We start from the raw sequence: 69,364 nt of genomic DNA, 5'->3' as shown, positions 1-69,364 counted from the left end.
AAGTTAATTTAGAACAGAAACAAACAAAGAAACCCGCTCTGTTTTTGTAGAGAAGTACTAAAGACCTCTAGATTCATTAGCCCTTAACAGATTTACATATAGTGCTAAAATGCAGAAATACTTATCGCATCTCAATTGTTTCATCCAAAGGTTTTTTTTAACAAATGTGGTGCAGTGCACATCTGTCATAAAAACAAAGACATTCTGTGCCAAAATTATACTGGATTCTTTTTCTTGTAAGGTCATAGGTATAATTTTATGATTAAGCTTCTAGCTTGTTCCCATAAATAATGAATTATTAGGCTTAATAACATCCTCACTGTTTTTCTGTGAGACAACTTAAGCCTAAGCCACTCACACATATACAGAGATATTTTTAATAGCTAATCCATATCTAAAGTAACAATTAAGAGGTCCTTAAACAGTCAGCAGTAAACAAGGTATTTATTATCTGAAGCAGCAGAACTGATTGAAGCGGAATTTCTAAAGATGGTATACATAGTACCAGAGGTCTAAGCACTTGCTCAAAACTAATTTTACTGTTATATTTTGTTATTGGGTCTCTAGGGAAAAATATTTAGTGAGGACTAATTTCATAGTTCAGCCCCAATTCTTGCCTTTGCTCTTATGGCCCTGGAATCCATATAGCAGCCTTTCATGCAGGTAAATCCTTCCAGTGTTCTGGAAACTGCTGCATGTTGTGTGGGCCACGTGCACAAGTTCCAGGCAGCTGGTATTGTCCTTCAGAGCTCAGGTCCAAGATTGAGGTGGATAGAAACTTTCTTCTGTATGGACAGACGGATGCAATAACTTGATCTGCTTGCATGACCTTGCCTTTTCTTTTTTTCTTTTTCTTTTTCTTTTTTTTTTTTTTAATGTGGTGGTTATTGGAGATTAACAGCTACCACAGATTTTTCCAAACAGAAGTGGGAGGAGAATGTTGTCACTAACTTCTGATTGCTTCAAAACTATTTTAGTATTGCTTTGGCTGAACAGGAGTTCTTAGGAGAATGTTAATGGTGAGTTCAGAAATGTGCGTGAACTCTTTTTTTATTAAAAAGTGGCCTAACTTTTCCACTGGGTAGACTGTGGTTCTAGATTGGGGTAGATGGAGCTAATGCATATGGCCTGAGCTGACAAAGCAAAACGCACTGTCTGCGCTTGGAGACTTGGAGATATTTTACTGTCTATTTCAGAAGTCAAGAAATACAATATAACTGTTTTCTGACTTGTCTCCTTCAGTCTCTCCGCCAGCATGCTTTCCCTCTCCTCAAGCAGCAGCCCTGGCTCTCTTGCATCTAGTAGAGGATCTCTTGCCACCTCCAGCCAGGATTCATCCACCTCTGCCAGCTTCACTGACCTCTACTGTGAGCACATGGAGCAGTTGGAGCAGCTGGACTCAGACTATCAAAACAAGATTGACTTGCTCTTGGAAGGAGCCACTGGATTTCGGCCATCAGGCTGTATCACTACTATTCATGAAAACGAAGTTGCAAAAACTCACAAAGCAGATGCCACCAGTCGCATACAGGCTTTGAGATCGCTGTCTGGTACTCCAAAATCCATGACATCACTATCTCCAAGGTCATCTCTCTCTTCTCCATCCCCACCTTGCTCTCCACTGGTGATAGACCCACTCCTTACTGGTGATGCCTTTTCAAGCCATATGGATTTTGATGAGACAGAGATAAGTACACATCTCTCAGAAATCACACTAAACATTGGGAGTGGCAACTGTAGACTGGAAGAGCCTAGAGCAGGAGATAAACATCTAGGTCAAGGTATGATAACAGAACATTTTTGTGCACGTATATGGGTTTATTTTAATGTAGTTTAGAAGGCATTAAGAAGCAAGTGTCGCAAAAGCTGTCCCTCATTTCGAGATCTGTGTTGGAAAGTGCATTCCTTTGTACATCCTGCTTGGGAGAAAGGCTTGGTATTTTAATTTGTGTGCAAAATTACCAGTAATTTGATGATTCATCCAGAAGACTGTTTTTAGCGACTTGTACGTATACACAAATATAAATTTCAGTGGTGGGATGTCTGGATTAATTAGGCACTTAACTACTCAGACTGTGGTCTATTGTGTTAGGTCTGACATTAGGAGGCAGATAATGCCATATTGATGAAAATGTTTTGGGTGAGATCAGAGGATGACTCGGAAAGCCGTTCCGCTTAACAGCAGACAAATGATAATCAAAATCCTTCCCTGCCACTTCAGCGTGCATGACAGCTCACTCTGGATCCCAGTAAATCAGTGGCAGTGAATTCATTAATGTTAGCTGAGCAGGCATGTCAAGGCTGTGCTCAAGTTTCTGCTGTTTTGAGGGGGTGGTCTCTTAGCAACAAAAACGTGTTCAGGTTGTAAGCATGATAAAATAAGCCATTTAAAGAGTGTGAATGTTCCGATGCATACATATGGCTCGTATGTGGTTGGGAGATATTCATCCATTTTTACAGTGATGGCCCTGCTGTGGTGGAGGGGAAGCAGGAAGTGGCAGTTAATGCCATGAGCTGGGGCCTGTCTGAAGCTGGTGTCTTGGCAGTTAGGTTAAACCCAATGGAAACAACTCCAAGAGCTTGAGTTGTGTGTGTGGCAAAAAAGAGCTTTAAGGCAGTGTGAACTCCTTGGCTATAGAGTTATGAAAGGGCTGTTTGTTTTTTTCAGTTTTGTACGGGATCATAAAAAAAGCCCACGTGAATAAAGGAGCTAGCACCATGTCATCACTTCCTTCTGTCATGGTTGCCATTAGAAAAGCTGCTGCTATTTAAAATATGGTAAAAAACATGAGTGCAGAGCTTCCCCTTTAAGTTACTATTTTCCTATAAGCAAGAGATATTATGGGTTTGAGTAGGAAACAGTAATTATTCCTATTAGAGCAGGACACTGATTAGTTCTAACCTTTTTAGCTCTTCAAGATTTGTCAAGGCTGTTGAAGTGAAAGCTAAGGTGTTAAGCAGATTAAGCGATTATTACTGTTACCCAGTCAGCAGACAAAATAATCACCATAAGTAGTTTATTTCAGGGCAATAATGAGACGAGATTTTACTCCTCTGGCATTTTGTGGGCAGTCTGTTATAGCACCCAAAATGAGGTGGCTGCAGCTGTGTGGTCAGTCCATGGCCTCATGGCAAAAGCATGCTCACATGTTCTTGTTAAGAAGAGCTGAACAGCATGGATCTGAAAGATTTGCTTTTGTTTCCTCTTAAAAAGGAAAATAAAAAAAAAATCCCTGCCACTTCTGAGGCTAATAATGTAAGGTTTCTTCTACTACCTGAGTGACAACTGAGTGGTTTAGGTGAAACTAATAGCAAAACTTGGAATTTGGTGGTGTCCCGTTCTTTGAGGAAATGGCATGGAATGAAAATACAAAGCATGTACTTTCAAGTTCTTGTTATGCTGTGTCAGTGACAGCCCATGAAAGAGGAAATGGCATGAAAGGAAAACTTAACGTTTTTTGTATGAATTAAATACAAAAACTGAGGGAAAAAAAACATAGCAAGTGTTACCAGCCACCCTGTGAATTAAGAAGGGAGTAGAGCCAGTAAACTTCCATTAACTTGCTTTTCTGATTAATATCTCTCCAGAATCATGCAGTTTAAAATAAGATACCCAAACTTTGCATTAATTAGCTACATGAAAAAGTTCCAGGTCTAGTGTGCATGTGTGAGTCTTAAAGTGCTGAGTGTCTGAGTGGTTTACAGGAAATGCGAGGGGGGGGAAGGATGGGTGCATGGCGTCATTTTCAGCAAACCCCTTCATCTTTATTCAGGTTTACACTTCAGCATTCTGATGTCTGTGTACCCACCGTATTTTTGGTGTTTGTGCATGCTCTCTGTTCCCTGTTTTTTACTGGGGTAAGGATGAGTCAGAATTCTGCCAGTTGCTTTCATTTTAAATGCACGTTTGCCAAACAAGACACAGCAGGTTCAAATTGTCACAAGTTCCTGTTTCTTCTGAGGCCTTTTCCTGTGGGATTTCAATTATCTTGGAGCTCAAGAGCAGCTGGGAGCTGAAACATCAGACAGGGAATCTCTGCTTCTGAGATTCCCCAACTACATCTCAGTACCCATCAGCTTTACCCATCAGTTTTCTGCACTTTAGCCTGTGCCAGGGGCTCCTGTCCTGGGTGAAGGTGTCCCAAAAAGACACCAGAAAACAGCAAAAAACAAAACAGGCCTCCAATAGAGGGAGGCTTAAGTTTCCTTAATTGCAAAGCTAGCAAGCCAAAAAGGGGCTGGAAAAGAAGTGATTGCAAACTGTTGCAGATCTGAGATGTGTCCAAGGATCAGAAGTGTGCGTTGGGAAACTGAGAAGATTCGTTCACTGCCCTTGGCCACAAGATACTCAGGTGGAGTTACCAAAAGCAAAGGCTTTCTGGGTTGAAGTGATTAAATGGCACTGGTAATCAAAGGAGAAAAAGAGCTTAAGCGTGTGGAGACCGATTTGCAGCGTTCTTCTTGATAAAGAAGCTTAATATGAAAAGATTCCTGGATTGGCATTTCAGGGAGCAATGCATAAACATCCAACAACTAGAAAGCAGGGGAGGAACCAGGGAAGAAAGGGCAGAGAGCAGTGTGGAAGGAAGAGGAAATACTCCTGGCCTCTCACGTACCTGGGGCCAGGGTGTGGGGAGGACAAGGGGCCAGGCCCTCCCACATGGTGTGAGAGCAAACGGGTTGAATTGAGTGCCAGCATGAAACATCTCCACTACTTTCTGTTAATGATTGAGCTGCTGTGTTATGGATGGCAAAGTTTACTCGTGTGGTTTGACCTCTGGGGAAAAGGTCTGGATATTAATTTCTGTCCAGCAGTTCTATGGGCGTTTTCGGGTGGAAAAAAAACAAACATCCTTTGGTGCTACTGTCAACAGAAAAGGATGAGTTGGCCCAAATTACTTGCACACGAGCAACATATTGATGTTACCTGCAGCACCATCTACTGATAATTGTAGAATAAGTTTTTTATCAGTCTACAATCCTGTGTTGAACTTGCACACTTCTTGCACCGGTGCTTTTCAAATCTGTTTTTAATTATGGGGCTTTATGTAACTGTGTGCAGGGAAAAAAAAAATCTGCTTGGTAATAAAACACAGGATGGAAACAATAGATTGATTCAGGGTCCTCATAAGGAATCTCTTTGGAAAGACAAAAATCCCACAGGAGGAGCGTGTCCTCACACCTCTGCTGTGGGGTTTGTTGCTCTCTGTGTGACAGCATGGTGCGTCCTCACCCACAGAGCAGATGTTTCTGGGCCCTGCCAGTGTTGGAGGGGGATGAGCTGGATGTGCCACAGTGCTCATTAGCTGCTCTGGCACACCCAGTTCTCAGACCTATGGCTGAAGTTCTGCCTGCAAAGTTTGCCAAAATTTTGAGTGTGCATCATTCCCTGTTTTGTAGCACAAGAAATGGAATAGAATAGTTGTTAGAAGGAACGTACCAAAGATCATTGAGTCCAACTGCGTGACCTCTCCAGAGCTAACCAAATGTTAAAGGATATTAACGAGAACATTGTCCAAATGCCTCTTGAATGCTGATGGTGTGAGACATCCATTCCTCCAGGAAGCCTATTCCAGTGCTTGACCACCCTTGCTGCATAGAAATTTTCTCTCGTGTCCATTCTGACCCTCCCTGGGCACAGCTCTGTGCCATTTCTGTGTACCCTGTGGTTCCCATACAGCAGAGACCAGCACCACCTCCTTAACATCCATATGCAAAACTTTTTGCTTTACCTCTCTCCATTTCTGTTCTGCCTTCTGTGTGTTTCTGTGTCTGCTGACCCGAGTCCTGTAACTTTTCTCCCCATGTGTATCTAGATAACCTTATCTTTCCAAACTTATATTGTGTCTTTTGTATGCTAACCTAGTTGGTCAAGGAGTATGGGAGTGTATTTTCTTGCTTTTCCCTCTTCCTTGAGGCTGAACATGGTGTAAGCTCTCCAGGTAGGATACACCCTGCAAATAATCCCTTCCTGGCCAGAGCTCACTTACCAGTATTTGCCTTCCTTGCTTCTCTCTGTGGTGGTAGGACAGAAGGGCTAGTACCTGCTCAAGGCTCACTTGCAGAAGAAGCTCTTTTATCGGTTATTGATGTAATTTTTTTTGGAGTTTAGAAGCTCTATATCTTCTACGCATTGTCCTCTTGTCCTGTGTACCTCCTTGCCTTTCAAATGTTCTGAAGCATCATCACTTCTTTTCCCCGTACCCCCAGAGGTACTTGGGGCAGCAGTGGTACTGCAGCCAGCACAGCGTAGCTTCCATCTGTGGGCACTCTGCTGCAGGACCCAGGTATTAAATGGGCACTGACTGTGCAACTCCTGCTCTCCTTGCTGCCACATGCTGTTCCTCTGGTTGTCTCAAAGCTGTGTGCCCTCCAAGTCAGTCTGGCCCTCTCCATAAGTACTAATTCCACTCTGGATGATGAGCACAAGTCCCCCTGTCTTTGTGCTGTCTGTGTTCAGAAATGTGCTATTGTTTACCTGAAGAGGGGTGGGGAAAAAAAATGTAATTCAAGGGGAGAGTGAGGAAAAAGCTGCTTCTGATCCAGACAGTTCATTATCATTAACATTTGTTTTTGGTTTTCTTCTGTGCTTTTCTGATAGGTGTAAATGCAGCCGGAGGGACAGCGCTGAAGGTGGCGTGTGTGTCAGCTGCAGTGTCTGATGAATCTGTTGCTGGAGATAGCGGGGTGTATGAAGCCTCTGTGCAAAGGTAGACATCAGATCTTTCTCTAGGAAGAAGCTAACGATTCAGCATTGCACACAGGATTCAGCTGGGGTGATGCTGCTTGGATGGTTTTTTTTTTTTGTGATTAGATGACTAAGATTCCTGACCTCAGGCTCTATAATATTTCTGAAAAAAGCAAAACTGTAAGCAGGTTGCACTGGATTACAAACATGACTTGCATATCCCATTGCTGGAAACAAGGGTTTCACTTCTGTCTTCATGGAGAACTGCTTGAACAGCTCATCTGTTTCTGAAACCACCGGTGAGCTGTGACAGAAGAGAGCCATCTGGCAGGTGTAATGCTCCCCTCTTGCCAGCCAGCCCTACTGTGACAGTGACAGCCCTCAGCCTGAAAGGCTGCTGGTATGCTGTGGAGGAACAAAGAAGCGCCTTATAGCTGTCTGAGCTGTGATGCAGTTTCTGGGTGTTTTGGGTTCAGTATGTGACTCGTGCAGATATTTATCTCTTAGTACCTACCTTAGGAATGATATGTGCGTTACTGCTTCTCTTGGTGTTCTGGACTTAGTGCTGGCTAAAGCTATCTGGAGGGGTTTGACAAAAAGTACACTGAAAGATATTGTTTTGATTGATACCTGTTTTGATTCTATCTACCATGACTTATCTTACTGTTTTTATTGACAGAGATATGTGTTATGGGGCTTTTTTTTTTCCTGTATATAATTTGTAGATGTGAAAAATAGCTGATCTCTACTCCCATCCATTTTACTAATGAATCCTCCAGAGAGATGAGTAATCAGTGTTCACAGGACTATTCCCTTGTGGCATGCTTTGTAACTTAGACCTTGTCGTTTCACGTCAAACAATCACTCAGAGATATCTTAGGGCTGTTGTGTCCTCTCCATGGGGCAGGAAACTGTGGCAAGGGGAGGGAGGGAAGGAGAGAGAATGGGGGGGGGAAGGAGAGAATGCATCCCATGTGTATTCATGTCTTACGTGACTTAAAGTTTGGGTTGTTGACTTGGCAACCTTTGTAATGGCTGCAGTATTGTTTTGATTCCTGTAAGAAATAGTGAGCGTAGGATGAACAATACATTTGTCCTCTGTGGATGAAACGCAGAAGGTTGCCAAGTAATATGGGAGACGCTTTGATCCTGTCTTAACATGCTACAGGGTAGTCTCTCAGCTAGTTAGATGGTGAATATAGCTGTTGGGACTTACAGCTCATAAAAGCTTGGAGGAAGAACTGGGAGGAAAAACTATGCAGGTGGCTACTTTAAAGAAAACTTATCAAGGTACTCTGTTATTTTTAATGTTCCTAGGGAAGTTTGATTTGTTAAAGAAACAAAGGAATGACTTAAGTCTAATCAAACTTGAGAATGTTTGCTGTCGTGGTGCAGGATAGGATTTTAACTGTTAAGTCTTATTTCTGTTGTTGGGCAGTCAGCTGTCTTTAATAAAATCCTGTCAAGGGAACCCTTTAATAGCCCTCCCTGCCTTCTCTTTGCACAGTTTGTCATGTGGCTTTCTTGGCAGCAAAAGGGGAAGGCATATGACTTTCTGCTGATAAGGACTGCAATACATAATACATACCTCTAAGGGTGACTGAACTTCTTTAATTGGGCTTTCTTCTAGATGCTGGTTTTACAAAGTCTATATGCTCAATTCCTGAATGGAAGGCGAAAGATTTTCTATTGCTTGTGTGGTAGCACCTTCAATAAGAGGGAAATTAAGCCCTTAATTGTCTGATTTCTCTTAGACCGTGTGCATCAGAAGTGATGGTGTTTGACAGTGATGATACAGAAACAGTTGGGACAGCTAAAGTGCAAATTGCAATGAGGTAAGCACTATGTATTTTACTGGATTTTCCTTCCTATAGAAAGAATATTCAAGTTTATGCTTTGTTCTGTTAACTTACCATATTTACCTTATACCACTGGTATTAACAAACACTCTCTTTGTACTGTCATTGACAATCTCTGTGAGATCCTTGGCCCAGTTGCCTTCTTTCATGTCACTAGAAGTCAATTGGTGATAGTGGTATGACAGTACAAAGTAACATTTGGTGCACTGACATTGCTGGACTGCAGGAAGCATTTTGGTGGTTCCCTTCAGTATGCAGTTTGTGGGGGCAAAAGCTGATGAGGGTAAATGGTAATCATTGGCCATACCTGAATCCCACAAGAAGCAGGTAAGGCATAGGAGGGTAGGCACAGAAGTGTTGTCCTTAAATGATTCAGTAGAAGGTGATTTATTAGTAGAGGAAATAAAAGAAGTGTAAAATCACCATGTCGTGGCCATCAGCAGTGAAACAATGGTTACCCATAATGTCTTTGCAGTAAGTGTATCAAGTATTTCTGCATGCAACTTTTTTTGTATTAGATTGATTATATAAGGCCTTTCAAAAGGTTTTAGTTCAATACTGCAATTAAGTAGATCCCCACAAAATCAGTGTGGTAACAAATCTGTAGTGCATTGTATCTACGAACTCTAAAGTTACGCTGCACATTCTTGTAGCAGGATTTCATGTAACACAAACTGATGTTGTTATAAACTACAGGCAGGCCATGTTCCCATTATAGTTTTGTCTTAAGTGCATAATGCTTTTTCCAGTACTGTTGAAAGAAGTGGAACACTCATTCATGGCATCTGTGACAGACTTTTCTCTAATGGGTTTTTTGTGTCTTTTCAATTCAGATACGATGAAAAAAATAAGCAATTTGCAATACTGGTTATCCAGCTGAGTAATGTTCAAGCACTGCTGTTACAACAGGACCAAAAAGTGTAAGTGGGTGAAATAAACATACTTGATGTATTTGTATTAGATTCCAGTAGGAGCTAAGCAGATGTTGATTCTTTGCTCACGCTTTTAAAATGTGTGTGTATATATATATAAATAATATATATAATTCAAAAAATGTACCCCTTCTGAAATGCTTATGAGTTTCATAATGTCACATCCTTTATGAGGCCTGTACTCAAACTGGAAGATGCAGCTTTCTCCTCAAAGGTCTGTATTAACAAGAGCAAACTTTGCTGGGATTAACACTGGCCAGCAAGATTCTTAACTCTTGCAGCACCCAGAGCAACTGTGTCAAGTGACGAGAGGGCTGTCATTGTGCTGCAGAACTCATCTTGGAAACGTGCACAGATGCATCCATATACAGGGAAATGCACAGGTTCTACTACACTCATTCGAGGCATAACTTTTAAATTCAGCTGTATAGTGAGTAAACTCACATAAGCTTGATTGATTTTTGCACTGCTGTTTCTACTAAAGGGTCATGTTAGTGTGTCATATAAGTTTAAACTTAGTCATGTAAGTTTCTCTTTAGTGACAGGCTGTGCAGAGGTAAACCACTGTGGGAAGCAATCCCGTGATCTTCCATCACAAGATGAAGAGATGAAACCTACAGCAACTAACACCACCTTGTCTCTGATTTTGTGATGAGATGTTCCTTTTTTTTCCTCAGTTTACTAATATTCCAAACAGCAGGATAGGACAATCATGTTCACCGTGCTCAGGAAGAATTTTGCTTACAGATCTATGGAGCTGTTGCAATGGAGATGACTGCAAACTTGTCCAGCAGTACTGACTGCAGCATGTTTTTTGCAATAGGAACGTTCGCGTGGCAGTCCTGCCCTGTTTGGAAAGCACAAGCTGCTTGTTTCGCACGAGACCGTTGGAAGTTTCAGACAATCTCATGTACAATGAAGTATTTTGGGTTTCTATCTCTTACCCAGCTTTACGCCAGAAGACTTTAAGAGTTGATGTTTGCACTGTAGATAAATCTCGCCTTGAAGAATGTTTGGTTAGTATTCATCTATTTCAGTACATTTTCTGTGTTGATTTTTCCTTTCTAAATTGAACAAACTTTTAAACTTTGAATTGTGGCAACTTCTCAGAGTCTTGTTTTTTATAACCCTGAGCTTCACTATTAAAAATCACATAACTGCTGTTTTGAGTGCTTGTGATTCCCTAGGCACGTAGCCCCTTCTTGTTAGACCAGCCTTTTGTTCAGTGCTAACTGGATAACTTGATTTAAATGCCACTGTAATGTACTCTAAATGACACTGTAATGTACTCTAGAACACGAGTAGAGTGTGTCGAACTGGGATATAAGCAAGTGAAGTTAGAGAATTCTTTTTTCTCCTGCAAGTGTTTTGTAGCATCTTCTATGGTGGAAGGAAGTGCATGTTTTATGATGGTTCTGCATTTCTTCCTTCACCTGCTTTGCAAAGCAAATCCGGGGTCAGGAAAAGACCTGTTTTCCAAATAGAGGTTTCCTGTCTGGCAGCATGTAATGTCTTACTGTACCTGAGCTCCTGATGGGACCACATTAATCGCATGGCATGTGCTCAGTGTGCAGTCTGTTGAACTGTGCTAGTGAAATGGAGTCTGCTCAGATGCCAATTAAACTAATTGCAGAACAGCTTTATTTTGGTTGTAGATTTGTTTATTAAATATGAGGTGGGAAAAAGGGAAGGCAGGTGAAGAACGGAATACACAGAACTATAACATCACAGTCTGAAAGAGTGATATTTTTTGTCAACCTTGCAGGTCTCTTGAAAGGAGTCTTCTCCTGTTCCTTTTTATTTTGAAGCTGTGGCTGTAAGTTATCCCAGCTGCAGCAAGACTGTTAGTACTTGTACACAGGACCTGTAGTAAGGCACTTGATATTTGGATTGGAAGTCTTAACCAATGTTAAAATAATTAAGCATAAAACATTACTAATGCAATTCCTTACATGCTGTTGAAATGATGGGGATAAACAGGGCAAGTTTTCTTTCTGGTGAACTTGCCAAACTCGGGTAGTCCTGACTTTTTGCTTTCTTCTTACTGGTATATAGTACTAATGCATTTCAGTATTTTACTAAAACTATTTTTCCCTCTAAATAGGGTGGAGCACAAATTAGCCTTGCTGAAATATGTAGATCTGGAGAGAGATCAACCCGTTGGTATAACCTGCTGAGTTCTAAGTATCTGCAGAAGCAAAACAGAAAAAATAAACAAGGAAACATTTATTCTGAAATATCCAGCACTGATAAAACAGTAAGAACTCGTTAAATCAAAGAAATATCTTACAAACCCTCTCAATAGTACTTTTGGGGTGGCTGAAGAAAGGACTTTTACAACAGACAAGAAACAAAGTCTGTCGTATTTATGTTTAGAATGTTACTAAATGCAGCAAAATAGTAGAGTGATTACAGATATGCCCTTGTCCCAGGCTAGCTGCTTACTGAAATCTGCACCTTGTGGAGCATGAGGACTATGGTGTGCAGTCTGATGTAAGCAGTGTGTCAGCTTTTGCCTTTCTTCTCACTAGACAGATTATCTTGCTGCAATAAACTTGCTGGGCAAGTGAGAATACACACTTACCCTTTCTGTGTGCACGGCATGCAGCGTGAACGTAATATGCTCAGTCTGGTAGTTGCACACATGCTGTGCAGATAGCAAAACTGGCAAAAGCTGGACCAGGTATACTTAGTGGTTTTGACTGTATGCTGACATGTATTGAGCTGCTTGAGCAGTGTGGATGTAGAGATTACAACTTTCTCCTGCTACACAGCTGGCAGGGCTGTTCTGACCAAAAGGTTGGGTGTGTTGCTGTCAGAGTACTACCTTTAAAAGAAGCCTCTTGCTCTCTTCAGGACTCCGTATCAGCACTCTTAGAGCAGACGGCTGTTGAACTGGAAGCTGTGGAGAAGAAACTGGAGGAAAGCAGAACCACTTTAACTAGTGGAGAGGGCTGGTAGGTAGCATTCTACTGTCTCGTTATCATGGGATTATGAGAGCATTTGGGGATTCAAGACTGAAAATTGACGTGCAGAGAAAAAAAAGTAGGTGATACCAATCTGTGGAAACCTGCTTCCATCTTGCCGTGTATTTTGTATTTCTTCTGTTATGGAGATAGTGCTTGGGAAATGAGAACAAAGCTCAAAGCTTAGAGATAGTTATGATAGCACCGTGTTCATTCTTTGGTAGAATGTACTGTGAACCTCCGAAAGCTCCGAAAGTGAGCTGAAAAGGATGTTTTAAAAAAGTGTTTCCATTTTCTCCAATATCACTTCTTAAACTAAGATTAGTTGCGTCCCAAGAAATGGACTCATCTTAAGCTCAGACTACATGGCTGAACCCTGAACTTTCTCCATTTATAGCAAGATCAGTGTGAATGCAAGGTTCTGGTTGCAGTGGTCATCTTCTACTGCAGCTTCACTATAGTTTTCCTTATTCTCTTGTGTATAAAACTTCAGTGTGTGTAATCTCAGTTGCTACAGAACCACTGGCAACAGGTGCAACTGACTGCTGTAGGGATGAGTTTCTGTTCAGCAGCTTACGGGAAGTAACCCCCTTCTGGGACACCTGAATATTGTACAAAACAGGCCATTTCAATAACAGAAGCTCTTCTTAACAGGCAAGATGAAGAGGTTGCTGAGCAGGAAGAACTGGATGAGATCAGTGAAAATGAAGCAGAAGAAGAGGAAGAATTCTGTGCTGGAAAATTGCTGTGGGAAACAGAAGAAAGTCTGAATTCCCATCCTCACATGGAAATGGCAGTAAAGGTAAAGCTTGAGTTAAACTTCCTGTTGTTTAATGCAGTGTTCTGAGCAGCCCCCGTTTGATTGCACCATCCGAAGACTTGAGGATGAAATCTTCCTTTGCTTTTCTCTTAAGTGCTTACATGTGCAGTGTTCATACTTCACTCTAGTTTTAAATGTGAAAAGGAATAAACCCTCAGGGAAAAAAAGCCATGGTGAGGCAATGATTGAGAACTGGTTATGAACACTGAAGACGCAGCCCTCTGCAGTAAAGAGGTACCTGTGCTTGATTTTTATTCTGTTTATGGCCAAAACTCAAATTTCATTGGGAAACTGACTTTCAGCAGGTATGAGTTTGTGTGGTTAGCTTGATTGTGCAGACTTCCTCCTACCAAAAACTCTCACGGATTGGCATTGAAAATAATCATTTTCATATTTCACGAGGCAGCAACCTGATTTACTTACGCAACCACAAGGCATTGCTAGTGTGAATGGTCTGCACCAGATGCTTCCTCTGAAGAGTGAAGTGTAATGCTACCCCAAAGTCCTTTATGCTGAACCAGTATTGTCTATCCTGTGATACTGCACATAAGGCTGTGTATTTTATTAGCTGTGCTTTTTTCTTCTTTCTAACAAAAGATTTTCTGACTTCTAGAAACTCAAAAAAATTGTTGTTCTTATTGGAATATTTTCTGTTGTCTGATGTCAACATTTTTCTCCTTTCCGTTCATCTCCTGCTAAGGGAGCTCTTGTTTTATTTAAGGTTTCAGTTGAAAGGGAGAAATTGCTGCTGCTTAGTTGACTGGATTGCTGTTATAGAGCTACAGCAGTTTTTGAAAGCTCATAATTGATTTTTAAATGCTTACCTAACTGAAATATTAAATAACTGCATGACCACTTTTCCCCATGGTTAATAAGCATTTTCACGCCTTCTTTTGTTATTCATGGAAACTGTTTTCATTAATATGTGGCTGTGGCTTTGACCTTATATAGTTCTGAGTGTTACTACATTCTCACAAGCATAATTAATGTGCTCTAGATCTGCTCTCTGTGCATGTAGGTACAGCTATTTATATCTGTATTTGCTGCAGATGCACAAAAGGTAAGAGAGTGGTCTTCAAAATTGTAACTCACTTTCTGTATGCGAAATTGCTGGTTCACACTGATGTGCTGGATCCAACAGGCAAAGCTCATTGCACAGCAATCAATGGACACAGAGCCCTTAGGGAGCAATACAGTTAATGTAGCAGCTGCTGAGTTCAGAGTGAAGTGTCAGAACACCCTGTATGAAAAGGGCTAAAGAGCATCTGGCTTTTAGTGCGATGCCTCTGGGCTGAAAGCAGAGATCTATCACAGGTGGCTGCCAGACAGCCCTGGGTATGTCACTGCTAAGATGGCGAGCTGGCATTTTACACCGCAGTGTCTGTCTTTCAGGTGGATAAAGAGACAAACACAGAGAGCCTCGCACAATCCTCTGCTGTAGTTCGTCCAAAAGACAAAAGAGCAGCAAATCCACCACAGACTCAGTTTGTCAGGGGTAGCACCATCATCCGCTCCAAAACATTTTCACCGGGACCACAAAGTCAGTATGTGTGTCGGGTAAGGAAAATGCAGCCCTGGATCTGTAACATACTGCTTTTCATTAATGAGAGAATGATACCAGTGTTTGCATAGTCTCAGTTTTTTACCGAGTCCTGACACTGCTTTCTTCTCTTCCCCTTTGACTTCAGAAGTTTCAGTCTTTTGGGGGGGCAGCATCTACTGCAGTCTTTACGAAACCTGAAAGTTCTGCTTACATCACAACTTACACTGTGATGTTGCTGCTAATGTGAGTACGTACTTGTATGTTTGATGGATGTTTTTTCACTTCCATTTTTCAGCTGAATCGCAGTGATAGTGACAGTTCAACGCTATCCAAAAAAACCCCCTTTGTTCGAAATGCAATGGAGAGACGAAGCGTCAGAGTGAAACGGGTAAAAGCATCACTGCTTGCTTTTTGTCCAGTACAGATGTGTAAGAAAAGAAGCGAAAACTGTTTAAAAGGGAGAATGTTTTGTAAACACAAATCAGTTGCCAAGTGTTTTCATTCGGAAACTTCTTTGCATGTGAGATACTTTTCTTAAGGATAATTTACTTGAAATACCAGAATGTGACAGGATTGTTTCACTTCAGAGTTTGCTTAGAGAAATCATTTTAGAAAGATTGCTCCTGATATCTCCCATCGTAGAGCTGAGTAGCAAAATTTTTTCTGCTGTGTTTATTGTTGTAATAGCATTCAGTGCTTGTGCTGTGATGAGCTGGGAAAGAAGGTAAAAAGAATACAGCTTCAGATCTCAGGACAGATTTTTTTTTTTAACTAAGAGGTATTGCAAGAACAAGAACAGTCTCATAAAATTATTGGGTCTTCAGTGAGCTCTGGGTAGTTCTCACTCTTGTCCATAAATTTTTTTTCAGCCTTCAATTAAGTCTGTTGGTACAGAGCGCCTGATTCGCACTTCACTGGACCTGGAGCTGGACCTGCAGGCTTCAAAAACCTGGCATGATCGGCTGGTTCAGGAGATCTCTGTGCTGAGAGAACTGAAGGAACAGTTAGAACAAGCTCAAAGTCAGGGTGAGAAAGAGTTACCGCAGTGGGTGAAGGATGATGAGAGATTTCGACTGCTGCTGAGGCTAGTAGAAAAACGAGTAAGTAATACCTGCCTTTGGATTTTGTTTAACATTTGAGAAGTGTGATTTGAGAAATGGGATTTCAGACAACCTGGAAATTAAACCTTAGCACTGCGTTCGCTCGTGTCTTGTACTTACGATTCCATCAGCAAGCTATTGATGATGGAAGTTGCTGTTCTCAGATTCTGTTTGCAGACTGCAGTCTGTGCCTGCCTGCCTGCAAATACAAAGGTTAGGAGGATAGCATGTAAATCTACTTCTCCTAAGAGAAATGATGGCTCAATAAAACTTGTGCATGATGATCATGAGGTTAAGATGATGATCATTTCTAGTTAGTGTATGTCTAGCATGGATGTATGAACTCCCCTGAGCTGAGTTCTCTCCTAACCTTGTTGGAGTTTGTCTTGCCTCTTCAGCTTCCTTGCAGCATTCTGTTACTCCTGAACCCGTGCAGCACAAGGATTTCCTGTCTTAGTTCAGGTGCAAGTATGGAAACTCACAAATCCCATCTGTTCTGTAAACTTCAGCCTCCCAAGCTACAGTAGGGTGCAGTGTGCAGTGGTTAGCACTTAACCTTACTCCATCTACAAGTTCCTTTCCCTAGCACATAGGGCTGCTTCTCAGCTTTCCTAGTTTATCACAGCACCTCTGGCATCAGGCAGAAATATTTTAAGTTCTGATGATGCAGCATGTAGTTGATTTTTTTTAAAAAAAAGAAGCCCTCTGGGATAGAGCTTGGAAGATAGATTACCATGTTCTTGCATAAACTGAAAGAATCATGATAGAATCATGATACAAAGAAGACACAGATGATAGCCGTAAGTCTTAGCGAGGGGCTTGAAGAAGACCTTACAAAAAGCTCTCCTGGTTACAATGGTTGACAAGCCTTCGATTTACCTTCTGTGGCTTCTGCTTCCAGTGTGAGCAGTTTTCAAACCATTCAGACCTGCAGGTGAAACTGCTGTATTTACAGATTTATTCAAATAGAGCAGTTCCTCCCGGAAACACAAACAGCTTTCTTCTGCTTTTTTTTAGGTGGAAAAAACAGAACACAAGTGTGAGCTCAAAGCTGATAAAATGATGAGAGCTGCTGCCAAGGACGTTCACCGGCTCCGAGGGCAGAGTCGGAAGGAGCCTTTGGAAGTGCAGTCATTCAGGTAATCGTGGATCATGTGGTAAAGGGGGTGAGGACTGCCTTCTTTGTGGATGATTATTGTACTGATACAGCTGGCTTTTGTACAAGTAGTGAACTGTTCTGCTAAACCAATTCAATTTTCAAATCCAATCTGGAAGTCAGAATTAACTGCAGCACTGCGTGTGAATGCAGAGCAGCTAGAAATAGTCCAAATCATTCCCCACCTGGCACCAAACATGCAAATCATTATTTTAATGCAGAAGCAGTCCTTTGCTTCTTTAAGTAACATTACTCATCGTGCCAATAATGATCCTTTCTGAAATGGCTTTTTTTTTTTTTTTAATTAGATCAGTATTGTGGGTTTAGCTGCAAGGATCTGTGGTGTGTGCGTAAAAGGTGTAGCTCGAGAGAGGGAGTGCTGCTGTTCTTGGTGGTGGCAGATGGTGGGATACATGTTATGCTGATGATGCACATTTCTGGTGGGACCTCTATTGCACTAACAGTGATCATCTTCTTCTAGAGAGAAAATGGCATTTTTCACACGGCCCAGGATAAACATTCCAACACTCTCTGCGGATGACGTGTGATCACCATAAAGTATTTGCTTTCGGGACACTTCTACAACTGCAGTTTGTTTGTTTGTTTTGAAGTTATTTATGTGGTATATGAAGGTACCGAGGCCTTTTTACGTTAGAGCTTCTGTCAGTGCGTGGATGTTTTAAGGACTTCAGGTTGACGTATATCATCACAGAAACCAGCATTCAAGTGACAAGATTGTATAGTTTGTATATTTAGGAATGTATTTTTGGGAAATAGAATTTTAAATAAGAACAAAAGCAGCCACATCCGCTGCTGTTATTCATAAATAACGCTGTTTAAACCTTTTGTACAGCTCAGCCTTTTAGCAGCCTGACGGCAGTCGGCAACGGTAGAGAAACGGTGCGGCAGCAGCTGCCTGTCTGCGGGGCGGCCGTGCGTGCGGTGAGCGAGGCCCGAGGGCCGTGTGAGGCACGCAGGTGCTGCACGGGAAGCGTGAGCCCACGGGCCGCGGTGCACCGCAGGGCTGCGGGATTGCGGCACCCGTTGAAGCCGCGGGCGGAGGGTGGCGGCCCCCGGCTCCGTGCGGGGTTTTCGAATAAAGCAACCGTTCTGCACACCCGTGGCTCCTCGCCTGCTCTTGTCTCCCGCATACCGGCGCTGCGTGACGTCATCCCCCGACCAGCCGCGGCTCCTACCCGCAGCGCCCTCCCCTCCGCTCGGGGGCGCTGTCTCTCACGTCGGCGTTTCCGCTTCCGCTCTGGCGCTGCCGCTTCCGCTTCCGCCCGCTCCGGCAGCGGGAGGATGGAGGCACGCGTGGCGCAGGCGGCGGCCCGGCTGGCGCGGCAGGTGGGGGCGGGAGTGGAGCGCTTAGCGCGGCTCGGCCGGGCGCTTCTCCCGGGTGGTGAAGGCGCGCGGAGATCCTCGGGTGGAGGGGGGGAAGAACCGTGCAGCCACGGGCTGTGGGGCGGGCTTCGTATTCGAGGGAAGAAAACGGGCGGAGTATTTGGCGCTGCCACGGCCGTGCTTCTGGGGAACGAGCAGAGCCAAAGCGCTGCTGCGGAGTGGGGCAGCTTCTGCGCGGGGCCGGAGGATCCCGGTTGGCCCAGGCGAGGCGGCAGCCCCGGGTGTTCCCGCAGGGGAGTGGTGGCCCTAGAGCGCTGTGGTGGAGAAGGAGGATGGAGCCAGCTATTACCAGGGGCTGTATGTAAAGATGAAAGGCTGTCCAGTCAGCGTTAGCACTGCTTGCGTTAACAGTAGGGTATAGGGTACACGGACAGCTTTAGGAAAACGTCGCATCCTTCTGCAGGTGTGCTGCTCACGGTGCCCCAAAACGTGCCTGGGCATGAGGGATTGCTGCACAGCCGAGCTGTGAGTTTTCCCTGCCATACGCGTGTGCTCAGACAAAGCTGCGGTACGTTTTCAGCTCACAATTTAAACATAAGAGAAGCACTTCCGTTAAACACTGAGATAATATATCTGGTTGCTGAACGTGTGCAGCTCCTTGCGTTTTCCTTTGTAGCTGCTGAGAGGAAAGTAATCTCACGGCTGAGCCCTTGTCCCAACTCCGGAGACCCCTGGGGGCCAGCAGGGTTCATTAGCTCTTCAGGAGAGCGAGTCTGCAAAGAAAGCAGTGTGCTCAGCCACTATGCTGAGCCGGCTCAGCAGCTGGTGAGGCAGGCGGGAGGAGCAAATAAAAACGTGCAGGTGGCGAGAAGGGAAAGGGAGAGAGTTGCTCCTAAGGCTGCTGTGCTTTGTCAGCCATTTGCTTTCTCATTTTTTTAATGCAGCGAAATAACACTGTGTACCCAAGACTGAAGTGTGTACAAGTTCAGTGATAGTTCAGTGGAGCCTGAATTACACGCTCACAGAAAATACAAGGATTATTTTGGTCTTTTTGAAAAAGCTATAGTTTTTTTGTATTTACAGGTGAGGGGAAGATTGCTAGTACTCAGCTGACCAAAGAGCCCTTGGAGATGTCAGCATGGCTTCATGCAATTCCCGCAGCTTCTTGTGAGGTGGTCATCAGGTATGACCCTTTACTGACAAGTTGTGATGCATCCAGGGCTGTGCAGGTAGAGTAGGGAATAGAGTTTTATTCCTGGAACAGCAGCTTTTCCCTTCCTTTCCTCAGTTACTTGTTTTGCAGATCGGAGGTGTAGTGCTGTTGTGTTCTCTCCCTCAGAATATACTGTGGGAAAGGAGGGATATCCGTGCTTTAATGTAGTAATCTATTTTTTAGGAAGGTTTCAGGATTTGTATCTGTTTAACAATACCCAGCATTCACAGGTGATTTGCTAGATTTATTTGCAGGCTTATTGCAGGTGGTTGTCATTAAGGGTGTTTGTAATGTGTGTGTACAAAGACTTTCTCAGGTGATCTTAATGATGAGTGTGTGGTCGTGCTGCTGGCTCAGCCCTTCTCATCCCCTCTGTTCTGGTACATGATGTAATGCCAGCTGATTTTCAGTCTTTCTGCTCAGTGGTTCTGAATGAGATCAATTCGTCGTTTGCATTAGACATTGAAGAGCGAAAAAGGGGAAATTTATATGGCAGCAGCAATGCTTGGGTAGGCAGCCAGAGAGCTGGTGGATGCAGGACTTAACAGATAACATGACCTTGAGAGTAGAACCTCATCTTTGTGTTTTTCTTAAAGTACATTCTAGGTTTTTTGAGTGTAGGTGAGTTTATTTGTTTTGCTTCTCCAGCATTGCTCCGAGTTGCTTGTTGCCATAGTGCTTACTTAAATTTACAGTGAAACAGCCATGAAATAATGCGATGAAATCTCTCAAGCTATTTTAATGTGAAGTTCAGTATGGAATTTTGTCAAGCAGATCTGTAAGCTGTATGAAACACCACCAAGTCAGGGTAGTAAGAGAACTTTTAAATAAGGAAAGCATATTTTCTCTTGGATTAGTGGGAGGAAAGGTGTATGAAAGCAAAAGGGTCTGACTTGGGTTTCAAAAGAGAAGTAATAAGATACAGAAGACCAGCCAGCTGTTGGAAGCAGGTCTGCTTGAGCTATAGCTTTGGTTCTGCATCATCTAACACTGCAGGGCACAGCTTGTTCTCCTGTGGCAGAGGACACCTTGGAGCTGTAGAAGAGGTGTGCTGGAAGCATTGAAGCCAAAGTGCAAATGAGGAATGACCTCAAAACTTTTCAAAAGCTTTCCAGCTTGCTATGCGGATGGAGCAATCTTAAGATCACTTTGGCCCAGCTCTGAAGTTTTGAGCATCTGCAGTGACGCTGGCACTTGTGGGAGCTGCTGTTCAGGTGAAGATACTGGGCCAGAAGATTGGATGACCCAGATTTTGTTTCCTTAATTAAAAAATGTTTCAACTGTTCCAAGAGCAAAAAGCAAACGAGCTCTTTTTGTAAGGTTTGGCAGCATATTTGTCTGTGATAATAGCCTGAGCTGCTTCCTGCTGCGAGCATGTTGATAGCCCAGAGCCTGGTCGGATGAGGGGTCAGGATGGGGAGCTGCCTCCTAGAGCTGCCACGTGTTTCCAGCAGCACCCTGACTTCTCCTTGTGGAACAGGTTACAGGAGAGGTGGACAACAGGAAAGAAGCTTATGAGTGCTGGGTTCCTTGGGGCTGGGAGAAGGAAGTGGCTGCTCCCTGCAGCAGCATTGGGCTGCTGGGCTGTGTGATTACACCTGGGCTGTGAGGTCAGGAGGGGCGAGGGGAGCGGTGGGTGCTACTCCTGCAAAGAGTTCTTGGGCTGTGGAGGGCACAAACCTGAAGGACGGCTGAAAGCTGGAGCTTGTTTGTTTGGAGTGTAAAAGTCCACCTGAAATTTCTCCCATGGCAGTTTTAAGAGAAGAAGCCACTGCGGCAGCAGGGGAGGAAACACGCCATGAGCTGGGAGCAAGCACACGCTGCAGGCCAGCCTCACACTGCCCCGTGAGCTCAGGTTGCATCAGTGGTTGTGGGTTCATCCTCTGGGAGAGAAAATGTGGCCCAGCTTTGGAAGTGGTGGAACTGGCTGAACTCCTGAAGGAGGCTTCAGGGAATTTGGAATCGAAGCATTGGATGTCTTTGCTAAATTGTAAAGGAAAAGCTGGAGGAAATGCTTTTTTTAAGAATGTATTTTCTTAGCCTTACCTGTTGTCTTTCTCGTGCTTCTGTTGTGAGCTTAGTAAGATGATGGCTACCTCACTGACCCATGTTTTTGGCACAAATAGAAACCACCTTGAAACAGCAGATGGTTGGAATTACTTGACTTGCTTGTAGTTGTTACCTTTATAAGGCAGGACTACACCTGAAGTCCTGCACTCCCCACCTGCTGTTCCCCTTCTCCAAGACCCACTGTGTGTCCATCTCATTTGCTTTTCAGGAAAACGAGATTAAGTCACTAACTGCAGAAATTGAGCATCTGAAGAACTTTGGGTGCTTGGGAGTCTCCCCAAGTTTGGAAGGCTTGCGAGACGAAAACGCGAAACTGAAGTATCGGTTGAATTTCCTTCAGAAGGTAAGGGAATAGAGAATTTAAGGTGCATTACGTGGTTCTGTTCTCATTAAGAGAAAGTAAATAAATGATGTCATTTTGTTGCAGTTAGTGGTGTGTGACTCTGCATTCTAACGTCTTAAGTGTTGATTGTGCTTCAGATGTTTCTTGGTTCCTTAAACAAATCGTGACTGTATGAAGAATGTTGGTTTGTAAGCCCCCGCTGTGCTCCCTCAAATGGTCATGGAGCTGCAGCCCAGCTGCTTTACCAGGATCACTGACTGACTGGTGTGAGAATTAAACGCAGCACTGCGTTCAGGGGAAGTGTCTGCGCTGTGATATTCAAAGGGAGATGTATCTCTTGAGTCTCATGATTTCCATGCTGTATATGTTGCTCTTGTACCTAGAAATGTCAGTCGGATCTTTCAGTCATGCTTTGCCAGGCAGCCAAGGAGAAAAGCAGGATGTGACTGCTCTATATGTGCTGTGAATTGAGCTTTCTGTGTTTTGTTTTTCCAGAGCCTTCAAGAGGAACAAAGTAAAACAGTGAAAAGCATGATTAATATCAACAGCCGTCTTCAGGAGATCTTTGGAGCTGCCATTCAGGCTGCCTACCCAGAGTTAGAAAACCCTCCACTAGTGGTGACACCGAGCCAGCAGCCCAAATTTGGGGATTATCAGTGCAACAGCGCCATGGGCATAACACAGGTAAATCTGAGGGATCTTGCAAAGACGAGAAAAGTGGGAATGTTGCCTGCTAGAAGCAAAATGGTAGACAGCCTGGTGACAGTTGCAGTATTGAACCTGATTAAGGCTTGTTTCAGCCCTCTGGGGTGAGAATTCACTGAATATCTAACGGCATCGAGAAAGCATTGACCTTTACAGAGCAGATCTTTATGTCTCTTTTTAGATGACTGTAATGAGTTGAGAATATCTGAGTTATACGTTGCCACAGAGTAACTGGCAAGTTTGTAGGATTTAAATCATTTGTATTCCTTTATTTATGATTAAGTACTTCTTAATTACTTCTGTATTTTCTGTTGAAGTATGGATCAGAAGTTAGAAATAGTGTTTGTTTTGTTATGATATGTATGGAGGTTTTTGGGCAGCTCTATCAATGGCTTCACTTCACAGAACACCTGTGATGTGTGTGCCAAGGAAGGAGTGGGGTTTTTAATCCTGGCGAGTACCAGCAGTGTTGCTTGGAAAAGTAGGGCACTGCTGGTTTGTAGAAGGTGTTGGCCAAAGAGGACCCAGGCAGAGTAAGAGGCACTTCAGGCATTGCTCAGTAGGAAGGGACTGTAGTGAAGTGAAATGAGGAGGTGAGGAACAAGGTGCTGCAGCCTCATTTAGACAAAGGAAGTGTCCACACTTCCAATGCCTTGCTGCCTTTGGGGGAATAGATAAACTCTTTGTAACTGGAGATCTTTGGTTTTGCAGTGAGCGGTCTCAACAGAAGCAACTTTTGTTCTTAAGATAAATACACATGAAGTTCTGCAGTCCCAGGCTGCCCTCTGCAGTGCCTGTGCCTGTGTCCTGGGCAGCACCGATACGTGCCAGGCAGCAGGCTCTGGGGCTGCGGTGCCAGGGCAGAAACAGCCTCCTGAATACATGTCTGCCCTTGGTCTTGTTAGCACGCTGCTAGCATACTGTGCCTGGGCTGCAGCCAGAGGGCTGTGCTGGGTGACTGCACCGACACAGACTTTCAGAGCTTTGCCATTTTTCTGACCGCTGCTTTACCCCAATTAAGTCGCTGTTAGAATTCTTGAGCCGTCCTGGCTTCTCAGTGTCAGCATTGTTCACATAACTCAGTGTCCGACCAGTTCCCCGTTGTCAGCAGTACTGGTGAGTAAATGTTCCTTGTGCTGGGCTTGGCTGTAGGGTTTGTTCCTTGGCAGGCATGGCGACACACTGGGCTTGGGAGTACTGACTGACACACGCAGGGTAATCAGTGCAGCAGAGCCAGTGGATGCAGCGCAGTCATTTCTGTGAGAGCAGTGAGTTAGGTCGGAGATCTGACCGTGCTGCAGTTACCTTTGGAGCTGGAGCATTGCTCACCACAAGAGGAGCAGGAATCATCTGACTGAGGGCAGCCACTACGTGCCAGACAGCAGCCTCTCCCTTCCAGGCGCTGATGTGGAAACAGCCCTCACAAATGCGTATTGTTTTCCTTTGAACTTGTTAGCATATTAATGCCAGGGGCTTGAGCAAGGAGCTCTGCCTGTTCCTTAGAGTAATAGGAGTGCTGTGGCTGTTTCTGGAGTGATTCAGAGGACATGCCTGTCATCCGGCAGAACATGCGTAGCGTCTGGTTTTGCATTTGTTCTTCTTGAAGTTTGCACTCTGGGTAACATCATTTGATCCCTGCAGAAGTTTGCATTTCTTGCCCATTCAAAGCCATAACCATCTTGCAGTAATCAGCAGTGTGGCAGATCTGAACTGCAGACTAACTTCTAAGCAGAAGTCACATGTTGCAGCAGACTGCAAGTTAGCATGTAGCAGCAGTAGCAAGCTTAGATTCTAAATTGACCAAGATCTAATTGTTCTTTTTGGCTTTGGTAGGAGTGGGGTGATGGAATGCTTTCAAACGTGCCACATTAGGAACGAAAAACCGTGCATCAGAAACAAGTAGTTGCAGTAATATAGGAAATATGTAGCATTAATATAGGAATGAATGTAGCATTTTGCAAGGGGAGAGCTCAAAGCATCCTCCTGAAGGGTGTTTTTCTAAGATCTGCAAGAAGCTGTGTGAGAGGTCTGGGGAAGGGACAGGTGAATTGTGGAATAACCTAGAACAGAAACCTGAGTCATGTTACTGCAGCTCCTCTCTGTGGGAAGTTTGGAGGGAAAAAGAGAGCTGCCTCACAAGCAGTTTTTCTGATGTTCTCTAAGGAAAATCAGGCAGCATTAGGACTGTCCTTGGTAGCTTGGGTTCTGCTTTTTATTACTTACTTATTGATTCAGGTTGAGTCTAAGGAAGAATGGAATGCCCTCTGTTTCGGTAGCTTGTAATCAGAAATCAGAAACCATGGAGAAGAGAAGACAATAGGGTAACCTCATTGCAGCCTTCCAGTACCTAAAGGGAGCCTATATACAGGAGGTGAGGCAACTCTTTCAAAGGGTAGATAATAGCAGGATAAGGGGAAATGGTTTTAAGTTGAAGGAGAGGAGATTTAGGTTGGATGTCAGGAAGAAGTTCTTTACAGAGAGAGTGGTGAGGTGCCTGGAACAGCTGCCCAGAGAGGCTGTGGATGCCCCGTCCCTTGGAGGTGTTCAATTCCAGGTTGGATGGGACCTTGGGCAGCCTGGTCTAGTATTAGATGAGGAGGTTGGCAGGTGCTTGCCTACGGCAGGGAGGTTGGAGCTTGATGATCCTGGAGGTCCTTTCCAACCCTGGCCACTCTGTGATTCTGTGATTCTCTCAGGGACAACTTAAATTCTTCAGAAAGGAGGCCTGGCACAGCTGAGGATACCTGTGAAATGGGTTAACAAGGTTTGGCAGTAATGCAAAGGACGTGCTGGCTGTTCCGATTTTTAAAGTTTAAAGTCAGTTTAAGGAAACCAAAATTTGCCAAAGCACTTAATAGCCTGAAAGATTTTTCATCTGACGTCCAGCCTTTGGGTGTGCTGAATGTGTTGGGTCTAATTAGCCTTCTGTTGTGTGGAAAGAGCTGATCTAATCTTTAAAAGGTGCTGGAGTTGTTTTCCTTGGTGTGTTTGTGCCTGCATGATGAGGATAAAGGATCGTGGGGCTCTTCTAACACAGTAGTATCTACGTTTTCTGTTTGATTTTGTGGAATGCTGTGGAGGATTGAATTTCACTGGCTCTTCTTGTTTTTCAGATACTGCTCAAAACCAGGGAACAGAAGGTTAGTCCGAGAGAGATCGCCGAGAAAATAACAGAGCATATTCCTGCGAACGAATGCATTGAGAAGGTTGAAATTGCTGGTCCTGGTATGATACTTCACGTTACAGTCTTTTATGTTAGAAAGCTGAAGGGGTGATTTTATACTGGATGGAGCTGAAATGAGTTTGACTCACTTCTCATTTACAGTTGATGTTATGAGATGAAGTAGCTGCTGCTTGGTGTGCTTCGTAGCCCCTACGCTTCCACAGCAGCAGATCTACCTCTGTTTTAAACTGGTTGGTGTGGTCCTAACCCCTACAGGACCAGTTTTACACCTTGAGTATCAATGCACAGTTATGGGATCACAATCATATGAAATTACTGAAGAATTGTGTGTCCTTCTCATTCAAGACCTGGCATGTCTACTGTTGCTTATAGGGCTAAGGGGAGGCCTTGCCCTTTTGGCACTGCAGGAGCATGGAAGTTACTAACTGCTGCATCTGTTTTGTCCCTGTGACTTAGGAAGAAATAGGGCTCATATTCCTTAGGGCAGAAGTGTAAAGATGAAGATAATGTGGCACAGGCCTGCAGGGGGCTTGGGCAATTAACTCTTAGAAGTAAAACACTTGTCCTACAAGCATGAATTACGGCAGATGGAACTACATTTTAGGACATTGATTAAAAAAAAAAAAAGATAGTAGGACTACTTTTTGCATTCTGCAAACTCTGATAAGATTATTTCTTTTCTAATAAAGAAAGCTTTTATGAGTTCAGCTCTGAGTGATAGTGTGCTAAAAGGAGTTGTGTGTGGTCAAGCAGACTCTGCTGCAGTAAAGGGCATGACTGGGTGAAACAGGCTCTTTTAATCTGGGTACAAAATCTGTCTTCTAGTGACAGCTTTTTCTGCTGTTGCTGGAATAAATTTTTGTTTAGTGGAGATAACCTTATAGGCTCTTGTCCTCAGTGTGAGGAAAGAGAAATCCAAGGGGGAAAAATAGGAAGAGTGGCAGTTAAGCAGCTCCTATGCTCATTGCTGATTTTCTCCTCCAAAGGTTTTATCAACGTCCATCTGCGGAAGGATTTCGTATCAAAGCAGCTGAGCAGTTTATTAATGAATGGAGTTCAACCACCAGCTATTGGCAAAAGGAAAAGGGTATGGATGGCAGTAAGCAGATGGGCATCTTGCACCCGCATGGATGAAGCACGTGCCAGGCTACAGGCTGCTTTCATGTCCTGCCCCTTCCACCCAAAAGTGGTTTGTTGGATGGGTGGCCATGTCAGCTGGGCATTACAGTGGCATTTATGTGACTTCAGGATGGGGGGGGACCATGGGAGCCCACACATACCAAATGTTGAGGTTCCAGGGCTCCCTGGGGATGGTATGTTGTTCCCAGACGGGTCTGTGACTGATCCCTGACCCTCTGGGGCAGATGCAGTGGAGACCTGGGTTGAAGCCTGCTCTGAGGTCCTACACAGGCTGCTCTGCTGTCATGTGCTGCCAGCAGCATGGACATGCCTCCCTCTGCCCACCCAACAGAATCCACATGAAACACATGGGATGAGGTAATGGCTGTTGCCTTTATTCATGTTTTCCTTTTGTACCATCTCTAAGGTGATACTGGATTTCTCCTCCCCTAACATTGCGAAGGAGATGCATGTTGGTCACCTGCGGTCCACCATCATTGGAGAAAGTATGTGCCGCCTCTTCGAGTTTGCAGGTTATGATGTGTTGAGGTGAGAGTTGCTTTTTGGGTGGGATAAGGTTCTTTGGCTACGTTTCTACAGTAGCTGTCGCTGTGCTTTAGTCAGCAGTGATCTTCTTTATGAGCACGTAAAAAAGTAGTCCTTGATGTGCAGCAAGGTAGGAAACAGAGCAAGTGTAGTGAGGTTAGGAGTCAAGATTGGCAGCAGTTTCATTTCCCTGAAGCAGGGGCAGAGCTTACCTGCTGTTGGTTTCTCTTACTGTGTGTTTTTTCATGTAGAATATATGTATTTAAAATGTTTGTGTTTTAAGACATATGTTTGAGAAATCATTTTTGTTGTGCTCTTTAATTGCTTCAAGGTTAAACCATTTAGGAGACTGGGGCACCCAGTTCGGAATGCTCATTGCTCACCTGCAAGACAAATTTCCAGATTACTTAACTGTTTCTCCTCCCATTGGGGATCTCCAAGCTTTTTACAAGGTATTTGTAGCAAACAATTGTGATATTTATGTCAACAGCTGAGAAGCAGGTTCGGGTAATAGATGATTGCAATTACCTACCCACGGATAATGAGTTAATTACAGTATCTGGTCTAGAGTTGTCTATGTGGGGAATGATTATAGAACCTGTGGTCTGAGATGATCGTGCCTTGGGAGTGTGTTGTGGATGTTCTACTCTTTTTCGAGGGAAAAACCCGGTGCTTCCTTCATGCAGTGTGTTTTACCATAGGAATCCAAGAGGAGATTTGACACAGAGGAGGAATTTAAGAAACGAGCCTACCAATGTGTGGTGCTGCTGCAGAGCAAAGACCCTGACTTCATTAAAGCATGGGAGCTGATCTGTGACGTGTCTCGGAAAGGTGACTGCCCCATTCACAGCCATAGCTCAGCACGTGCATCGTGTGGTTTTTCTCACCGTCCTCTAGTTTTTTTAATGAGGTCACTGCCACCATGCTATAACAAGTTTAGAGAAAAAGGGTTATGAGCCAAGGGACTGGCCTGTCTGCGGGGGAGTTCAACTAAAGCCTTTGTCTCCTTGGTCTGGTCTGAGTCCTTCTCTGATAGCTTGACCGAGAGATAGGAAACATATTTAGGGATTTGCTGTGTTTGTTAGTAAATATATATGCTACTAAAATTTCCACTGTATGATTTAATGAAAGTGTTTTCTATTTGTTTTCTTCCTGAAGAGTTCCAGAAAATCTACAACTGCTTGGACGTCACGCTCACAGAGAGAGGGGAGTCGTTCTACCAAGATATGATGAAAGACATCGTGAAAGAATTTGAAGATAAAGGTGAGGCTTTTTGTCTTGAAACGAGCAATGGTGCAGATCAGCACAAGAGGTAACTTCGCTCCTAGCCTCCGAGGCTTGGGACTGATGTTCAGAGAGGTGCATGTTCTCTGCACTTTGCTCTTTTTCTCAGCAGCAATTTCTGAGTGGATCTTTTGTGGAAGTTCCTCCCAAAGAAGCACAGGCAGAACTCATTACATATATCACTCCAGAAAGATTGAATCTTTCTTGCTGTCAGCAGAAGTAGTTTGTGGGGGTATTTGTTGGAAATAGCACGAGGCACTTCTGGAGTTTATTTTATTTTCACCAGCTATCTTTCTTAGTGTTGTGACTATAGGTGAACTTGCATTAGAGAAATTTTCTCTGTGAAGGCAGTGACACTTTTGGTTCACATTGACTCTGAGACACACAGGAAGCCAAGTGGAATGTAATGAGTTTATAATTTTATGTGTTTCTATCTAGATTTTGCATTTCTTGAGTCTCACCATCTGTGTTGCTCTAACTAGTCTTATCTCCTATAAATATGTTGTGCATCTCTGTAGCTTCCATTGCCTTTTGCGCCTTCCTTTGTAATGGTATTTTTGCAGCTGCAAAGGTAGATCTGGATGCCAATGATGTGGGTTTTTAAATCCAACTAAGTCTCTTCTGGAAAAGCCAGAGTGGTACAGAGCTGTTTTCTTGTGCCTGGCCTTGAGTTCTGGAAGTGCAACACAAAATTTGACTTGGCTGTTAAGGGAGTTCTCATTTAGGCTTAGTGTTTGGTTTTGTTCATGTTTTGAGATGTTAAGTATTTATTAATGCATGTGCATGGACTTCTCTTTCTGATAGCATCAGAACAGGAGACGTTTCTGCCTGTCGAGTCCCACAGCCTCCCCTTGAGATACAGTGCAGTATTGCATTGCTTTTCTAGGCTTTGTCCAGGTGGATGATGGCCGGAAGGTGGTCTTTGTCCCAGGTTTCTCTGTCCCGCTGACAATCGTGAAGTCAGATGGAGGTTACACATATGACACGTCTGACTTGGCTGCACTTAGACACAGGCTGCTTGAAGAGAAGGGTGATATCCTTATCTATGTTGTCGACAGTGGCCAGGTGAGTATGTCAGTCTCTCCTGTTTCTGCTGATACAGGTAATCAGAAATCTCATAAATAACAAGCACAACAGTGAGTTAAATGGAACTCCTCTGTAGGGTTTTCCATGTGCTGTATGGGCTTTTGACCTTAGTGGTAGAATGGTGAATCTGATGTGCTGGCTGGTGGCCTCTGTGAAGAGCCGTGGAATGAAGTGATGAGAGAAGCACAGTGACCATTGGAGATATGCTGAGCGTAAATCTCATAGAGAGATGTACTGTGTATACCTTACATCTCTCCTTACCTGAGGAAATGCAGGACTGTCAGTGCCGTATCTGAGCCCTGATGTAAGTTTGCTGTTTGCTGCTTTTGTAAGCCCAGCAAGTTCTGGAAGGTTAAACTTTCTGAAGGGGAAGTGGAGCCAAAAACATTTAAAGTTCGCATTGTCAAAGCAACATTGTAAAGGCAATGGAAGTGACGAGAAAGCCATGTCCAGAAGAGTGGGTTGAGAACTGGTTGTTGATATTTCTTCCTTCCAGTCGGTGCATTTGCAAACAGTGTTTGCAGCTGGGCAGATGATTGGCTGGTATGACCCCAAAGTAACCAGAATCACTCATGCTGCATTCGGAGTGGTGTTGGGAGAAGACAAGTAAGTCTCTAGACTTGTACTTTTTTTCCTCTGAACGTGCTCTGAAGAGGATGTTTGATTGAGTGCAGAAGACCTTTGCTTGTTTATTGACAAGTATGTATGTGATATGCCATATCAGGGCCCTTAGTGTTGAAGTCAGGTCTGGCTTCTACTGCCTCGTATTTGGGCAGAGGGCTGTGAATTGGCTGGTAGAAATGCAGAGGAAGGTAATGCAAATACTGGAGATAGCAGTGGTAAAGGCCACTAAATTCTTGTTTTCTGATTTCCCTGAAGAAGATGGAATAGAAGTTGGGAAAAGCACACCAGTGTTCTGGTGTGCAGGTTATGCCCTTGTGCTCCAGAGTTGATCTTGTGTTTCAGTTAAACCAGTTGTGTACTGCAGTCACATAATGCTGCAGACCGAGTGGTTTTGCTGTGGGCTTGTTACAAAAGTAAAGATGCCTTGCTGGATTCGAGTCTTGCACTGGTATTGTGTCCTGCCTGATACTGGGACAGTTCTGGCTGTTGGAGCCTTCCCTGTTCCCCCACTCTCACCTATCCTATGTATATTGTTAGATTCCTACACCTTTCATTAGGTTTGGCTGTCTGGTGCCCAGTTCTTCAGTACAAAGCAATGTGTGGGATCGTGTTTTTTTTTAATGTACCAGAGGTGTTAGCAGTGGAAATTCCTGGGAGTGTTTTGCCTCATGTGTAAGTGGTCATTTTGGCTGTGTATGTTTTCAGGAAGAAGTTCAAAACTCGTTCAGGGGATACAGTGCGTCTTATGGATCTTCTGGAAGAGGGGCTGAAACGGGCCATGGACAAGCTGAAAGACAAGGAACGGGACAAGGTAGCTCATATTTCCAGGGAACCACACAGATTTGTTCACGGGTGTAAAACTTTGACATTTTGAATGTGTGCTGAGACAATGGATGCAGCCAGGCTGCATGGGATTGGGAAGCATGGCTCCTTCATGCTTTGCTGAAAGCTCCCTTTTCAATGGAAACAACATGAAGATCTCTCAAGGGCTCATACAATGTAGGTACAAATCACTTGGCCATGCTGACAGCTTGCATTTGTACCAAAGAGGTGCTCTTTGAGTGTTTGGCTGATCCAGAATGCTCTGTAGGGGCATTTCAGAGCACAGTGTGTGTGCACAAGTTGTGAGAAGTGGGAGCACAGTGTGAAAGTCCGCCTGCATGGTGGCAGATGGTTAGATGTTATGTGGGGGGCAGGCCTTCAGCAGCAGAGGATGCACTGTGTGCATGCAGGCCTGAAGGCACGGATGGGGTGTCAGTCCCCCATGTGGAAGGGCAGTTGGGAACTTGCTTCCATGTGCCATGGGTTAAAAACTCCTGAGCTTGTCATACAAGCTGTTGGGCGTTGGTGGTGCCAACGTAGCTTTCCTCCTTTTGATCATTACCCGTTTTAAAATTGTAATAGGTCCTCACACCAGAAGAGCTGAAAGCTGCCCAGATGTCAGTCGCATTTGGATGCATTAAGTATGCAGATCTCTCCCACAACAGACTAAATGACTACGTGTTCTCCTTTGACAAGATGCTGGATGACCGAGGAAATACAGCTGCTTATTTGCTGTATGCCTTCACGCGGATCAGGTGAGTTGAGTGTGGAGGGAGTCACTTGAAGCATATAATTAGCACTGAGTCTGTAGTGCACAGGGAGGTGGGGAAGGAGTGGCTTTTGTTCAGTCAGTGCTGTTAGGGGTATGTGGAAAGAGAAGTCAGCTCCATCACTCATTGTCCAATGTCCACGTCACTGGAGACATTTGCCTGTGGTACCTGAAGCAGGGTACTGCTCTGCAATGGTGGAAGTTGTTGGTAATGACAAGCAGACCGCGGTCTGTATCATTTCAGGGCTATTGCTCGTCTGGCCAATATTGATGAGGAGATGCTGCGGAAGGCAGCAAGGGAGGAGGCACTTGTCCTTGACCATGAGAAGGAGTGGAAACTGGGCAAGTGCATCATGAGGTTCCCAGAAATTCTGCAGAAGATCCTGGATGATCTGTTACTGCATACCCTCTGTGATTACCTTTATGAGCTGGCCACCACCTTCACCGAGTTTTACGACAACTGCTACTGCGTTGAGAAGGACAGGCAGAGTGGTGAGTGCTGGCCACGCGGTGCTGTGCATGTCATTGTGTACTGCAGGGTCTTTCCCTGTGTGGGGAAGGCGGTTGTTGCCTTACTGGTGGCGGTCCAACAAGTGCTGTCCATGGGAGAGGGCTGAAGGGGTTGGCGGAGGAGGAGGATAAAACTGTGAGCAGCCCATCCCAGGGGCAGCAGCTTGGGGGCAGATGGGCCCCAAGAGAGAGGGCAGAGGTGGTTCGTCTGAGCAGTGGCTCCAGCTTCAGTGTTTGTCTGTTGTTGTTTTGCAGGCCAGATTGTGAAGGTGAATATGTGGAGGTTGCTGCTGTGTGAGGCCACAGCCACCATCATGGCCAAGGGTTTTGACATCCTGGGAATTAAGCCGGTGGAGAGAATGTAACAAACTTGTTCCCTGTGGGGTAACAATAAAAGGACTGACTGCCTGTGTCCGTGTCTGATGGCAAGGGAAGGCGCTGTAGAGGAGCAGCACCCAGAGGGGGAAAGGGGAGGGAACTGGAGGGAACACAGAATCACAAGCTTGGAAACGACCGATAAGATCATCTATTCCAACTGTCTTCTCATTACCCCAAGTACTAAACCTCATCTCGTAGCTCCTCATCCAGCCTTCTCTTGAACACGGCCAGCGATGGTGACTCCACCACCTGCTGGGCAGCCATTGAAGTGCCTGATCACTCTCTGAGAGGAAAGATTTTTCCCCAGGTCCTGTTTGTTGCCTGGAAAAACCTCTTAGAACCATTAAGGCTGGAGAAGACCTCTACAATCATCAAGGCCAAGAGCCAGAGGGAAGTGTGACCTTTTACTGAATAAACCTTCCTGTTGTACATGCCTGGGGCTGCGTGCCATGGCCTGAGCAACCCGATGGGGCCTGTGGAAAGACGTGTCCCAGGCACCGGTGATTGGTGTGAAACACTGATGCCAAGCAAGCAGAGGTGCAGGGGAAGGCCCAGAAACGTCTGCTGGGGCTTGAGTGCTGCTGGCACACGTGCAGCAGGTGAGGCTCATTGTGATGACCAAGCCATGGATGACGGCATCACTGTGGGACGGGTGGTGATGACCCGGAGTGAAGGTGAGGACTGGCACCAGGGCCAAGTGATCCTTTGTGACATCGCTGTGCGGTGGATTGTGACTGCTCAGCCCACCCTGCTGCAACGCGGGTGCGGCAGCCCAGCCGATCAGTTCGTGCCTGGCATCGGACCGAGCGTGTGTGCGAGGACCGGAGCGCAACAGGGCGAGTTTGGAGCTGGAACGTGCTCTGGGTGCTGCCAGCGCAGCTCTCAGCGGCCGTCTCAGAGCCACTTGTGCCGTACCCTGACCCTGCTGGGAGCAGGCAGAAGGGACTTTGTTCAGAGTCGCGTGCAGCAGTGCAGGTAGGCAGCGTGGCAATGCCTCACGCTGGCAGCTGGGGGGATGCTTCTTGAGGAACCCTCCCCAGGTTGGTCGGTGCCCGTGGGGTCTCTTGTCCTATTGCAATGTGACACCCGCTGCCCCAGCATCAGTGTCGGGGAGCAAATTGTCATCTCCCACTCCTCCATTCCCACTGCAACTGGTGGAAGTGTGGAAGCAGCTTTAGGCACCCACTGCCCCTTGTGCCTGGAGAACTGGGACAGCGTGGTATACACTGTGCCATGCTGCCACCAGGTTTGTTTCCACCGCATCCAGCAGTGGACTAGCAGCAGGCCCCAGTGCCCGCTCTGCAAGCAAGGCACACAGTCCATCATCCACGCAGGGCGGGCAGGCAGGGACTTTGAGGAGCTGGCCCTCAGGCCAACCGCAGCGGCATCCATTGCTGCATGTTGAACCAGCCTAGCTTTGTCACGTCGTCTTGTGGCACCACCTCATGACAAGTCGGTTACAAGTTACATGTGCAGTAGAAACATGTGCAATATTTGTTTTTCCAAGTATATTGCCATTATGAAGGAAAATCATGGAATGACGGATGGTGAGGGAAGCCCAGGCTGGTGCCCCAATACGTGCAGTGATGGACTGTGAGGTCACCAACCGAGGAGTTGTGACGGCAACGAGAGACAACTGTGACCTCAACAGCCCTTGCTGTATCCATTTGGGTGCCAGCAGAGGCCAGCGTGCACTCGTGCCTGGACTCCAGCTGAGCGTAGCTGTTGGACTTGGAGCACTGAACCAAGTGGTTGTGTTGTGCTGTGGGGCTACTGGCAGCAGTTCTTGCTGCCCATCCCACAGCATCACCAGCTTTTCCCCCAGCCTTGCCTGGCTCAGGCAGCTGGGGCTCTGCAAGGTGCACTTGCAGCAGCAGAGGTGAGAGGTGCAGGATGTGGCCCCTGCAGCAGCTGGTGGAGAACAGGGACCGGGAGGGTTTCTTGCTGAGGGACCAGGGGGGCATCACTGCTGCCTGCCCCTGTGGCAGCAAGCGACCGTGGCCTCTCTTTCTCTTTTGCAGTTTGTAATACCTTCTGCCTGCTGCAGCACCAGTGAGGGGAGCAGCTTCCCAACCTCAGGTCTCCCCAGCCCACCGCAGAGCCCGGGACCATGGACGTGCCATCCAACTGGACCTGCCCCGTCTGCGGGCAAGCTCGGGAGGATGTCACCCATGTGACCCCCTGCCAGCATCAGCTCTGCTATGGCTGTGCCATCTGGTGGGCCCAGAGGAAGCCAACTTGTGCCGTATGTGGGCACAAAATAATCACCATCCGCTACTCCATGAGGGCGGATGACGATTATCTTGAGTGTCTCATCCCGCAGCCCACGGGACACTCAGGTGATGGCCTGCAGGACGAGCAGGGGCCTTCAGAGTCAGTGCCTGCAGAGCCGGTGCCTGCAGAGCCGGAGCTCATTCCACCGGAGCACAACTTCCCTGCCGAGGTCTGGGCTGCATTTTTCAGTCAACATCGGGAAGACCTCGCACCCCTGCTCTTCTGGCTGCAAGAGGAGATCCGGGCAATGTCCAGCGACAACTGGTGGGAGGTGCAAGCAGGACTGTGGGCCACTGTGAACTTCCTTTGTGAGCATGGGCTCGACCAGGCGGCCTTGGTACGGGAGCTGGAGGTGATCACCCACGGCGACGTCGTGCCCTTTGTGCAGCAGCTCATCAGCATCGCCGCAGCCCTGTATGGCCCCCTGATCCACCGCCAGCTGGACCAGCAGGACGGCCGTGCTGCACGAGGGCGGGAGGACGGCCCTGCAGCCAGCCCCAACATCAGCACCTCCCCTCAGCATCCTCCTGCCTCTGGCACCGAGGAGCTGCTCGGTGGCTCCACTGGGGGACCTGGGCTCCCCGGCACCGCCACCGCAGCAGAGGAGCCGCAGGAAGAGCCAGGGCAGGCAGCAGCTGCGGGCCCTTCCATCCGGAGCAGAGACCGCTCATGTGGGGCACCCCGACGCGCCCCGAAGAGGAAGGCCCGCAGCAGCCCCCAGGATTCGCCCCCACCCCGCAAGAGGCGGCCCCGACGACGGCGCTAGGCCTCATCCCACTGTCATCAAAGCACGCCTCCAGTGGGCTGGGAGGCCAACATCTGCCTCCCAGCCTGCTGTTTGGAGACAAAATAAAAACACTTTCAGAAAAAAAATGGTGTTATTGACAAGGCTGTTGGCTGCTTTCTCCCTCTTCTGGTCCCATGGCAGGGTGTAGAATCACTGCTTTATTTCCACCACCACACACTGGCACTCACAACTTGCAGCTACTTCCTTGGGTCCTGTTTGCTGCCTGGGAGAAGAGGCCAAACCCCTGCTCACCACCACCTCCCCTCAGGAGGTTGTGCAATGCAATGAGGTTTCCCCTGAGCCTCCTCTTCTCCAGTCTGAACAATCCCAGCTCCCTCAGCCGCTCCTCATAAGACTTGTGCTCCAGACCCCTCACCAGTTTCATTGCCCTTCTCTGGACACACTCCAGGGCCTCAACATCTTTCCTGTAGTGAGGGGCCCAAAGTACTCAAGTACACAGTACTCAAGTTGCAGCCTCACCCACACTGAGCACAGAGGGACGATCACCTCCCTGCTCCTGCTGGCCCCACTGTTTCTTATGCAGGCCAGGATGCCATTGGCCCTCTTCACCAGCTGTGCACACTATCAGCTCATGTTCAGCTGAGCATCAACCAACAGCCCCCGGTACCTTTCTTCTTCACAACCATCCAGCCCCTTGTCCCCAAGCCTATAGCACTGCATGAGGTTGTTGTGCCTGAAGTGCAGGACCCGATGCTTGAATGGGATGGTGGAATCTCATCCTATTCATCTCAGCCCTGTGATCCAGCTTATCTAAATCCCTCTGAAAGGCCTCTCTACCCTCAGGCAGATCGATGCCACCTCCCAGCTTGGTGTCATCTGCAAACTTACTGAGGGTGCACTCAGTGCCCCCACCCAGGTCATCAATAAAGACATTAAACAAGATGGGCTCCAGTGCCGAGCCCTGGGGGACACCACTTGACACGGGTCACCAGCTGGACTTCACTCCATTCACCACGATGTGCTGGGAACAGCCCTCAGCCAGTTCCTTACCCAAAGGACCTGTCCAGTCCAGCCCACAGGCAGCCCGTTTCCCCAGAAGAAGCCTGTGAGAAACCCTGTCAACGGCTTTGCTGAAGCCCAGGTAGACTGCACCAACAGCCCTTCCTTCATCTACCAGGCTGGTCACCCAGTCATAGAAGGAGATGAGGTTGGTCAGGCACAGCCTGCCTTTCACTAACCCTGGCTGGGCCTGATTCCCCAGACACAGCGCACCTGCCGTGCAATCTCACCTGAGATGATTTGCTCCATTACTTCCCCTGGTACCAAGGTCAGGCTCACAGGCATATAGCTCCTCAGATCCTCCTTATAGCCCTTCTTGAAGATGGGAGTCACATCAGCAAGCCTCCAATCCTCTGGGCCCTCTCCAGTTAGCCAGCGCAGATTGATGGCTGAGAGCAGCTCGGCCATCACCCCCCCAGCTCCCTCAGCCCCCAAGGGTGCAGCCTATCCGGTCCCATGGACTTGTGACAGTCCAGATGGAGGAGAAGCTCTCTGTCTCTACCTGAACTACTGGGGGCATATTATGAGTAGCATCCCAGACTGCCAGATCAGGGCGTAAAATGTCAGAGGATAACTGGTCTGGCTATTAAAGGCATTGAGGACATCAGCCTTCTCTTTGTCTTCCGTGGCCGCATTCCCTGCTGCATCAAGTATAGGATGAAAATTATCCTTGGTTCTTCTTTTGCCTTTGATATACTTACAAAAGGATTTTTTATTGTCTTTTACGGCAGTGGCCAATGTGAGTTGAAGTTGGGCTTTTGCCTTCCTAACCTTCTCCCTGCATACCTTAGCTACTCCCTTGTAATCTCCCCAAGTAGCCTGTCCCTTCTGCAAGAAGACATAGACACTCCTATTCTCCCTGAGTCTCAACAGTAATTCCCGGCTTATCCACACCAGTTGTCTTCCCCTACAGCTCGCCTTACGGCACTCAGGGGAACAGCCTGTTCTTGTGCCTTAAGATTTCCATCTCGAGGAGCGTCCAAGGCTTCCTGGACCCCTTCACCCTTGAGAAGCGACTCCCAAGGGACCCATGCTACAAGCACCCTGAACAGATCAAAGTCCACCCTTTGAAAGTTCAAGGAAGTAGTTTTGCTGGTCACTCTTTTGACGACTCCAAGAACGGAGAATTCTACAATTCTGTGGTCACTCTGCCCAAGATGGTCCCCAACCTTCACTTCTCCCACCAGTTCTTCTCTGTTAGCAAAGACCAGGTCCAGCAGGACACCACGCCTAGTAGGCTCTCCTACCAGCTGCTTAACCACACAGTCTAGAAACCTCCTGGACTGCTTCCTCTGTGCTGTGTTATGTTTCCAACATACATCAGGGAAGTTGAAGTCTCCCATGAGAACAAGCGCTGGCGATCGTATCCAGGTCCAGAGGCAGACAACAGGTGATGTGGGCACAGCTAAGAGCATTTCTGGTCACAGGAACTGAATCCCCATGGCTGTACTCTTTATCCTGAAGTTTGAGAAATCAGAAATACAAGGGATCTGCAAGGTGCGTCCCATGTTTGATGGTGTCTTTCACAGCCCTCACCTAAGTGCGGGGTTGGTGCTCAGGGTGCTCACTGCATAGAAGGTGTTAGTGAACTGATAGGGCTGCACACTTGTAGCTGCAGAAGAGGTCAAACTCTTCTCTGGCTCAATCTGTGGATGGGGAAGGAAAAGGCAGTGAGCAAGAGACTGTGTGGGATCAGAGGTGCTGTGCAAGGCTCACATGGCATCACTGCATTACCCCTGCTAGGGCACCCTGACTCCAACCCCTCTCTGAGAAACCTTTAAACAGCAGGGGGCTGTGAATCAGTACTTAACAGGACAGTGGAGAACACTGAGGCATACCACCTGCAAGGACATCCCACATTCTTATTGCTGTACCTTGCAAGGGCCCTGTATTAGCACCCAGACAAGCAGTGCCTCCTACCTTCAAAGCCCAGCTGCTAAGTAGTATGCATGCAGCCACACTCTACTGGTGCACAAGCCTAGGGCAGATCTACTAGCAGAGTCCTCACAGCTGGTAAAATGGGAACTCCATGCTGCTTTCCCTGTTACTGCACCTTCCAATAAACCCAAAGCTAAAGGAGACCACAGGTGCGTGAGATTAAACATAAGCCAGCAAAGGTGCATGAGGACTCGGGGGACTTTGAACACTGCTGGCAGCAGGGATAGGCATTTCCCCTCTGCCTTCCTCTGGAAGGACTGTGACACTGGGTATCTCCCTTGGTTTACCTGCTTGCTGATACATCTGTTTGTATCACCTCCTACACCTGCCCCCATCCTATGGCAGAACCATCCCGCCTCAGAAGGCAGAGCTGGGCACCATAGCCATCCCACAGTTCCTGAGCAGTGCCTAGCAGCTGAGCACAAGTTCCAGCACCAGCTGCTTTTTGATGTCAAGGTCAAGCCAGGTAGGTTCTGGTCTAGAGACAGCAGCCAGGGTCAGGCGTGGTCCAGTAATGAAGGCTTGAGTCTGGCTGAGCAGGTCCACATCCAGGTAGAGCTCCACAGAGGCCACTCCTCATGGTCACCATCAGGAAAGGGAGCAACCCTGTCTCAGCTGTCCTCTAGTGCCAGCACCAGATCCCTCCCCCAGAAGGGCAGAGGATGTTGTCACAGCCCCTCACTGTGCACTACTCATAGCAGGATGGTGCAGGATGGCTGCTGGCCCAAGAGTAGCTCTGGGGCAGGCAGCAATGCTGGGGCTGAGAGCCATGAGAGAGTTTAGAACACACCACCCCGGCTTCAGGGCTCACTGGGGAAGGGTGAGGGAGGCAGCTCCATACTGCTAAGAGCCATGTGCAAGAAAGAAGAGCAGAGCTGAATAATGGGATGCACCGAGGGCTCCCTGGGATAAGGGGGCTGCGAATCAGTTGTGATAAGGCTGCAGAAGAAGCCACCCTGTCCCCCAGTACCTGAGAGAGTGGCAGACAACAGTAGAAAACAGGGTCAGCCCCAAGTGCAGATCATCAGGCACATCCGTGGTGAGGAGTGCTAAGTGAGCCAGGAGGTGGGGCAGCAGCCAACAGGGCAGGCTCAGAATTGGTGATAGTAGACAGCGTGAGTCCCAGTCCAGTAAGTGCTAGCAAAGTCCATAATAACAAGGAAGGGCCGAGGTCAAGCTGGGAAATCAGTCTGTGGGAAGATCCAAATGCAAATTAATGGGGGGGAGGTGAGGGGCTGTGGCCAGACGCAGGCATGGCTGTCACTACAACCACAGTTCCAGCACAGAGTGTCATCCCTTGCCAGCTCCCTCAAGATGGGAGGGCCAGGCCTGGCACCAGTGGGAATGGGGCAGCCCTCGACTGCACAAACACCAAGCTGGCCCCAAGCCCAAGGCAGCAAACCCCTGCCAATGCTTTCGCAGTGCGACATCCAGCACCTTACCTGGAAGAGCCTGTTGCATTCTGTTATCATGTGGGCCAAGCCCTGCGTGGCTGCCAGGTTGTCGCTCAGCTCCTTCTGGTCCGGCTTCCCCAGGCTGCATTTCCTCTGGCTTGATCTGTGAATGGGAAAGGAAAAGATAGTGAGCAAGAAACTGCGTGGGATCAGAAGTGCCGTGCAAGGCTTACATAGCATCACTGCATCACCCCTGCTGGGGCACCCTGACTGCAACCAAGGCGGGGCCAGCTGCTCAGGAGAGACAGGGCACAGCACTTTGCTTCCCAGATCACATCACACATGGCCACAGAGAGCCATAACCCAACTGCTCTTTGTGCAGCCTTCAGCTGCTGTGCTTGTCTGAGACCCTACAACATCCACAAGGACTACACGGTCCACATTTCAAAAACAGACCCCTCTTTATTTCATACTCACTATATGACAGAATTAATCCTGGTTTCTGCCACTTCTTATCTATGTGCATTCCTGCCAAACGGCTCCAAAATCCATTGGGGGATCAAGTCCTCAGCCACACACCTCAAAGGCAGCCTTGCCTGCCCTGTGCTTTGAAGTCTGAACCCTGCTCTGCAGCATTAATGCCTGGTTACAGCACTGCTGAGGGTTCAAAGGAACTCCCTTCTGCACAGTGACAGCAAAGGGAAAGCTCAGACTCTCCTTCTGATCCTGGTATTTCAGAGGATTGTTGAATTGAAGCCAGGAGGTGCTCACAGGCACCTGCAGCTGGGAGGAGTAGCTGCCCTTGCTCCTGCCTCACTGAGAGCAGCCCCAATTTTTAAGTCACCTATGGAGTGACAAGTGGCTGTGCTGCTGGGCACTGTGCTACCCTAAAAGCCTCCGTGCCCTGAGACATGTCTGTCCACACCCAGGGGCACAGAGCACAGCAAACAGCTGTGCCTCAGGAGCATAGATAAAGCTGAATGCTCTCTGAGATTCCATTTGCCTGCTTTGGCCCAAGGGCACCTTCCTCTCCGCACGTAGGAGCAGGAGATGTTATGCAACCCAGATAGCATAACTTCTACTTAAGGAGATAAACGTGCAGGATCCCCGTGGCTCTGTTTGGCAGAAACAATCCCTTATCGCCCAGAGGAACGAGTGACAGCAGCTGCTGCAGGCTGCCAGGGGTCTGCAGGTCCCGCACACCCCATGGTAACACAGGCAGTGGGCGCAGTCAGGCAGCAGAACAGGAGGCACTCCAGAGTGCCAGGGATGTGCTGCCTTGCTCACACACTCACCAGCAGTGGGACAGAAGGGGCACATTGCCTGTGCTGAGCCTGAACTGAGGGAAGCTCCCACATCTGCACCAAACCCCAACTAGCCTCCCCTAGAAGCACTCGGTCTGTGACAACTACACAAAGCATTGGTCTAGCAAAGAAAAATGCTGCTGCAAGCAGCAATGCTCAACAGGATGACATACCGAGTGGAGGAGGAGGAACTGTCCCGTCTGAGGGTGTTGAGGTGAAACAGCGATGGGGCGAGACAGACAGCAATGTTGGTTGGGGTCATTTGGTTTTCCTCAACACACGCGACCACATCTCGTAGGAAGAAGAGGAGAATTTTCAAGGCTTCCCGGTTCTCCTTAGGCAGAAGGAGAATGGCAGCCTGGACAGCCTGCAGTTGCTGGTCCTTCGGCACATCTGGAAACAGAAAACAATGGAATTCACACGTGATTGCAGGGCAGCATCCAAAGGCATGCCAAGCAGGGCACTGAGAACATAGGTTCATGCATTGCCCTTTCATTCCAGCTCATAGCACGAAGGCTGCTACTGCCATCACAGCACATGTACAGCTTTTACCCACCACGTGGCAATACACATTCCACAATGCTGGTGCACAGTTTGTAGTTTTTCTTCAATGTCGTGCCAGTGGGCTTACAGAGCTGGCTCTAGTTGCAGCCCAAATAACAGCACTGAAGTTGTCTTTTCAGTCAGGCCCTGACTCATCTGACTGCATGACACTAAGGTAACATCATAGCACCAGTCCCAGTCTGTCCAGCTTTATACAGCCAAATGCTAAAGAAGCACAAGATACTCAAGGAATTGGAAAGCCAAAGCTTTTGTTACCTACATTGGTAGATGTGGAGGAAGGATTCACAGAGCCTGCTGGTAAATATGGGCTCCGGAAGGTCTCGGAAATACTGCTTCACCATATCTGCCACATCAAAGGCTGACTGCCCTTCGTAGCACACATTGTTGGACCTGGTTTCATTCATTTCTCTTAAGGACAGGATCCTGGATCTAACACCAGATTTGCGGAACAGGCCAACCTACAAGGGAAAAGGAAAAAGTTAAAGACAAAGTCATCAGGACTCAAACCTCAACACAAAATCATTGCTCCCTCCCTTTCCTTTCGATAGTTAAAACCCTACGGTAGCAGGACTTAACACCAACATATTCTGGTACCAGTGGAAGCAGAATGGCTAATCCCCCCAGGCATACCATGACTGCTTAGTGATATGTCCTCAGGCCATACCTGGTCAAGGAAGTGGCTTCTTAAATAATCCAGTGCCTGCAGGATGCCGATAGGCAGCGGGTGGTTTGTTCGCTGAACGTTCAGCAGCAAGGGGACCCCAAAGACATTTTTGTCCTTGTAGTCAGAGGTGTTTATTTTTTTTGACTTTGGTATAGTCCTGAAAACAAAAACCAGCACATGTAACTTAACAGCTGTCCAGCACAGCTCTGCCCAGTCCGCACTTACCTCCGGTCCTGTAGTCTCTGCCAAGCACCTCAGCCCCAAACATGGGAAGACTCAGAGAGAAAACACAAAGTGCTCTGAAACCAGGGACCAGTGAGAAACAGGAGTTTTGTCTACAGCAGATGAAATGCTGGAGCCACCGCAATAAGCACAAAACAGCACTGATTTAGCAGGATGAAATTCTTCACTGTGGACAATGTCACCTAGTCAGACAAGGAAATTCACCTGCTTGTTTTAAACCCTGTCTTTCCAACAGCATTTGCTTTAACAACAGACTACTTACCAGTTCCAGCCCTGCTTACTGGAAGGGGAGTATCTGTCCATGACAGCAGTGAGTTTCAGCAGTGCCAGCTTCTGTGCCCGGGCCAGCTGGGTGGCCGATGGACTGTCAGCCCGTGTGGAAAAGCCTTCCACGATCCTGCTGTCTTCCACAGACCCACATTGCTTCCTGTGCCTACAGGATAAGTGTTGGTCATGCCAAAGGACAATTTCCCATTGTCCCTCTTAGCTTTCTGCTTGCTTCTGTGAAACCCCCAATACTCAACACAACCCGTGCCTCCCAAACAACTGTGGTTAATCACTTACAAAGTGCTACTCTCTACGGCTGTACCAAAGATTTCAGTAAGAAGCACAGCAAGCCAGCTGTAAGTCTGACTCCAAATGTCTAAGTACTGAATGAGTCATAAAAATCATTAAGGTTGGAAAAGACCACTAAGATCATCTTGTCTAAGCACCAGCCCATCCCTACCGTGCTCACGTGTCACTCAGTGCCACATCTCCACAGCTCCTGAACAACTCCAGGACGATGAGCCCGCAACCTCCCTGGGCAGCTGTGTCACTGCATTACCACTCTTCCTGAGAATAACTGCTTCCAACTACCCAACCTGAGATCATGAGAGCCCTGCTTCCAACAAGATCAGAGCAGACGTAAGCAGACTTCATGCTGCCTAGAGCCCAGAAGTGCTTGGCACCACCAGTGCAGACTCTAATTCCCAGAATAGCCTCCCTTAATTATATTTTGTTCTGGAATAACGATTATGTTTTCAGTGGAGAGAATCAACAGGGAAAGCTTCTAGAAGGGTGTTTTAATAGAGAAACCCAAGGATGACTGACCTGTTGGTCTTTGTAGGGTCTGTTATGAACACCAGGTCTGTAGAGCTGAGCTCCTTGCCCAGCTCACAGCTGTCCTCTCCCTCAGAGGACAGCACAGCTGCTCTCTTAATTTCCGAGTGCTCTGTGTCAAGAGAGATTTCTTTAGGTGAGGATGGATACAGAGACGTTAAGTCACTGGGTAAGTCCAAATATCCATCATCTGAGAACTTCTCTGTCCACTGATCAACCAGCTTTCTGAGACCCTTGACATCTTCTATAACACTGTTCAGTTCTGAAAAAACATCATCATCTCCAACTTCTGCTGCTTCCAGCTTATCAAATTCAACATTAGGCATGTTGTCATACACACTCAGCCTGTTATCTGCGCGTGAGATGGGGCTGCTAGGGGCTTTGGAGTCCTTGGTCTTGCTTCTGCTCCAGCTCCCTCCACAGCCAGTTCTCCAGCTGACAGGAGAGTCATCTCCTGGAGACACAGGACTTTTCATGAGGGCTTTGGGGAAAGTGCCAGGTTTGTGGCCGTGTGGTACTTGAAACATCTGATTTGTTTGCAACTCTACTTCATTGTTTAGGTTTCCCTGAGGTGCATCACTCCACAGCAGGCATTTGCCCAAGTCCTCAGCACACCTCCCCTTTCTTTCACAGCAGCTTTCTGGTTTTTTAAGAGGACGGGCAGTGCTCACCGTTCTGCTTTCAAACTTATTGTTTCTTATGCAGCTAGGAGGAGAACAGGAAGAATTGTTCTTTGTTTGGATGCCAGGGAGGTCAGCGATATTTACACAGTTAAGCATCTTCATCTTCTCCTCATTAAGTCCTTCCAGAAGGAAAGGTTCACTTATGATGGGTTTGGCCTTTGACTGACCACTCCTTAAGTTGCTGCTCCGTAAGTGCAACTTCTCCATTTTCTTTAGAAGGCTCTTCCTCTTTTTGTACGGTGACTTATCCCAAAGCTTCTTCTCATTGGTGGCATTTAAACTGGGGGGAAGTGAGCAATTAAAGGCAGATTCCAGTGAAGCAACTTTACTGGAAGAACTCGGGCTGGCTTCCATGTCTTCAAAAGACTTTGGGGAGCTAACGGCATCACTGTCACCGCTGCTAGTGCTATGAATTGATGACGTATCGTGTTTGTCACCATGGTCCAAAAGGACTCTGTTTTCATTACCAGTGCTCTTCAGCATTGGGCTGCCTGGGAGGGATGCACCAGCACCTTCTGTGGAACCTTCTAGGCTCTCAAGGCGAAACCACTTCTGGCTGCACCGCTCATACGCCCATTTATTACTTATTGCACAAGGTTCATCGTCATCGGAGTCGTCGCTCTTGGAAGAAAAGTACATTTCAAGGGCAGTTTTGAAAACATTACATTACAAAAAAAATGTGACCAAAACAAAACTGCCTACCTCTAAAACCTACATACGGAAATGTAAACATTCAGTTAGCAAAGGTCTACCCTGAGGTCTGCTCTGTTAGTTGAAAAACATGGTGACAAACCACAGCCCAGCATGCTGACAAGCCCGCTAAGTTTACCATAGGAAAAGATGGCAGATTTGATCTCAGGATAAAAAATTCAGTTTTGCAGCAAATCTGGAGGATTTGGCCAAGTATTTTTACCCAAAGACAAACAAATCAAACACTTCATGCTTCAGTGACCAAAACTTCCAGGTAGAAAGTCTCCTCTTGGAGACCTCAGCCACACCAACCATTTGCACCAGGTACCGTGTTTGCTGTGCTGCCCGCACACCAAGTGAGTGCCTGGCAACAAGCAATCCTTCATACACATTTGAAAATACGTGTTTTAATATAACAGTTAATCACCTTCTTACTGAGAACATTAACCATATTTCACAAGCATACCTGGTTCCTCTGACAGTTTATTTCCACTTCCATCAATGCACACTTATTCAACGTGTTCAGCCGTCTAGGGTAGAAGAAAAACAGCTGAATTTAATCTTTTTTTTTTTTCCCCTCAAAAAACAACATGCTCCAAACTAGTAGCAAACTTCTAAACTGAGTCAGCATTATTGGTGCCAACAACTGGTGCACAGCCACATGTTCTCCATATGTTTTGGCCCAACCAGTGCCCACTAACTTTGACAACACTAACCTGTGACATTCACAGGTCCAGTTCTGCCATCTCAAAACTAAAGAGGACTGTACTTAATCAGATGCACTTGTTTTAAAAAAAATCTCATAATGAGCTTTAAGGATTGACTGCGAAAAACTGATTCAAGATTTTGAAAATGAAAGAACACTGTGCTGACTTCTTAAAAGAACATAAAAAAAAAAAAAAAAATGAGGCTGTGAAACTAAATCCTTGGAAAGAGTTATTATCCAACATTTTAATTAGAGCCTGCAGAGTCAGTTATGACGCAGTACAGTCACAGCATAAGTGACACTGTCATACTCTGACACAAATCAAGCCAGGAACAGCTGAGTGACAAACACCTTGTGGAACCTGCAGGTGTTGAAGATGATCCAGGAGTAACATTTACCTGAACAGTGATTCGATTGCATCTCCATCTAAAAATTCATGGTCTTTCCTCACAGTCCTTATGTCAATAGGAAACTGCATATCTGCAAATAAAGAAGTTGGAGCTGAAATTTGAATGGCAGGGAATTTTGCCACAGGTTTAGCACAGGCTAAATACATCAAAGTCTATTTCAACAATTTTTCTGCTTGTCAGACAATAAATAATGCTTCAAAGAAGAGACCAAGAAAATTATAAGCAACAGAACATCACAGAAGCAGAAGTCACACTCTAACCTCAACCAGAAAAGCTCTGTTCCAGTGCAGAATTCTCCTGAGGCCACTCCAGCCTCAATAAGGTGTCACTCCTGCAAGAACATGCACCGTGCTGCACGCTTTCTATAGGTTCGCATGAAGATACTGCAGAATTTGGAGATGCTCCATCAGAAGTGCCAGATTCTGAAAGAATATTCATATTAGCAGTTCTGCTTAAGCTCCGTATCAGCTGCTCTTTGGGATCATACCTTCAAACAGCTGGGCATACTGGGGAAAGCCGGCGGCCCGCAGCCAGGCACAGGCTTCTCTGGCTTCAAGTTCTGCAACGAGAACATAACATTGCTCACTTATAGGGCTCACAAGTAATGCTTTTACAGAATACACAAGCTAGTTTCATCCAGAGGATTCCCAAAGGGCCTTGCATATGAACGTATCATCAGTATACTACTAAGAGAAAAAAACTCACTGCATCCAGCTCATTTACACGCGCATATCTCCGTAGCGGTGGTTCTGACATAGGATAGACATCAAACATGAGAGTTCAGTTGTAAGCATGTACTGGAGATGCACCAGGGCCCTCATACAGCAAAGACCATTTGTGTGCTCTGAGCTGATAAGACACAGACAAACCCTATAAATAGGCCTTAAATCCTATCACAACATTAATAACGTGGACTCTGCCTGAGCATTCCCAGAACAAGAGTTCTCAGGAGTACCTGTTGCTAGGGCCCATCAATATTTATTTCCTTGCCAACTTCCCACTCGACTTGGCAGTCACTTCAGCATAACAGATGTCAAGAATTAACTGCTCACTTTCTGACAATCCATAGAAACCTATGGCCAATGCTCTACCATTCCCACAGGAGCAAGAGCAGAATGTAACTTCACAGAAACACTCAACAGATGCCTCAAAAACATAAACATGTTTACATGAGTGCATGCCAGAAGGCTCTAACTTGGCAAAGACTGGCAGCTCTTGGGTCTGTTGATGGAGAGGAATCCCATGCTTGCACACTTTTTAACATCCTCATATACTATGGCACTTGTCAGAACAGACACGGACCAAAAGGCAAAGGCTCCTTTCAAATGAATGTTACAAAAGCACATTTAAAAGGCAGAACCAAGTCTGACGTATTCCTCAATGGCCTATATATGCTATGCTAACATTTATTATTGTACCCAACACTGTAATTTATCACAATCTTTATCAAAATGCAGCACTTACTGAATACCAAGGCAGGGGACCGACAAAGCACAACCATTATACTCACAGAGAAAACCACAACAGAGAGCAAACCTGCTGACAGGAGCCAGGAGAAGGACCAGTATAACAGCACAGCAATCTGAGGTTTGCACATGGGTCACACCACGGAAATAAAGCTCAACGGTCTCACGCTCAGCCCTGCTTGCTACTCCCCAACACTCTAGATGGATGACACTCTTTTTAGAGCAAACCAAAACCCAAGCTGTGATGAGAAGAAGAGGCAAACAAATATTCTGTGGCTAGCAATGACACCAGCTATGAGTAGGACAGAAAACACAACGATATTTTCACACCTAGAGGTGGCCTCTTCCACAGAAAGAAGGGGCAGTGGTGGACACACATGGGGCAAGGCATGGGGCCAGGCTGCCCAGCCCACCCAGCTCTGCAGGAATCCTTGCCATGAATGTGCTCTTCTTTACACTGGGGTCTGACTTGCTCTCTTATCTTTGAACTAATTTTCCAGGGTATTTATAAAAGTTGTGGTAGGTGCAATACTTCCACCTTGAGACAATCAAAGAATTCTTAGAGTTAAAAGTCACCTAGTCCAGCTCACTGCAATGAACAGGGATACCTACACTGGGTCAGGCTGCTTAGAACCCCATCCAGCCTGACCTGGAATGCCTCCAAGAACAGGGCATCCATCACGTCTCTGAGCAGCCTCTACCAGTGCCTCACCACCCTTACCGTGAACAACTTCTGTATGCCCAATTTAAATCTCCCTCTTTTCATCTGAAATCATTTCCCCTTGTCCCATCACGATGCAGTCTTCCATTTTTGAGTGGTGGTCAGGTTTTACTTCAGAGCAATTTCAATCTCCCCCAAACCCATACCAAGGAGAGGTTTCTTGCTGCTGACAGCACCTTGAAGTCAGTTACCCCAGCACCCCACTTTCCAGCTTTTTTGCAGTTCTGTGCTTGTGAGAAATAACAGATTTGCTCAACAAGGCAAGTTCTCAAGGCACTTCTGCTCCTCCCTGTGCCATGCAAATACAGGTAGAGCAGGTAAGACAACTGATTCTGCCTTTATTACTATTATGTATTACCCTAATCTGGAAGGCAACAGGAAAAAAGTCCAAAGAATTCTGCTCTTCCCCAATTTCTGATTACGTGGGAAGACTTTTTCCACACAGTGTTAATCCTGCTGCAGCAGTAACAGACAAGACCCAGGCACCCCTCCTTGAAACCTGTTTTCTCGGAGATGAAGGCAGACTGCTCCCCAGCCCAGCCAGTGCCGCTGCCTCCCTTCCCCAGCAGTCTCAAACCATTGCCCTGCTCAGCCTCCTCAACAGCCAGCAGTCCTCCATACAGTGTAACATAGCAAAGACTAATTGCACTTTATTAACCCACCAGAGAAAAAGCAAAAGCATCCTTGCTTGGAATTTTGCCAGGGTAATTTAGGCTCTACACAGACAATAAATATGTACATCTGGAAATGCAAACAGTGAGATATCTGCCCTTTGTTTCCTACTTTACTGTCATGCTGTTGTTTTGGAATCACAGCCAACTCCTCAGTTATCACAGCTGAGAAGTGCAATCTATCCCCAGACTTTGCGGTGAGTTTAATTGCATCTTTATCCAGCTCCTTGACATTAGCTTCCCAAGCTGATTACTGGGGCTCCCAAGCCACCATTAAGATCTTTGCTCAGATCCTTGTCATTAGCCTCCCTTGGCAGTCACTGGGACCCAGATAAGTCTAAAGGCATTTTCTTTGCAGATCACATTAACTAGCTTGCCAGCGTTCGCTGATCTCTTAATTCCTTCTACATGTTAGAGGAAGTACTGTTTGCTGCATGTGATTTTCAAAGGACTCAGCAAAATTAGGTGTCCAACTCCCATCGACTTTAGAGGATTTCTAAAATCACACTTGAGCAGTATTCTCCAAGCAGATTGGAGATAAAATTCCCTGCAGTCCCAGACCCAGTGCTTCTCCATGCTTTGCTCCTGCACACTGACCAACAGCAGCAGGTACAGCATTCTGCATGGCTGGTGTTTTACAGGGACTGAGATAAATTCCATGTGAAATACTTAGGAGGAGCTGTAGGTAACAGCTTGGGTAATTGCTTGCTTCCAGTGCAGCCAACATCAATAAACCTGTATTACAGGAGTAGTGTGAAAAAAGCATCTTGCTCATGCTGTGGCATAACACTAAGTTTCCCTTAGTTCTGATTTTTAAGCTGAGACATATAAAATGATGAATTTCTAATAGAAGGGCACAACCAGCCTTTCCAGCCTGAACAGCATTTGTGCAGGGATAGTGAAACAAGGCAAACAGCTCTGTGTAGGCTGGTCTCAGAAAAACTAGAACATTTAATGTTACTTCCCTGGAAGTTAACTTAAATCACTACTAATTTGATAGCTTCTGGACTGTTAGGCATTACAGTTAGATAGGACAGACATAAGGTAGAATGCTGCAGTAATCCACAGTGACCAAAAGATGATTCAAACTCTATGAGCCACTCTAGTGTCTATAAAACTCTGTAGGACAATGTGCAATGTTAAGGCTCTTGTATTCCAGAACACTAAAATAATATATATAGCAGGGGAAAAAAAAAAAAAAAAAAGGAGATGGAATGAATGCAATACGTAAGCAAGAATTTTCTATTTAAAACAAGAATTCTTCTTGGGCCTGGGCCCCAAAGAAATGCAGTAGTCTCTAGAAGGCAGCCACAAGCTCCCTCTGCACAGCCACATTTGATTGCAACTGAAATCCACTCTTTCCTGATGGTAACAAATACATAAACATTATATGACAACAAAAGGAGGAACGACTGTAAGTAGAGGTGCTCACGGAAATGGAAAAATCTTTTGCAATAAGAAATGCCCTAGAGTGGGCTGAGGAATCTGAAGCTGGACAAGAAACCCCACATTTTGTTTCTGAGCTGCTGACAAAGTAATGGAACAAAATAATTTCCACCTATTTTCTTTTTCTGCCAGCCAAATAAATAGGCGTGCATAGGCAAAATATCATGAAGACACTCAGGCCTCCAAGGTTCTCTTGACTATTTCATTGCTCATAGGGAAAGAAAATCAGAGCCATTTTGTCAAGTTCGCACCTTCCACTACCAAGGAGATGAGAGTATAAAGCCCAGAGGGGGTCTCAACACATGTGCAAAATAACAGTAGCATGTGACAATAAATGCATAAGGATTTGGGGCCTGGTGCCACAGTCAGCACCAGTAAACAGGTTACGTTTTCCTATGTGGATACATAAACACATACGCATACACTTAAAGGCATGACCTCATTTCAACAAACACCAACCTTCACAAATTAAACCGTGCTTTTTGAAGATTTCTTTGGCATAGGGAACATTAAGAGACCAGGCTCTTGTCTTTGCAACACAAAGATCCTGGATCTTTCTTTTACTTCCCAAAGGGAAAGATGCTTTCATATCTTAACAGGAGCCATAAAGAAACTAAAAGATTTCCTCACAGGGGTATAGAACTGCCTTAATACTGAAGTTTTTGGCATGAAGGCTGCTGCCTCCAGATGCTCTCACATGGCCAGCTTTGACTCTGGCCAAGATGTCAAACACCATAATTGAGAGCATAACAAAACAGCTATGCAAGAAGCAATAAACTCCAACTTGGCTGTAGGTTCCACCTCAGTGCCAGCACTAGGAAAGCGAAAACACAGCAAGAGGGTTGCAAAATGGCACGCATCTTGAAGTCTGTTTCCCATGAAAAGGAGCGGATGAAAACAACTGGTATAGCTACAAGTTGCAAAATCCTTTCTTCCAGTGAGTAGTGCCTAGCTGCACAGAACATCTCAGTGAAGATGGAAACGTACTGATACTACTGCAGTTGCATTCACCTGATGAGTGTGGTGTCCTGAGTCTGAGAAGGTGTGTGCAACCTGGCTGAGTGTTTCAGGCATCTCTTTCTCCAAGATGAACTTTCACCTCAAAATTGAGTGCTTCCATTTTGGAAATATACATACAGATAGAGAGTTTCACTTTTGCTTTCCCAATAAAAAGAGCTCATAATTTGTCTTTTTCAGATGGTCATAGAAAAGCTGCATGATTCGGGTTAGACTGATAGGCAGGAAATACATAACACAATGCAGAACACACAGGTAATACATTAAGACAACAGTTAAAAGATGGATATTTGAGGCAGTGGGGAAGAAGTGTCAGTTCCACAAAAGAAAATTAACAAACGTGATGACTTAATATAGGAAGTAATCAGATAAAATTAATAAGTCTAACAAAACCAAAAGCTCCCAACCAAAGAAAATCTATTGATTGAAAAAGTATTTTCCCCACGGACAAAGGCTGGGGGGTCACTATCTATGACATCATCTGGTCTCCCTGAGCGACCTCCTTTTCCATCTAAGCAAGTGTCAGAGTTAACCAGACACCCAAATATCAGTGTTTTGGAATTGGTTTTTACCAATTATTACTACTAGTGGGGTTTTGCATGGGAGCAATGGGAGCAACGTGGTGCAAAGAACTTGTAATCCTGTTACAGGAGAGCTGGGTACAGTGGTTCTCCTTAAAAAGAAGCACTGGAGTAGAGAAACTTCAGTTATAAGTAATTGATGAAACTAATTATTAATCTAGTAAAAGCTGAATGAAATCCTGATAGAATGCAGACTAAAGAGGTTTAGCAAATGCTTGAGTTCTCTACAGTAGTTTGGTTTGGCCACATTCACACCCTTACTTTGTTATTTGCAAGCATTTGAGAGCCCACAGTTTTGCTCAGATTAATAACCTGTGGCCAGCAGCTCCTCCTTGTAGCTAGGAAATTTGCTGGTCTCTATGAACAGCTAATGTTTGTTCATTAGTGACTGATCAGCTTGCATTCCCACCATAGGCTGAAACTTTTTCCAGTGGTATTTGATGTTTGTTTGCCATTCTAATCCAAGAATGTGTCAACAAGAAAGAAAGAAAAAAAGTACTGCTTAATCCCAGCCAAATCTGTCATTGCAGACCAGGAACTGATTTTATGATATAATTCATGTTATTTGCTGTTTTCCTGGATCAAGCTCATCATCAGACACATCCTTGACATCTTTGAGACTTTTCTAGAAAGCAGCATTTTTTCTAATACATATCTATATTTATACACACACACACACACACACACACACACACACATATATATATACACACGTGCATATATATATATATATATATATATATATACACACACACATATTCTCTGGGGTGTCAGAGAAGCAGAGATGCATTTCAGCTTTCCAGTTTGGAAACTGGAATATGAAGAGGACATTAAAAGGGAACACAAATAAAACAACTGATGCACACAAATAAAAAATGAAGAGAAAAAAGAAAAAAAAAAAAAAGACCACAATCAGAACGTGAAAGGTGAACTGTGGAATGGCAGTAAGAACTTGCCAATCCATTTTCCAAGTGTACGAAGCAGACAGAGGGTCTCCAGTTGCAGCCACCATATGGACTGTCACAAGAGTCAAGAAGTGGCTCAAGAATCTCATTGTGTTAAGATAACTTTCTTTGGAGCAATTCTGTAGAAGTGGAAAAGCATTGCTACAAAGACACTGGCACCCTAATCACACACCTTGGTCCTGCAACAGGTCTGGAGATGGCTTCAAATCAACGTAAAGGTAACATAAAGCTACATTCAAATGCGGTGGTAGGCTCTGTAACACACTGATGTATCTCAGCCATGCCTTGTGAGCAGTTTTAATCCCTTCGTGCCAAACTAAGTGCTTACTCAAACAAGAGTACAGAGTCCACTGCAGCTTTTCAAACATTCTAAACATCTAACATTTCAGCACGGCGCTCCCAGCGCTCCATCGGCTTTGCTCTCTGTTCTGTGGATCCAACATGTCCCTCGTCAGAGTTTAAGCTCTGCACATAACTCGTGCTGACCTCTTCCTTCCCCAGAGCTCTCGTCTCACCCAGCTGTCAGGCATTACAAGACTGCTTACTTAAACACAGTGCATCAAATAACTCACAGCTTTTTAAACATTTCTATCAGCATTACATGGTTAGAGGACATCCAGAAATGTCAAGACTCCTCGAGCTGGGTTGGCCCAAAATGGGCGCAGCACTGAAGCAGTTTATGAAGTGGCTGCAGCTCGTATCAGCTTAAAGCCCTTGGCAAGCATCCTAGCTCTCAGCCTGTCTCACATGGGATTTGCAGCATGGAGCGCTAAATGTTTAAAGAGCAACTGCCTGAGACACCAAACCTTCATTGTGGCTTAGTCGTGATTTTCATTTTAGGAGATAACAAAGAACCTAAAGTCAGTATTGAAGCCACCGCTTTGGTTCTGGGATGGCTGGCAAGGCCCTTTCCCAGCTCCTCTCCCAGCAGGGCTGGCAGCACCTGTTCTGGCTGACAAAGCATTGCCAGATCCAGGCATAGATCTGGCAACCACCTGAGCCTCAGTGCTATCTCACATGGCATTGTGGAGACAAGACAAGACATTGGATTTTAAATCTCATTTAAGTACATTAAAGATACATGGCTGCATCCTCCATAACATCTGCAGTTGATCACAAGGTGCCCACACCAACTGACAGGTATAAAAATGCATCCACTGTCCAGACTCCACCACAAATCAACATGAGCCTGGAAGGCTTGAAGACTTCAAAGCCTTTCATCTCGGTTATAAAACTACTTTGTCTTTATAGACCTTCCAAACTCAAAAGAACATTATTTCACATTCCAGATTTAAGGATGATGCTCAGAGAAGAAACATTGATACTAAAACTAGCAAACAACTAAGACCCATTAACAAAAGCATTTCAGATCAAAAGATCATGTTTTGCCTTAGCTGCCTTCAGATTTCATTGCTACTCAGTCCTTCCTTAAGACTGAATTAGAGCTCGGTGCCAGCCTAATCATGACAGGAGGTTAAGGTCTTATTTGTGCCCAGGCACGACACAATTCTTGAACCAAATAATTTTTCCTTAGATGGGTTGGCTGTGTATTCTGTTTCAAGACATGTAGTTGGCAGATCACAACAGTATGTGTTGTGCCGGGAGACTGCTGACAGAAAGTGAGAAGTGGGCTTCAATTCTTCAGTTTATTTTTAAGCAGTGAGACAGATAAAGCTGGTTAAGTTGGTATCATAGAAAATATACGTGTCATTTCTTCTGGTTACCAAATACACACCAAATTTACTTGAGGCATTACAAATGTCAGAGGCTGGTACAGAGTAAAATTTGGAAGGCTCCTCATCTACCTAGTCAAAGAAGCAAGTTTACATTCCGTATGTAAAAGTCTTTAGAAAGATGAAGAAAAACACACATTATCCTGACAATACCAGGATGTTAGCATGTGCACATTCTCACTTTGTCCAAAATATTAACTTAGTATGCTTTGAACAACACAAATCTTTCTCAGCCTGTTCTGCAAAGAAGATACCATCCCTATGTCTACCACCACTGGTAGTGAAGTGAAAGGAATCAGGCCTTCTGATTCCAGTCAAATTCTAACACGTACAAACTAAACATCAAAGCAGGAACCTGGTTTCAGCCAAACGATGCATCATTCTCCATAGGCGCAAACCCACCTAGAATGAACTGATGGACAAGCATGTGCTGCAGTTCATCTGTTGCCAAAAGCTTACTGTCATCTACCTTTGCCCAGAAAACACTGTGACACAGTTCAGTAATGGCAGCATTTGCCATGTTTTCCCACGTTCAAGAGTGCTGGGTTCCAGCTGGCCCCCAGGCATGCTGTGAAACCCCTTCTGTGACACAGTCCTTACCTCTGGAGCGAGGGAGCACCCAGGCTGGTAGGAGCTGGTGAGTTGGTTTACATCAATATCAGTTACTCAACTTCACTGCAAATCTTGCTGTTCTTATAAAGGAGACGCTTTTCCTATGCTATGAATACTAGGAATACGAGTATTCCTATGCTCCTTCTTTCCTCCTCCCAGAAATACCTTTCGTCATCTTTAAAGAAGAATGAACAGTAAAAAGGGGAAAAAAAAAGAAAAAATGGGCTCTGCTCCCTTCCAGCACCAAGCCAGCATAAGCAGTGACAGCACCCACACTAAATATTTTACCATTAATAGCTCCAATATAAAGCTTTCTGGATGATCTATGGAAGCCCTGCAATCAGAAGTCTTACAAGCTTTGCTCAGCCACATTTCCAATTGATGGCTTTCTGATGAGAGGGGAGTTGCCCTCACTTCTATCATCATACTTAGAAATCCATTTAAGTCTCTTTGAAGTTACTTGAATGATCACTTCTGAAAGGGTATAAAAAATGCTGCTAAGCCATATTTGTTATTTCTGTGAAGTCTAGAAAGTGTAAATGCTTAAATCACCGACCAAGCACATAGCATTCATATTCAGCATACTTTTTAAAAGCATACTTAGCATACCGCTGAGAAAGATCACTCTGCAGACGGAAGTCAAGTGCCCGGATTAATTTAGAGGAGTGTATTTCACAATCCATCATTCCAGAACAGGAGAACAAGGACCTGCTCAGTTAAATTAAATGGCAAGTTACTCAGGAACGTATCAAAGGAAATCCATCTCTGCACTGTGTCTCAGACATGAAATTCAGGGCTGACATGACTAAGAGCCAAGCAGGCTAGCTGGATTTAACAGACTGTTATTTATTTACTTGCACTCTCACACAACATGCAAAGTGACAATTTATCTGCATCGTGACACAAGGGAGCAGCTTCAGGCCAGCACCCTTCAAGGACTCTTTGAAAGAGAACAAGTGTAGAAAAAAACAGCCTGGGAACGGTGGGCTGGAAGCAAAACCAGCTTTACAGATACCGCCAAAGCCTAAGATTCTCACGGGGTATTTTTAACTTTTTTTTTTTGTATCTTTAAATAACTTCTGTATGTTCCATTTTTCCACCAGCTCTTCTCCTCAGTTCTCCCTTCACATTTTGGATTTTTTTATCCCTGCACTCACACAGATATATTTAACCCAACCTTCTCATTACAGGAAAAACAGTAGTCTGAAACAGGATGTCCCAGTGAAATGCAAGTTCCTTTAAAACCATTCACTCTTTAAAAGTAAATCGCGGTATTACCCTCATACTGCAATATCTGACAACATTCCAAGGGAAAAAAAAAGGCAAATTTCACCATGGAAATGTATGCTTACAGGCCAGTCAACTTCTGGGAGGCTGTACCTCTCAGCTGGGAAGTCAGGCTGAGTCAGTCATCCCACAGCCTTGCAAACATCAACAGACAGCCACCAGCTGTGACCTGAAGCACAGCAGTCAGCAAACATTCCAAGCTGATGTCAACTTTGATAGCAATAGCTTTTTCCTCCTTATCCAACTTGATGGATTTGGGCATATGTCATAAACCTCATACACAAACCAGCACGCTGTGAAAAGCACTGGAGTACTGGAGGAGGCATTGATCCGGAGAGCTGTGCTGACTGAGAGGGCAAAGTGAGAGAGCAGAGGTTGCTGCTGGCCACAGCTGATCACAAAAGCTCCTTGCACAGCTCACCCTCTAGGGCCAACCTGCTGCAGTACATCAGCTTGTTGCAAATCAGCACGGGGTATCACTTCCATCATCTCAGTGTGATTAATATCTCTATTGCAAATGGTATCTTCTGCCAAAATACCGACCATTTGTTTTTATACGTTTGGCAAAACACTTTTTCCTTTTATGGGCTTGGCCAAAATCAGCCCAATTTTTCAGGTTGATTGGGCATTTGGCAGTAATGCACCTAAATGGCTTTCTAGTGCTGTATGATAACTGAGCGTTGCCACAAGAAGATTTATGGCACAGAGCCCCAGGTAAGGACGCTCCATTTTCCTGCAGACTGATTAGCACTGTCTATTTCAGTGATTTAAGTGTTTTCTCAAAGAAGGCATTCCAAGAGCTGAAATGGATACATATTGTCAGCTTCTGGCAGTTTAAGTGCAAACAGCTGCCCTGAAAGCTCTGCACCCTACCACAAAGAGATGAGCCTCCCTGAAAGCGAGTCAATCAAAGGAGATAAATCCTTGTGTCAGCTCCAATTATTGAGATACTCCAGTTAACTCAGGGAATCATACACATTAGACTGGCTTTAAATGCCCACGTGGTTGGGACTATCCCATTGCTCCTGGGAGGCAATTTCACTGTCTGACAAATCAAGAGGCTTTTCTCAGCTAGTTAATTCCAATTAAGTTTTTCCTCTCAATTTCATCCTACTATCCATTATCCTCAGTCAGCTACCCTCAGCAATTCCTCCCCTGCCATGCTGCTTGTGTTAAGAGTCCTGGAAATAGTGACATTATTACAAGTACCTGGTGATGAGACCCACGAGACCTCCTAGCACTACAGCCTCAGAGCAGACAGCTAAGGCCATTTAATCAAGCCATAAGCTTTAATTTAGGCATATAGCTAATCTCCTCTTTGTTATTCCTTACGTGCTGTCTTTTTTCTTCTGAGCTTTGTTTCTTCTGATTATCCTAACCGCAGATACCCAAGTGTGAGGTGCGATGGCGCAGCCTTGGAAAACAGCTGCTGCAGAATCAGCTCCTGCTATCCACCTAGAAGTGTACAAGCACCAATGTCCTGAAACATTGTGAGCAGAGGTAACAGTACAGAAAATGAAGTTGTTTCTTTTTTTTTTTTTGCCATACTATTTTATATAAAATGCATTACATTAAATAATTCCTTTCCAATAATTCCTCTGATAATTACTTGGAATAGACAGACTTTGTGGCACATTCTAAGGTCGGCATCAGATCATCTCAAAGAAGAACAATTGTAAAGGCCAGTAGAATCAACTATATTTTCAGTAGATAATACTTTGAAACAAAGATTATTTTTTGTAAAGTTCCATTTTCCCATTGGGTTTGTTTTCTAATGATAAAATTATATGCATCAAAGCTGAACTGCACTCCTGAAACCATTTATAACCTGGCTGCACACTGGCACATCTTATGTTCTTGAGATGGGATGGTCACACTGCTTCCCAGCTCCCCTTCCTGTACCCACACTGCCACCTTTCTCACACTCTCAGGAAGAGAAATGTAATGAAAATAACATATAAACATATTCCTCAAGCACAGGAAGTTCAAAGGTTTTTCCAAGTTTATTTCAAGAACCAAGAGGAATTCAGCTATTTGGCCCCCCCCCGCTCCGGAACACGGCGGGGGGGATCACAGGGCTGCGTACTCCTTAGAGAAAACAAAACCCCCCTCCATAGAGCAGCAGGAGGGAGCACAGACACACTGGCCTCAAGGAGCAGTCCCTACCTGTGGGCCCTGACGGATGAGCCCACAGGTTCAGGAAGAGCTGGCTGTTGTCAATGCAGGCACTCAACAACCTCTGGCTGACCACTGTGACTGGGAGAAGCGCCTCACAAGGGCAAGAGGACCCAGAAAACTAAAGGCTGGTCAGCCTCAAATTGGAGGGGGAAGGTGATGAAGCAGCTAATCCTGGAAACCATTTTCAGACATATAAGCAATGGGAAAATCATCACAAATAGACAGCTTGGAATCACCAAGAAGTCATGCTTGACCAACTTGGTAAAGTTTCAATGATGGACCGACCACATCCAGTTCTGTGGACTCCCCAGCGGGGGCATGGAACTACTGGAAATGCTTCAGCAAAAGGTTGCTAAGATGATGAAGGGACTGCAACGTTTCCCATGTGAGAAAAAGCTAAGGGAACTGAGACTGTCCAGCCCAGGGAAGGCTCAGGGGCATCTCATCAACACACACAAATACCTAGAAGGGAGAGTGCAAAGAAGAAGACTCAATGCCCAATGACAAGACAAAATGTAATAGGCAAAAACTGAAACAGAGGAGGCTCTGTCTGACCATCAGGAAGAACTTCTGTGCTCAGCAGACAATGGAGAACTGGCATAGTTGCCCAGAAAGCTTCTGGACTCTCCTCCTTTGAAGAGCTTCAAAAGCTGCCTGGATGTGGTCCTGTGCATCTGCTCTGGGCAGCACTACTGGAGAGGGGCTGGGCCAGAGGACACAGAGGTCCCTTCTAACCTCAATCAGTCTACGATTCTGTGAAAGAAAAGTTTGAATCAGACATGCAGAACACGGACACAGAACTTAAAAGTGTCTCAATCCAGCTGCCGTCTCCTGACCCAGCTAGTCCTCTTTGAACTGTATTTCAGCACCTTCATGTAATCATTAATAACATTTCTAATTGGCCACATTTACAATATGATAATAGTTCATCTCTAGCATACTCACACCACATCTGAATTATTCACTGCTCCTGCTTTGAATCATGACCAATGATGATTGGATTAGATGATCTTGTAGGTCCTTTCCAACCTTGTGGTTCTAAGATTCTATGAGGGTACAATCTTGGAGAAAGGAAATAAAGATGAAGATACCTGCAAAAAAGGATGCCTCCTTCAGCCCTTCCAACTGCATGAGCGGCAGAATAAACTGATTACAAAACCTGCAGCCATTTTCTCTGTCAGGACAGAGAAACATTACTAAGAAAAAGAAAACTGGAAGAATTTCAGAATGATGTGTTTGTAACTGAGCCACTCTCAGTCCCTATCACAGGTACAGCAGAGAGCACCAAGCCAAAATCTGCCTGTGTTGCACAAACTGAATTCCAAAGACACTACTCTGAGGTCATCTGAAGTCAAATTCACAGAAGTGGGAAGACTTGCATAGATTTATACCTGTGATTAATTTTATACCACATGCCATCCCACTGAGATCCCACTGAGGGATAAAATGTGTATATGTTCAAAAGTCAAGGTTTAAGCTCTGACCTAGATTTACACCAGCATAAGGAACAGCACTACATTGCCCAGTATTTGTGCTATTCAGGCCAAAGAAAGAAATGTGCTGGCAGCTGTGAACAGTCTGAAAATCAAAATCCTGATGAGAAGACCTTCATGCAGAGGTTTGGCTTGTTATTGCAGCTGACTCTCTGCATATCCTGTATCTTCCCCCCCCCCACGCCCCCTCAGAGATAGTTGACCTTAAATGCAAAGGGATAACATAAGTCAGAAGGAGCATTTACTACAGATGAGCTATTTTTCTTTCACGTTTGCAAAAACTGGCAGGAGTCCTTGTTTCAGCTGGATTTCAGACCCATGGGTGATCTGGAATTTAACATTATTTATGTCTCTGTAAATAGAAAAAGCAATGAAAAGGAAGCAAATTGAAAAAAAAAAAAGCAGAACACAGCTGAGGTCTGATAGCTTTTCTTTCTGGAACCATTCAACTCCATTTCCACCCTTGTCTTTGCTGAAGTCAGATGACCATTCCAGTGGTTTGAGGGCATGCTATATAGAAGTTAAGATATTTGTAGAAATTGGACAACTCACTTCTATGTTGTTTCACAAGCAAGGAGCATGAAATGTTTTACAAATTCTAGGAATGAACTTGCGTGGCAGCGCTCCTGCTGCAGGCATTCAGACTATCTGCTCACAGCTCTGCTGTATTAATTGCTGTGCAGGGATGCTGAACTAAACCCTTTGCAACACTGGTTCAGAGATGGGGACTCTGTATTCTGTATGTGTGCAGACAGGATCGCTGGGCAGGGCTGAAACCCTGCTGCTGCTGCCACTGAGGCCATGCTCCGGCCTCTCAATCCCCACCCATTGCTTTTCATCAGGTCACAAGGATGCACGGCCAGATGCTGCCTCCCTGCCCACCCCGTGCAGTACGTGGTTCCCCAGCAGCCCACCCCCCCGACTCCAGGGAGCTCTCGGTAATGTAAAAGTAACTGCTGAGTGCAGAGGAGAGCCACAGTTCAGCACTCCACTTTCAGCATTGACCAAATTTGCACCTTGCCAGAGAGGGCCGTTCCTCAAGGGTGGGGTTGCAAAGAATGTTTTTAGGAAAGATTTGTTTGCATTTGCATGTTCCCAAAATGGTTCTAGGGCCAAACCCATCCTGGCTGCTTTTCTAAGCTGTATTTGCCATCAAATAACACACAAAACTAAGCAGCAAGTTCTTAAAATATTCAGAAAATGGGTTCACTTTTTGCCCATGTTATTTCACAGAAACCTTCTGACAAAGTTAAGGAAGAACAGAGTTGTTCATTATACACAGGAGGAAACTAAGAATGTTATCAAAACCAGGGGCCAATCCTAGCAGCACAACAGGCTCCATCCACACCTCTTCTTTGGCCGCTCATCCCTCAGAAGACCTGTCCTTGAGCTGATACCACTCCTTGACTGAATGCCCCAGCTTCCCACATGGAGGGAACTGTGGGAAAGCAGCACAATGCAGCCCTCCACAGCAGCTCAGAGGAAGCTGTCATTAAGTTCAGAGTAGAGATAAAACAGCAAGTCTTGAAGAATGCATTCTGATGCACAATAGTTATCACTTTCAAGCATTTTCCCCCTCTAGCATTAGCATACATTAATTTTGTGCATACTTAATGTGTAGCACCAGTCAGGTTGGAGCAGCATTAGGCATTTGGCTCGAAATTCAGGTGTCCATGTAACATCAGGCCCTGGAAGTGAAACTAGGGTGACATTTTCAGAAGTTTCTAAATTTGCTTCACTCTCTAAGTTCTACTGAAACTTGCTTGAGGTGAATTTAATGGAACTTTCAGGCACCCAAATCTCTTCCATGTTAGATTCTGTTCTCAAATTTAACAATAAAAAACTGCCTGGAAAGTCTGAGCTGTTGAGTGTAAAGCAGGAATCTGGATAGCACGAACACGAGCATAACTGAGCACAATTCCTTTGAACAGCAAGGGTTAACTGCACTCATGGTCACACAGCAAATCAATGGGCAAACCTGAAGCACTGCCTTCAGGGCATATTACATACAATCAGATGCAGGAGTAATTGAAGAGGCTTAAAAGTAGCATTACATCAACTTAAAGTATGGCTAGAAAAAAGCATAAGGAGACCCAGTGATTTGCTGAAAGGGAAGAAGAGTCAAGAACAGAGCTGACGTTTGGCCTGAACACCTTATTTCATCACACTGGTAGCCTAGCACTGGAAAATCTGCTACTAACTTATACTGTGTAGAACTTCTGGTTTTAGTGCCACCATTTTCACTGTCCACTAATGGAAATACTGAAGTTCTGAACTCGAAAAGAACCTTGCACTGAACGTCACTGCTTTGACACAAGACGCCCAGTGCCTTGGCTCGGACCTTGCACAGGGCTGACAGCAGCTACTGGGCAAGCTGTGTCTGTGTGCAGCATGAGAACCAGACCTGCGAACCTGAGAACCAGACTGGCCCAGCAGGGCACTCACCAGCCCTACCTGACATCTCACTTCTCATTTCAGCTGCCAAAACTGCATCTACAGTTTTGAAGTATTTCCTGTTTCCTAATTTGAATGGTTCCCTCAGTCGTTTTTCCACTCAGATGCTCAAGCATTTTTGGAAAACATCTAAACAGGAAGAGAGCTGACCTCTTCTCCCTGAACATCGTGTACTCGCTTCTCCTGGCACCAGAACATAACTCAAGTGCCAACTCCCACAGTGACTCCAGGACACACTGAGGGGTGGATCCCTCACCTTGCAATTGACATTGGCACTGCTTGCATGCTTGGGAGGGTGGCATCATCCAGCAGGTCTGCTTCTCTGGGATGGTGCTGGTCCAGGTACCAGGTCAGGGAGGAGCCACCCCACAGCCACCTCAATCTATGGAAGAATGCCCACGGACTCACGTGGTCTGACAGTGGGGCCAAATACTTATTTCTGGTAGATATTAGGCAGCTCCTCTCCCGTACAATTTCACATGGCACAAAACCCTTTTGGGGTTTTGGCCAGCCAAGTCAGAGGGAGCTGCGTGAGCATATGAGGTGCCAGGAGGGATCTGCTTGCTAAATTCTGCTTGCTATGCTCTGGATTCAGCTCTTCTGCTGGAGTACATCAAATGCTGACACAGAACAAGAGCGAAAAGTACATGAGCAAAAGGAAAGGACCCATAGTTTTCTATGCTCACATGCTTTCCCTGCAGAGCACCAGGCTGGTTATCTGCACTTTCCTTAAGAAGCCCTAATGTGCCTAGAAATTACATTTCACATATGTGCTATATATATACACAAAGTGCTAGTGTGAGGGCCTTGCAGCAGTTTAGTCACACCGCAGAATTTAAAATTGGTGGTAACTGCAAAAAATTAGGTTTAGAGTAATTGCATGATTTTTTTCCCCTCCCAGAGACTTCCTCTTCCAAGTCCCATAACCATCCCAAATAAGCAAACCTGCTGGAAAATGCCACACTACCAAGTCACTTCAGTCTCTATGCAGGAGGAGACCTTGCTGCCACAGCCATCACCACTGGCAGCAGAGCCCCAGCCCACAAACCCCAGCCACCAGCTCTGGACCCTGGTGGCTCAGGGCTGCTCCAACACATGCAAGGGTGCTGCATTCTGTATTGCTCTGGACAATCAATTTTCTTCCAGGGAAGGAGAACATGGCCCACATCAGTCCTTGGGAGGCATCAACCTCTATCTCCTCTGCTAGGGCTTAGCAAACTTGGGTGGGACAGCCCAGGGAAGATTTTGCTGTTTTCCCTGGTGTTCAAAGCAGCTCACTTGGCCTCCTCTCTGCATGCATCCTGAGCATCATCTTCCCAGCCTTACCAAACATAAACCATGCTTCTCCAAGACCCAGACAGGCTACACCATTTCCCAGAGCCAAAACCAGGCAATCCCAGACAAAGCAAAATTGTAACATATTACTGCCCAGAAAGACTCATGGTGTGAAAATTAATGGAGGTGAGTAGTTTGCAGCTGTCTCCCGTCTGCTGGTCTGCTTCAGGGGAAGCGATGCCCTCCGTGCATTGCAACACAGTGTCTGGCACATTGGTCACAAGCTGTCATTTAGATTTATCCAAGTTCTTCATTTAATGTCTGACCAGTTGGGAAGCAGCTCAAGGCAGATCCCTGCAGTTTCTCCTTAAAGCTGCTTCAAGCAGCTCTCTAGCTTCAGTAATTAGTAGTGTGTTCAGCTAAAGCCCTGAACACACAGAACCCTGTGCTGATAAGGGACACTGAGCCCGCAACACCAGTGGGACGACAGCAGGAGCTACACGTTGAAGGCATTGAGGTTCAAAACAAGTTTTCATTCTGAATTTTGAAATCCACAGGATTTTTAGGAATGTTTTTAAGTTATGGATCCTTTTGAAAAACCTTCACACTCCATGAGAGCACCTTCATCTTGAAGCAATGCATACGCAGAAACAGCATGGGAAGAGACTTGCATGTTGGTCATGGGGGAGAGGAAGCAGAGTTGGTGTGAGGCAGCCCTTGTACTTTCACACTGTAATTCACTTATTCATTAAGCAAACAAATCTCACTGGATACTCTACATGCTATATAGTCTTCCACCCATACACCAACTTTTAATAACTTCATGAAGTTTAGGAGAAGATTTCACAGCCCATCACAAGCCAGGCCAGACTCAACCAAGCATACGTTCCACCACTGGAACATTCAACAAAACACCGTGCAAAGTTAGCTCTCCTCTGCTGTCAAACCGACCAGCCATTCAGCTCAGAAGAGAGCAGCACACCCCGAGACACAGCAGTGAGGTGCGCTGAGGCTCTGCCATTTGCTGCATGTAGCATCCGCAGCTCATTGCCATCACTGCCTACAGCAGCACCTGGCCTGCATCACCCTGTCAGCCTCGTGTTTCAGCCCTCCTGGAGGCTGTTCAATTTCATGCACCACCACCAGTGACATATTCGGTGTTAGCTTGAACAACGATGCAGAAATTAAATCAATAGGCTTTGCCTAACAAAGGGAAAGGCCCCATCGGGCTCGGCCGGGCTGCGGGCTGCTCACTGAGAGGAACAGCTCCCAAACACCACGTGTAACACGGAGAAGGTCACGTTTAAGAGTCTGGCTGCATTCCTTCCCCACGAAGCAAGCAGCCCTCCTGTGCTGGGGCAGCACTCCAATACAAAGCATTCCTGCGCTGACCCTTCCCAGCACACACCTAGCACCGCGGCCATTCTCACGGTCTGTAGCTGCCACCATCACTGCACTCCTTCCCAAAGACTAGCGACATCCCCCTAAAGCGACTCATGCCCTAAAGCAACCGCGAGCCGCCCCGCCCGGCCCCAGCACCTCCCCGCTCCCGAGTGACGCGAGGCGACGAGAAGCAAACGGACTCCAAACTTGGCTGGAGAACCTCAACACGCATCAGGCTGCAAACACAGCTCGATTTATTCTACGGAGAGGGACGGAATACACTTTCATCCCCCATAGCGGCTCCGGCCAACGGCTCTCGAAACCCAGCCGGGGCGCACCGCATCCCCGCATCCCGCCGGCGGGCGGCTGCTGCCCCCCGGAGGCGACGCGTGCCCAGCACGGCCACCCCGCGCCAGGCGGTCGCTGACTCTCGGATGTTCGCTTTGCACTTTCTAATAACAGGTTTTTTGTGGTTATTGGTTTCATGGGTTGCTTCCCCCACCGGCACCGCACTGCTAGCACTGGAAAGTTTTCCTCTTTCTATCTAAACGTACACCGGCGCAAACCAAGCCGCCCCCAAACACACCCTACTGTCTGAAACAACACTGGAAAAAAAACAAAGTAAGTACGGAAAAAAGTAAAGGCTGCTCCTACCTGCCATAGAACGAACGACGAGAGCCACGTCACGCCAAGCACAGCAATATCTGCCCCTCCGAACGACTCGTGGGGGCAGCTGAGCCCTGCCGCCCGCTGCCCTTTAAGGGGAACGGGGAGATCCCACCCAGCGGGGTGGAGAATCCCGGCTGGGAACCGGGAGAGCGCAGCTGGGTCACGGCCCTGCAGCTGTGCGCATCCCGCAGGCTTCGCCGTGCGGCTCCTTTCCCCGGCGGTTGCTTGCAGCCCCTTTGGCTGCTGCCACGGTAGCAATGGGGACTGTGCAGTCACAGAAATGTATCGTTTAGATCAGCTGCAGGACAGAAAGGCATGACGTGTAGAAGTACTTGAAACACTGGAGTTGCAAAACTGAGAAATCCCCGATTAACTGAGTGGCCCAGCTGAATGAGATCAGCACACAGCATCACCCTGATACTCGGCTGTGTGCTTACCACAGGCAGTGGGAACAAATACACTAAATGTAATGCTTCTACTGCTTCACACAGTAAGGATTACAAATTCATTCTGGATGCAGCACAGGCAGCTGATCACGGTTTGAATTTACCTTCCAATAAAAACCAAGCAATCAGATGCACCTGCTTGGGTGCTGCCCCACGCTGGACTAAAGCGCAGGTGCAGGGGAGCAGCCTGTCCAGCCACCTGCAGTTCTCCTTGGGCTCTCAGCTGTGACAGACCCCGGGGTGCCAGCAGCACATCAGTGCTCTGAATTAGTTATTAACCCCATGTGTATTTACCCACAGTTTGGGACTTATTCCCCTTTCCTTCAAGATTTTCTGTGTTAAACCTTAACTGTGCATAATTTGCATTAAAAATCAATTTAAAGAAATGTGGTACCAAAGAACGATAGCCATTTTTCAAACTAGGAGAGAAAAAACAAAGCCAATTTCCCAACTCGCTGCTCTCCCCCAGGCTGCTTCTAGCTCTCCCATTTCCATCTTATCTTCCAGGCACCTGGAGCAGCCCAGCAAACCATGGCCAGCTGCCCTGCATCAGCCCTTATCAGGGTACACCTGCAGGACCTCATTAGCACTGATTTTGGCTCCTAACACTAACACTGAGCTGCTGTAGTAACATTACCTTTTTAAAAGAAATAAAACCAAGCTTTCATCAACTGATGCTTGGGGGATTAGATGCCTGCATTCTGTCTCACCAGCAAGCTCCCTCCCATCTCTTCCTTCCCCCAGCCCAATCTGCTGCTCCAGGACAGGCAGCTGATTGGCAGCCTGCAAGAAGTAGAGACCGTGGGCCATTCTCCAGGTCCAGAATTGTTGTGCTGTGCCTTAATTTACGCCTGGCTTTCCTCCCACTGAGGAGTCCTGCTAGCTGTCCTCCAAAAGCACTACAGATGCATTTGATGTGGGGTGCTGGGGCCATGCTGGGGGCTGGTTGGGGCAATTACCAGGGCTCTGCCTCACACCTTGGAGAGAGCTGGAAAAATATTTTCCAGAGGTATTCCCTCCTACTTCTTGCTTAAATACAAGCTTTTAATTCCTTCTGACAGAGGCTTCCTGAAGGAAGAAATCAGGGGAACAAACCTTCAGAGGGCTCCATCTGACAGGGCAGTGGCACGTCCCAGAGCAGGCAGCGTTGCAGGATGCTGACCACAGCCCTGTGACACAGATGTGGTCCTTGGTCCTTCCCAGCCATGCCAGCTTGAGCACAGCTGGTTAAGGTGCTTCAAAAGAAGTAAATGTAGGACTGACAAAAATATCTCCTGAATGGAGCTTTGCTGATAGTTTTCTACATCGTTATAAAATGACCCTTTTTTTCTTGTCATTTTGTAGGGCTGAATAAATTCAGCAGTGTCTGAGCAGAGCAACAGTGCAGTCCAGAAATCAGCCCAGCAATCAGAAACTGTTGTAACCGCCTGTGGGTAACCTCTGCTGAGCCTTTCTTTAAATCACAAATGCACTGCAAGGAGGTGGAAAACATTTATCTTCATAATTGCCTTCCACTAGTCTGTCCAGCAGTGCAAACAGAAGAGCAGGAGGACGAAATTATTGCCTTCAGATGAAAAATGCAGCTGGAGAAATCTCTCTCCTGTTCTGCTTGGCCTGAGCAGAGCACTGTCCTGGGCTTTGGGGGACACCAGGCTGTCCTCCACACATCACCTCCTGATCCTCAGGAGGAACAATTCCGTCCCACCAGCTGCTACAGCCCTCCTGTGACAAACCCCGGGTTCCTCCCACAGCACTGTCTCTGGATGCTTCCCACCTCCCATCTCTCAGAGCCATCCCCTGAGGCTGCCTGATCCCGGCCTCCTTCCCAGCCTGAGGGCCCTCACAGGAACAGCAGGAGATATTTTTAGCCTGTTTACAGAGAGCAGCACATTTGGGTCCAGCCATCCGGGCAGTGACATGGCAGCTGGCTGCTGGGGAAGGGAAGGGAGTCAGAAAGAGCACTGGAGCTGGGAGAGGCCACCAAGTGGGCGCTGGATTACTGTGAACACACCACAACTGATGCTGGAATGCCAGCAGATACCATTTACTGTTCCCTCAACTCTGGGATTTTCTGTTCTAGCCAGGATGTTCTGGTGTGGACAATGCTGTAGCTCTTCCCCAAATATGC

The 69,364-nt window shown here is 46.1% G+C and overlaps 3 protein-coding genes across 11 annotated transcripts in view; 2 read left to right on the top strand and 1 right to left on the bottom strand.

Annotated features, from left to right (window-relative positions):
- The window catches only part of WWC1 (WW and C2 domain containing 1), a 62,154-nt gene extending 43,973 nt beyond the window's left edge, over window positions 1-18,181 (top strand). Inside the window, exons 11-23 of the mRNA XM_042826225.1 lie at window positions 1,243-1,781; window positions 6,602-6,710; window positions 8,443-8,523; window positions 9,381-9,467; window positions 10,303-10,495; window positions 11,584-11,736; window positions 12,336-12,436; window positions 13,100-13,247; window positions 14,658-14,822; window positions 15,104-15,196; window positions 15,678-15,908; window positions 16,926-17,047; window positions 17,546-18,181. Coding sequence (XP_042682159.1) covers window positions 1,243-1,781; window positions 6,602-6,710; window positions 8,443-8,523; window positions 9,381-9,467; window positions 10,303-10,495; window positions 11,584-11,736; window positions 12,336-12,436; window positions 13,100-13,247; window positions 14,658-14,822; window positions 15,104-15,196; window positions 15,678-15,908; window positions 16,926-17,047; window positions 17,546-17,612 — 2,089 coding nt within the window. The 3' untranslated portion in view covers window positions 17,613-18,181. The remainder of the gene's footprint in view (window positions 1-1,242; window positions 1,782-6,601; window positions 6,711-8,442; window positions 8,524-9,380; window positions 9,468-10,302; window positions 10,496-11,583; window positions 11,737-12,335; window positions 12,437-13,099; window positions 13,248-14,657; window positions 14,823-15,103; window positions 15,197-15,677; window positions 15,909-16,925; window positions 17,048-17,545) is intronic.
- Window positions 18,182-18,347: 166 nt separating this feature from the next.
- On the top strand, window positions 18,348-33,091 carry RARS1 (arginyl-tRNA synthetase 1). Of its 3 annotated transcripts, none has more exons than XM_042826229.1 (16): window positions 18,348-18,411; window positions 19,492-19,591; window positions 21,900-22,034; window positions 22,530-22,718; window positions 25,853-25,964; window positions 26,910-27,010; window positions 27,470-27,591; window positions 27,920-28,040; window positions 28,290-28,419; window positions 28,747-28,851; window positions 29,759-29,937; window positions 30,455-30,564; window positions 31,288-31,393; window positions 31,987-32,159; window positions 32,418-32,665; window positions 32,939-33,091. In XM_042826229.1, exons 4-16 carry the CDS (start codon window positions 22,566-22,568, stop codon window positions 33,046-33,048), a joined length of 1,770 nt encoding a protein of 589 aa, XP_042682163.1. In that variant the 5' UTR covers window positions 18,348-18,411; window positions 19,492-19,591; window positions 21,900-22,034; window positions 22,530-22,565; the 3' UTR covers window positions 33,049-33,091. The 3 variants fall into 3 exon arrangements, with proteins under 3 accessions (XP_042682163.1, XP_042682162.1, XP_042682164.1); XM_042826230.1 differs by lacking the exon at window positions 18,348-18,411 and adding an exon at window positions 18,733-18,976; XM_042826228.1 differs by lacking the exon at window positions 19,492-19,591 and having other exon boundaries at window positions 18,352-18,411.
- Window positions 33,092-37,028: 3,937 nt separating this feature from the next.
- LOC122164513 (rho GTPase-activating protein 7-like) lies at window positions 37,029-66,865 on the bottom strand. 7 transcript variants are annotated; one of them, XR_006170234.1, is made up of 12 exons: window positions 66,776-66,865; window positions 47,327-47,398; window positions 46,828-46,909; window positions 46,190-46,253; window positions 44,342-45,654; window positions 43,512-43,682; window positions 43,007-43,163; window positions 42,602-42,800; window positions 41,952-42,171; window positions 40,523-40,637; window positions 40,051-40,270; window positions 38,516-38,600 (listed from the first exon to the last, which is right to left on the bottom strand). XR_006170234.1 is itself a non-coding variant. In XM_042826601.1 (11 exons), exons 1-11 carry the CDS (start codon window positions 66,780-66,782, stop codon window positions 38,463-38,465), a joined length of 2,538 nt encoding a protein of 845 aa, XP_042682535.1. In that variant the 5' UTR covers window positions 66,783-66,865; the 3' UTR covers window positions 37,029-38,462. The 7 variants fall into 7 exon arrangements, 4 of the variants coding, with proteins under 4 accessions (XP_042682535.1, XP_042682537.1, XP_042682536.1 ...); XR_006170232.1 differs by lacking the exon at window positions 38,516-38,600 and adding an exon at window positions 38,704-38,788; XR_006170233.1 differs by lacking the exon at window positions 38,516-38,600 and adding an exon at window positions 38,710-38,788 and having other exon boundaries at window positions 39,368-40,270.
- Window positions 66,866-69,364: the final 2,499 nt, after the last annotated feature.

The sequence above is a fragment of the Centrocercus urophasianus genome, unplaced genomic scaffold (assembly GCF_019232065.1).
Source record: "Centrocercus urophasianus isolate 14NV4802_14NV808 unplaced genomic scaffold, USGS_Curo_1.0 seq_26, whole genome shotgun sequence".
NCBI lineage: Eukaryota > Metazoa > Chordata > Aves > Galliformes > Phasianidae > Centrocercus > Centrocercus urophasianus.
This window is presented reverse-complemented; position numbering and strand designations above follow the sequence as displayed.

Excerpts from the sequence above, each read along its gene's own strand:
- RARS1 (XM_042826228.1), top strand. The coding sequence starts at position 18,367 with ATGGAGGCACGCGTGGCGCAGGCGGCGGCCCGGCTGGCGCGGCAG. Across the intron at positions 29,938-30,454 it reads ATGTTGTCGACAGTGGCCAG|TCGGTGCATTTGCAAACAGT; the intron begins GTGAGTATGTCA and ends TCTTCCTTCCAG. Across the intron at positions 32,666-32,938 it reads TGAGAAGGACAGGCAGAGTG|GCCAGATTGTGAAGGTGAAT; the intron begins GTGAGTGCTGGC and ends GTTGTTTTGCAG.
- LOC122164513 (XM_042826601.1), bottom strand. Across the intron at positions 43,683-44,341 it reads GACCCTACAAAGACCAACAG|GCACAGGAAGCAATGTGGGT; the intron begins GTCAGTCATCCT and ends CTTATCCTGTAG. Across the intron at positions 38,601-40,522 it reads AATGCAACAGGCTCTTCCAG|GATAAAGAGTACAGCCATGG; the intron begins GTAAGGTGCTGG and ends CTCAAACTTCAG.